Source organism: Jaculus jaculus, chromosome 9, assembly GCF_020740685.1.
Source record: "Jaculus jaculus isolate mJacJac1 chromosome 9, mJacJac1.mat.Y.cur, whole genome shotgun sequence".
Lineage (NCBI taxonomy): Eukaryota > Metazoa > Chordata > Mammalia > Rodentia > Dipodidae > Jaculus > Jaculus jaculus.
In genome coordinates this window covers 3,659,850-3,731,938 of record NC_059110.1, presented here as the reverse complement: position 1 = coordinate 3,731,938, position 72,089 = coordinate 3,659,850, and the positions used below count along the sequence as shown (strand labels likewise).

The window sequence follows — 72,089 nt, the reverse complement described above, 5'->3', positions numbered from 1 at the left end:
GCTAGAGTGAAACCCTACCTTGAAAACCAGTAAAAACAAACAAACAAAAATCCAAGATAATTATAAACATTAAAAATAAATACATAGAAATTATAATAACCAGCCTTGAAAAGGGCAAGCTAAATTCAAGAACCTGTATCATGTGCTTTCAAGGCTTATTATACAATGATAGTTTTAATGACTCAGTGTGCTAGAGGAAGTACTTACCTATAGGATCAAGAGAACAGAATAGGCAGTGTAAGAATTTAGTGCACAAAGAGAATCAATGCAGAAAGGATGGAATTGTCAATGAAAGGTGCAAGAAGAATCGGATATAATTAGGTATCCCACTCCATATCTCATATTCTATAGATAAAAATAATGCAAATAGATCATAAGTCTACACATCAAACTTTCCTGGAAGATAACTCAGAAGAAAATTCAGTGACTTCTGGTTTTGTAGGCAAGAGTTTCTTAGATATAACACCAAAAATGATGACTTGTAAAAAAAATATTGATAATATCATCAAAATGAGTTTTTAAAAATATTTTTATTTGCAAGAAGTGAGAGACACAGCTGGAGAGATGGCATAGTGGTTAAACACTTGCCTGTGAAGCCTAAGGACCCTGGCTTGAGGCTCGATTCCCCAGAACCCACGTTAGCCAGATGCACAAAGGGGCACACACATCTGGAGTTCGTTTGCAGTGGCTGGAAGCCCCGACATACCCATTCTCTGTCTCTTTCTCTGCCTCTTTCTCTGACTGTCACTCTCAAATAAACAAATAAAAATAAACCAAAAAATAATTATTAAAAAAAAGAAGTGAGAGACAAAGAAAGAGAGAGAAAATACACATGCCAGGGCCTCTAGCCACTGCAAATGAATTCCAGATGCATGTACCACCTTGTTCATCTGGATTGATGTGGGTACTGGGAACCAAAGTTGGGTTGGTAGGTTTTGCAGGCAAGTGCCTTAACCACTGAAAAATCTCTACAGTCCCCAAATAAGTTTTGAGATGCGAATAATGTTAAGAGAATAAAAGGGTTCCCCCAAAACATACTGAAAATATTTGTGAGCTTTATATTAGGTAAAACTTATGAATTACAATTTTGTAACTAAAACATCAAGAGTAATCAAAGCATAAGAATAAAATCAGATAAATAAATGCTTAGAACAAATAGATATTTCAATGCATATGACATATGGAAGATAAATAAACATATTACAAAGTGACCAACATATTCAGTTATTATGGAAAGGCAAATTGAAAGCAATGAGACACCAGTTCACATTTATTAGGATACTAAATGAAAATTAGTAAAACAGTGTCCTCACCAATGCACATGAAATTCTCATATGCTAATTAGGTCAGAATGCAGCAAGCTCAGGTTGAATAGGAGAAAATTGGAACATGCGTGGTCAGGGCAGGTGAAGTGACTGAAGGAGAAAGGATGTGTCAGTCACCCTTTCTTCCTGAAAATGTCATATGCTACTAAAAATTCACCTGGCCTAGAGAAAGGGGAGATGGCATCAGATATTTTTTCAAAAAATATATTAAAGCCATTTACAACAGTTTGAGTTCTGGAAATGTAAGGGCACTTATGTAGAGTTGTTTGATGAGAAAATGTAATTAGGAACGTGATGAAAGTGAGTAGAAATAATGCTTCCACCATCTGATAGTCTGGAAGAAAAGAGACAGGGAAAACGAAACCAAAATAATAAAAGATAGTAGAGGCTGGAAGCTGGTTCACTCTGGAAAGTGCTTGCCATGCGTGAGGCCCTGGGGCCAGAACTCTAGCACCCACATAAAAGCCACTGTGGTGACCTGCCTGTAATCCCATAGCTCAGACGGGGGTTCTTGGAACAAGATGGCTGGCTGTACAAGCCAAATTGGTCAGCTTAGCTTCCAACAGAGAAACTCTCCCTCAGGAAATAAAAGGGGCAGTGAGCAAGTGAGACACAGGATGCCAACCTCTGCATCCATGCACACAAGCACACACAGGCATACACCCATGAAAACACACATTCACACTCACACATACCAAAAAGAAAATGGGAAGTCTGAGGTTATATTCACTGATACAGTACAGAGGAAGCAATGGAAGATCCAGGAGTCGGAAGGAGTAAATGTCTAGGACCAACCAATATCACAGAATTTGTGCGATGGCTGTTAAAATTAATCTGACATGTAGTGACATACCAACAGAGTTCACTTAGACTTGATGGACCCGCAAGGTCAAGGGGGACCTTCCATGATCATATCAGCAGAAGAAAGGAAACACCAATTTCATGCTGGTCACCATTTTTCTAGAAATGCAGCCCCCAATACAAACCTTTTGTTTTTTCTTTCTGAAGATGCTGATTGGTTCAAGAGTCACCTAGTCACCCCAAAGCTGAAGGAGCCTTTAGATGTAGGTGACCACGGGAAAGCTCACCTCTTGAGCATGAGCCAAGGAATGGGCAGCCCAGGATGCTGTCAGGGCCATTGTATGGCCACAGAAGCCTTCCGGGGAGGAGGCTTCCCAACCCAGAAGAGTGAGGGAGGAGTGTTTGCACTGGAAATGCTGGAGATTTTCATCAAGTATACATCTCCTGGGTTTCAGTTTAGTTTACCCACGTTCTCCATCTCTGCTTCTCTCTCTTTTTCACACACACACAAAGGGATTTCCCTTTATAGTTTTAGATTGTGCATTCTCAGTTAGATTCATATTTCTGCCAATAAGTTGGAAAGTTTTGTTTGTTGGTTGGTTGGTTTTTCAAAGTAGTGTTTTGCTCTAGCCCAGCTGACCTGGAATTCACTATATAGTCTGAGGGTGGCCTTGAACTCACAGAGATCCTCCTACCTCTGCTTTCCAAATGCTGGGATTAAAGGTGTGTGCCACTTGCCTGGCTTTTTGGAAATGCTTCTCAGGAGAAAAATTTCTTATTCTTTTCAGGCTTAAAACACAGATAAATACAACACACACACAAACACACACACACATGAGACACATAGATTAAAAATAGATATAGATAGATAGATAATATAACTATATAGAGATATATAGAATAAACCTCAGAGCTGTCACCTTTCTATGTGCAAATGTTCATTTTGCTAAGAAATTCACTAAAATCTGTGGTTCACATCCTGGTTTGTTTGACATACTTGAATGCTCATTGACAATAATAAATTCCATTTAGCAACAGGCCCTTCAGTTTACATGGCTGCTGTAAAAAAGTGCAGGTAATAAACACAGTATGATAAAATATAGTTTAAAAATGCTTAATGTGGGCTGGAGAGATTGCTTTGTGGTTAAGGTGTTTTCCTGCAAAACCCAAGGACCCAGATTTGATTCCCCAGTACCCAAGTAATCCAAATGTACAAGGTGGCACATGCATCTGGATTTTGTTTGTAATAGTTGGACACCCTGGCACATACATTCTCTCTCTCTCTCTCTTTCTCTCCCTCTCTCTCTCTCTCTCTCTCTCTCTCTCTCTCTCTCTCTTCCTCTAATTAATGAATAAAATAAAATCAATTTTTAAAAAGAAAATAGAACTTCCATATTAAAATGCTTTATTATTATAGATGTACCTAAGAACATGCTTAGAAAAGTATGCTATTTTGTGATTAGTCATGAGAGTATATGTGGTGGAGAATAATCCTATCACAGAGAAAGCTGCATGTATTAGAAAGAGAATATCACTTATAAATATGTGCCACTAAAAATAGTAGGGCTCAATATTTATACTAAGACATAAACTCTAAGTTATCTTGAAGCTAGGTACAGAATTTAATATTGGGACAAATATGCCACGGGGATCAGAGGAGCAATATATGTCCCCAAAGAACCTATTAGTGGCAAGAATCCAATACTGGCTAGGAACTTCAGCTTAATTTTCACCACTTCCTTTCCCCAGTTCCTTTCCGGTGTACACTTCACAAATACCAACTGTCTCCCGAATACCGAGGAGACAATCAGCATGGGTCACCTTTCCCTGACTAGTGTTACATCTGTGAAAACTCACGGTGGTGGGATTTGACAGAACATTCACCTTGTGTGACTTGAAAGTTATTGAATGTGATTTGGATCCCGAGACATGCTCTTAAACATGCTTTTATCACTGCAGCACTCGCGAAAAACAAAGAAGTGGGATGTTAGGATCAGGTGTCCAGGAGCGCCTGTGCTGGGCAGGGTGTTTGCTCAAGCTCCCTGGGGGCACAAGAGGAGAAAGGGGGCAGGAGAACAGTGGGGGATGACCCAGTAGGGAAAATTAAAGGACTTTGGGGCCATATTGTTATAAATAGCTGTTTTTTTTCTTAAAATAAATCCATTGTAATTATCTTATTAAATTTAAGAAACAAGAGTATTTAAAAAACATACTGTTTCATTTTAATGATAATTTCATTTTAACACTCTGTAAATATAGTAAGGATTTAAAAATAACCCCTAAAATTTCAATGAAAATGAACATAGTATAGTAACATAGTCCATAAACTAAGCACCAAGTATCTGTATTTTGGCTATATATTAAAATATGTGTGCATGTGCCGGTGTGTGTGTGAGTGTGTGTGTGAGTGTGTGTGTGTGTGTGTGTGTAAGTATGTGTATATGTGTGTATTTGTGCATTATATAAATGCTTGTGTATATATCTGTATAAGTTTGTGTGAGATAGGTAGTATTTGGGTCTTTGCTTGACATTGTTCTAGAAGGGTTTTTTTGTTTTTTGCTTATTGTTTTGTTTAGTGAGACCTTGAATATCCATTTCTACCAGCTTCAGAAGACAAAATAATATGGATTTTATTATTGGTTTAAGAATATCTATCTCAGAGTCTGATTAATTTTCACATATTTTGTACTAACAAAAGAAATTTTGTTAGTATAAAAATGTGGGACCAAGCATACTTAAAGATAATTACCAGAATACATCTGTGATTATGTTCATAGTATGAATAGGTGGAGGTTAATTATAGAGATTGAAATTATCACAGATATTTTCTGTAGCGCAAAGCACTGCAGACCAGAGAGCTGAAGCCCGGAACGGAGGGGACTCTGGACCAAGCTGCCGCCGGGAGTCCTGTTGTCATGGGCAGGTTGCAGTCACCCTACGTTTTAGTGTTTCTTCCTCATGAGTATATTCAAAATAATAAGAGTTATGTCTTAACGTTTATTACTTGAACTGATTAATATTAAATGTATTATTCTTGGCCAAAAATTCAATACATAGTAGAAGCACGCAAAGCTGTAAGATTCTTTCCATTTTGCTTTTTTAACATTTTATTTATTTATTTGAGATAGATAAAGAGGCAGAAAGAGAAAGAAGAGAGGGGGAGGGAATGGGCACAATAGGGCCTCCTGCCACTGCAAATGAACTCCAGATGCACGCATCACCTTGTGCACCTGGGTTACATGGATACTGGGGAACCGAATCTGCATCCTTAATCTTCACAAGCAAGTGCTTTACAACCACTAACCAATCTCTCCAGCACTGTTTCCATTTTAAAATAGCATCATGTCCCACATGTAATATATGGTAATCTCCAAATCTGACCCAGAGCCCATGTTCTTTCGGTTTTACGTGAGGTCCTGTTTCAGTGTTTCCAATGCTTCCCATGTCTGAGGAAGAACTGATGTGGCTGGTTCTCTTCAGCCTGTGTCTGGTTTCCAAGCTGGCTGAATGGCTGACAAGACACATGTGCATGACTGTGGCGGATTTACACCTACCTGGAGGACCTGGGAAGAGGGAAGAAGTGAATGACTGACTGCTGCATTCTGTCTATGCTGAACTCTTGATTTAAAACTTCATGCAAACTATACAAACTCCCAACAAGTGCCACAGTGATGCCGCCCCAGGACACGGTCACCTTAGAGCTCTCTCAAGGCTCACTTTGGTAGCTTGAGCCTGAGTGTTAAACCATGAGAGCTCATAGTGCCTGCTGTGATCATGTCCACATGCTGCCCAGGATGACCTTCAACATGTTCTGTCATGGAGAGAGATCTCCAGATGTCTCTGCAAGACCCTCTACTCAGAACACCAGCTTAATGCATAGATACAAGAAAAGTGACACGTAAGTCTTTATATTGTGGCTTGCACCAACAATATAGGAATAAACACAATTTTCTCTTCTTCATTGCATGGGATTTTTTTTTCCTTGAGGAAGTGTTTCATGTAGCTCAACCAACTTCAAATGTTGTGTAGACATATCTGGCCTTGAACTCCTGATCCCCTGACTCTGTCTCCCATGCACTAGAATTGCCTGTTTGCATTACCATATCTGGCTTATTTTCAATAGTAATATTATCAAAGGTTTCTACCTATTAAGCACTAGCCATGTGGTAAAAAAATTTGAATGTACTATTTTATTCATAGAGACTTCCATTTATGTAATGATAGTTAGTTACCATATTCAGTGCTGACAAACCAGGCTGAATAATTTGCCTTTGAGGTCGAGACTAAGTAAAAACAAGGGAAGACAGAAATACAGGTGTAACACCTTTTAATTCTACTTGTCACTCAGGGAAAATCATATTAAAAATTTCTAGCTCAAGCTACCAGCCACTTTGGATGAGGCTCAGAGGATCTTTGGGCATGTCCCCTACAGCGTGCATGTTCCCAACAGTGGGCATATTCCCACCGACCGACAAGCACCCAGTGGTGAGCATCTACCCTACTGTTGCCAGGATTTCCAGTGGCTGTGGCGAAGGATGACTTCTCTGACTGCTCAGCTGTGTCCTCCACGGACTGGAAACGTCCTTCCTTCCTGTGTCGCTCTCTTCCTCTGTGCCGAACAGACCCATGCCTGACAGGTGCGCCTCCCTCAGCCCTACACTGCTGCTTCTCTGCTGTGCTCACTCAAGTGGAATCTTGTTTTGGTAACCCTTCTCACCCCAGTTTTCTTTAGCTTTCTCTAGATATTGAAATATAAGCTTCATCCTGGGCATCATCTCTTAAGCCAGAGGCCATGGACCCCGGTGGTTCTACATGTACCTCAGACTCCCAAACCCGCCAATCTCCCTAACTGCTCCCATGTTCATCATCCTCACAGCTCTACTCAGAAGCAACTAAATCTCGACAACTCACTTATCAGCTGTGGACCTGCTAATGGTACAGTGTTCTCAGCATAAAGCCCTTTGTATCTCTGTTTCCCTCACTCCTCCTTCAAGTCCTTCATGACTGCCTCGAGTGGATAACTGAAATTTCTCAATGAAGTAGCAACAGGTCCACAAATTAACGCAATAGTCATTTACCTGGTTCCCAGCAAATAAATGAAATAGTCACTTAAATGGCTCTTGGTCCAGTGTTGCCCCTGAGTAATTCATCCTCTGTAACCAGGCAGAATGTTTTCTATGGTACACACACACACATAATAAACACAATATAAACTTTCCATTTGGATTACTCATGGCATATAATCTGAATTTTGGCTAGCAAGTACAGAGGCAAGACTCAAATCAATCCGACTGGCCTCATTTCATATTCCTAATTTCCTAAATATATCTCTCCATCTCAAAGTCCTCTAATTCATATTTCTCAAGTTCCATTATTTCAAAACTTCATATCTGGTGGGACTGTTTCAAAGACTTTCCTATTTTGGTTTTAAATTCCCAAAATATGGTGCCAATTTCTCTATTTGTCTAAGATGTCCATCCTTGCATTTTCTTCCACCTAGGAAGCAAGTCTACTGACTCTTCAGTAAAAAAAAAACAACTCTGCTCTCCATGCAGGTATGCTGGTGTGTGGGTGTGTGTGTGCATGCATACATAGTAATTATCATGAGAACCTAGAAATTTAAAATAAACTTCCCTGCAAAATACCTTCCAAAGCATCCCCACTTAGTCAGAGCTCCAGTGGCACAGTCAGTTAACACACGGTAATTACACAAAAAGTACCCAAACTTCTGAGTAGACCTAATTGTCTTGCTTCATGTAGCACCCCACACCACATACCTGACCTCATCACTAGCTCCCTGGAGGAAGTAGACTGATCTTAGACAGAACAAGCCTGAGTTGTCCACCAGAAAGTCGTCCTTGCCCAGGTCCTTCACACCACAGCCTCCCTCATCCTTCACTTGGGGTCTGAGGTCCCATTTCCTCAATAGGACGCTGTTATTATTCATCAGTGCATGCTCTGCTCCTGCGGCTGCGGTCTGTGCTGTGGTTGTGATATACAGATGCTGTGCCTCGGGCGGCACACTCATCACTGCACATGAGCTCAGTGGCAGCACAAATGCAGGGAATTATTGGTATCTGAGTGAGAAATCCAATACACACACCAACTATAACATTCTTCAGAACCCAAAGGGTGCCTACTAGGAAGCTATGTCCTTGAAGAATTAGTGACTGGGATGCTCCTAGGTGACAGCACAGTCTTTCCTCGGTGTCCACCTCTCTAACACTTCCTTCTCAGCTTAGCCTAAGGCAGCGGTACTCATATTTTTGGAAACACACTTAGACCCCAGGGGTGACATCTTGAGGGATTCCTCCCCATTGACCACCAAGGAAGTTGGTCATGGATTCTAGCACTGGCTGGCTACTCGTTTCCAAGTTCTCATCAAGTTACCCTGCCTCTAGCTGTGCTCTGTTTTGGTAGTACCACAGCCCAGGCTAAGTGGGGGTGAAAATCAGGCTGGATCTCCACATCATATGTGTGTGGGGGACAATGTCCACTTTTTAACCTGATCCCTAAAACAAAGGTGGGTGTGTTCAGAGGCCTTGCAATAAAGCCACAATGGGCAAGAACAAAAACAGAGATAGTCTCAGGATTTGAATGTGTTTCCAAGGCAACATTTCCATTATCTTCACTTTCCATGCAGCCTCAATGGTGCTCTGGTCACCACACCAAGGGAAATTCAAACTTGATCTGCTTAATGAGTATTTTCAAACTCTGAACCAAGCTCCTTCAATCTCTAGCCTCTACCTCTAGACATCACTAACTCTTTCGGGCAGATGAGTGAAAAATTATTTTTGTAATGACTTAATGCCTGTCTTGCAGGTACACACAGTGATTTCTGCTGTGACATCCTCCTCACAGTGCCACTCAGTGCCTACTATGCCACCAACACCTTGCAAGTGTTGAGTGAACTTCTGGGATGGCACTGACAGATGTCTACTTACCCTGGATAGGACACCAACACCAGCAGCAAAGTGGCTGAACCCAAGTAGAGCTGGGTAAGCCTTTGAGTTTAAATTGAACATACTTAACAGGAACTTACAATTAACTTAACAATTACATCACTGACAGAAATAGCTCTTTCCTCTAGCTACTATTAACTAATCTTTGGGGAGGGATTTCGTGTGTTCCTTCCTGCTAGCAACCACTATAAATCCTAAGGGACAGGTGGAGCCTAATGCGTCCATACCCACAATAGTGGAAATTAGTGGGCTCAGTCTTGTGCAGGCCTTGTGCAGACAACCAAAGCTGCTCGGAGATCAAGAAGGAAATGCCAATGTTATGCTGAGAGGACAGAAGCCCACAGTAGTAAGCTAATGGGGATGTCTGCAAACCTCTGATCTGCACTGACATTGGCTCAGGAATGAGTTCTGCTGCCTGCCAATGATCAGCAATGATCCTGAGGGGCATGGTGCAGACTCATGCTATGCCTGTGTAAACAATGAAAATCCACAAGGGCATGATGGAAATCAGTTTTTCTTGTCAGCCATCCATTCCTAAGATGAATCAGCAAGTAGAAGCTTTTGACTTTACGTTCTAAGAAATGCTATTAGAACAAATTTCTACATAAATTGTGAATAACAGTTATCCAAAAAGAAATAGGTGCAGTTGGATTATGCTTGTATTCCAGGATACACAAGATATTGATCACAAGTAATGACAGAGTGTTTTGTATTCACCAGATTCAGGAGTTTTTGACAAATTAGGGAAAGACTCTCTCTCTCAGAACATTGAAGGAGTCCCTTAGTTTGGTGTTACAGGGTGCTTCTTACACAAAGTCAAACTGTTCACAAAGAAAAGATAGGTGTGAGATGTGGTGACATAGTCCTGTAACCCCAGCAGTGGAGATGCTGATGCAAGAGCTCCAGGAGTTCGAGACCAGCCTGAGATACATAGTGAGACCCAATCTCAAAAATTAAGCAAAAGGTTGGAAATGAGATGATATAACTGTGTGAGGAAATAAATCAATAGGCCATTTGGCTAAATAGAAACTAGAATCCAAATATATGACCCTACTGGACAGGACTAACAATATGGCAGACTGCTTAAAACTTTTGCTTCTAATTATGATAATTTCATACTGCTGCTGAGAGAAGCCTGAGTGGAAGGTGAGATGATTATAATTAATGCACACACATGTGTTTCAAGGGTGGAACGCTGAGGAGTGGAGCCAGTAGCAGGGATATTGCTAAACCATTGTTCAAATGAACACCATGGGCAGTACTGGCAGGGTGAGGACCCCCGTTCTTGTGCACCAGAGCCCCTTTTTATCATGTTGTAGAACGCTCTAAATTCCATACTGGTAGCCACTTAATGAGGCTGAACAAAGAGAGGAGAGAGGTCAAGGGTATGGTTTTGCTCTTGCAGCATCATCCAGGAGTGCCCCAGAGGGTCAATTAGTTATAGGCTCTCTCCAATTTACAGCCTTCAGCATACTTTCCTGAAATGTTTCAGTGGTGAAGATATGAATTTTTTTTTTTAAATTTTTATCTATTTATTTTATTTGACAGCGACAGACACAGAGAGAAAGACAGATAGAGGGAGAGAGAGAATGGGCGCGCCAGGGCTTCCAGCCTCTGCAAACGAACTCCAGACGCGTGCGCCCCCTTGTGCATCTGGCTAACGTGGGACCTGGGGAACCGAGCCTCGAACCGGGGTCCTTAGGCTTCACAGGCAAGCGCTTAACCGCTAAGCCATCTCTCCAGCCCGAAGATATGAATTTTAAACAGGAGCCCCCGACCACCATCCCACTCAAAAGTCCAAAGCAAGCTCTGCATTGACTGTAGGCTTCACAGCACTAGATGGGATCTGCACACATAGGTCTTTGGTAGCTTTTGTCACCAGCAGTTATGTGAAGCCTTTGGGGAGTAAAGGCTGTTCTGTGTCACACTGGGTTAGCAGCTGCAGAACAGACAGGCAGTGTCACTGTGTAGAATGTGACAGCAGGAAAAGTCACCAATAACCAAACCCTAGGGACTGGGGAGTCCTCTGGCTCTGAAGTAGCCCCACGAGTGTCTTCACTGGACTTGCCAAGTACACTGACAGAGTTCCAGTCCCAACCGAGTCGGGATTTGTTGAAGCAGTCATCTGATCCCTAAAAGTAAAAATGAAAGGAGTCACGAAATTCTGCTCGCAGAAAAGATAACCAAAAATAGAGCCCGCTTCTCAACTCGTAGCATGCAGGCATGCCACAGGATCTGGCTGCGAGGCAGTCATGTGTGAGCATCTGGCATGAGGGTGAAAGACTATGTGTCTGAATTTGGAGCATTCTTCTGGGTGATGTCCAGTAATGGACCATGGATGGGAATAGCAATGACCAAAGGGCTTGAAGCCATCCTCAAATTTACTCACTGTGTTAGCATCTTTCAAGGGAGAATATCTTTTAAAGAAAAGTTTTGCCCGAAGAGATGGCTTATTAATGTGCTTGCCTACAAAGCCAAAAGAACCAGATTTGATTCCCCAGGACCCACATAAGACAGACGTCCAAGGTGGCATAAGAGTCTGAAGATCATTTTCACCAGCTGCAGGCCCCAGCATGCCAATTCTCTTTCTATCTGCCTCTCTCTCTCTCCCTCTCTCTTTCTCTCTCTCTCCCCCTCTCAAAATAAATAAATAAAACTTTTTTTTAAAACCTAATTAAAAAAAAAAGAAAAGCTTGAAGATTGATCCTTAAATATAAAGGCTGAGCTTATGTGGCTCCTCTCTGCAACAAAGTATGTAACCACAACCCATGGGTAGCATTCAAGAATTTCTACCAGGCATCTAATAATCCTGGTTTACATGGCCAGGCCATTCATTTGATATAGTCAGATTCACAGCGCTGGCAGAAAGCATTTGACAAAAAGCAGCTGGTGGGAGGAAAGATGTATATCATGGCTTACAGGCTTGAAGGGAAGATCTACAATATCAGGAGAAATCATGGCATGAGCAGAGGATGGACATCATCTCCTGGCAACAATCAGAACAATCAGGTGGACAACAGCAACAGGAGAGTGTGCCAAATACTGCTACAGGGAACCTGGCTATAATACCCATAAGCAAGCCCCCAGTAACACACCTCCTCCATAAACTCCAATTCCCAAATTGCCAACAGCTGGGAACATAGCATTCAGAACACATGAGTTCAAACTACCACATTCCACCCTTGGCCCCCATAAACTTACAACCATCTATTATGTACATGCAATACATTCAGTCCAATTTTAAAAGTCCCTATAATTTTTATCAATCCCAATGCTGTTCCAATATTCCCATAGGCTAAGGGTTCTTAACTGAGCAATAATACCAAAAAAAAAAATGCACAGAATAAACATTTACACTGCAAAAGATGTTATCCAGCCTAGCAGAAAAAAAAAAATTGTTCCAATACAAGATTTAAAACAAAGAGGGGTGGCCTTGTTGTCTGTCTTTTTCTCCCGTGCTCAGACACCTCACCATTCCCATCGGCCTCCGGCCCGTGGTGCTGACCCCCAACACCATGCCTCCAGTTAAGTTGCAAAGTTCTGATGGAAAGATATTTGAAGTTGATGTAGAAATTGCCAAGCAGTCTGTGACCATCAAAACCATGTTGGAAGATTTGGGAATGGATGATGAAGGAGATGATGACCCAGTTCCCCTACCAAATGTTAATGCAGCAGTACTAAAAAAAAAGGTCGTTCAGTGGTGCACCCACCCTAAGGACGAGCCTCCTCCTCCTGAGGATGACGAGAACAAAGAGAAGCGGACGGATGACATCCCTGTGTGGGACCAAGAATTCCTGAAAGTTGACCAAGGGACAGTTTTTGAACTTATTCTGGCTGAAAACTACTTGGACATCAAAGGTTTTCTGGACTTTACATGCAAGACTGTTGTCAATATGAATAAGGGGAAGACTCCTGAGGAGATCCGCAAGACCTTCAATATCAAAAATGACTTTACCGAAGAGGAAGAGGCCCAGGTGCGCAAAGAGAACCAGTGGTGCGAAGAGAAATAAAAGGTTGTGCCTGACCCTGTAACACTACAAGGATTGTTCCCAATACTAGCTGCACTGCTCTGCTTATGATGTTAATATTAGACAAACAGTAGGGAAATGCAGCAGCAAATCAATTGTATTAGCATAATAGTGTCCTCCTTGCATGTGGAGTCTGAGTACAGATTCCAAGTTAAAGGCGGCGTTCCTCCAAGTGTGAGCGAAAGTTGTCTTTCTTTACTCTCAATAAAACTGAGCTATGGGTTCTCTGGAGAGAGTGGCATCTTGGTCTTTTTCTGTCTTCTATAAAGCAATTTCTGCCTGGTTTATTGTCCAGTTAACTTCAGAGAACTTTTCAAAGTTGCCACTGTAAATAAAACAACTTATGAGAGGGGTTTTGTAATAGAAAAACTAGGATCTTTATTCAAGACTTGGAAACTGGGAGCAGGCAACTTGAAGTTAATGCTCTGACTGGAGTTGTTAGGATGTCTCCAGCCTCCTGGGCCAAGCAGAACACTGCTCTTGCTTAGCTCGTGTGTAGCTGGGTTCTCTTCATTGAACGTGAGGAGCGGGGTTTGGTTTTTCTTTCCTTATTATTTTTTGGGGGGTGGAATTTTTAAAATTTTTAATCACAGCTTTGAATATGTTGCCTACAGACTTAGTTATTACCCATTCTCTGGTTTTGTGGGGAAATGTAACTGGACAATTTGTTAGGTTTCAATTAAAAATAAACACTTAAAATAAAAAATAAAATAAAACAAAGAGGGAAAGCATCAAATTCTGTAACTCAAAGTTCTGAAACTCTAACCATTGACAAGTCTTGAAGTCCAATAATTCTAACCAGAGATAAGTCTCTGGAGTTCCAACTCTACCCCTTCAGCTAGGATCCTCACAGCCTGAGAAAACATGCATTCCAAGCCAGCACTTCTCCTTGGCAGCCATCCCATAATCCTGGCATCTCCTCTGGGTCTCCACTGCAATACACACTTCATCCTCTTGGCTCCACTGGGCCTCCAATCAGTGATTTCCAACAAACCTGCTTCATATTTCCCATAGGCATTTCATAAAACAAACCCATGTTGAAATCCAATGACCCTTTCATGTATTTGTTATGCCTCCTAGTTAGTACCTGGTGGGTTTCCAGCTTGTCAGTCTAGGGATAAATAGAGCTGACTTTGAAGAGCAGCATACTCAGCACTCCGGCACTTACTTTCAAAGAGCTGACCTCTTCCTTTTGTCCCAGTGCAGATCAGCTGGCCTACTCTCAATAGTTGTAATCTCTCAAACAATTTCAACTGAAAGGGAAGGAGTTTCATCCCAAAGATTTCATATTTTTTCTTTGCCATATCCTATGCTCACACCAGTACATTTCTTTGCAACACAGCCCTGCACAAGTTCTCAGGACACAGGCATGCAGAACACAGCAAGCCGCTTGTACAAAATGCTTCTATACCAGTCCCAACAAAGTACTTTTCTCTCCTCCTAAGTCAAATTTCACAGTCCATATTTCATACTGCACTCAGATATTTTGCCTCTGACCAGAATAGTCCATGAAACCGCCTTCAGCATTGCAAACATCTCTTAGGACAACATTTCAAATCCTTCCACATTCTTCCCACAAATCAACCCCAAAAGGCTAAAATCCACACAGTCAGATTTTTAGCAACAACCCCACTTCTGGTGCCAATTTACTATTGCAGTCATCATCATGTTGCTGGCAGAAAGCACCAAACTAAAATCAGCTGATGATAGGGAAGCTGTTTAATTTTGCTTATAGACTCCAGAGAAAACTCCACAATGACAGGGGTAGATGTGGCATTAGCAGAAGCTGGCCATCGCCTCCTTGCTATCATCAGGGGGACAACAGTGGCAGTAGTAGTAGACTGTGCCAAACACTGGCAAGGGGAACCTGGCTTAACACTTCTAAGCCCATCCTCAGTAACACACCTCCAAAAAGTTTCCAATTCTCAAATTGCCATCACTTGGAGATCAAGCATTCAGAATACATAAGTTTATGGGGGACACCAGAATCAAATGACCACATATATCTTATATATAAGAAGATGGATATAGAAGATATTCCATGTTTATAATATCAAATTCATTTTAACTTTGAAAGAACAAGCAACAAGTGAAAGGATCATGAATTCAGCAAAGAATTCTGAGACATTCCTCCAGAGTAGTAGCACTGTGTTATGTGGATAGACAGGTCAGACATGCAGCCATTTAGAAAAGCTATGTGAAGCTCTTCCTGCTATTCTGAAGAGTGAGCAGGTATCACCATGGATGGATGCTGGGATGTGGAAAGAAATGTATATGTGATGAATATCCATAGTAAAAGGTCACCACTAATAAAAACACGGAGGCTGAGTTCACTCTGTAATGGTGCTATGCTTGATGTGAAGTGAATTAAACCAACACAGCCCGTGCTCTTGAGCAGTTTATAATCTGAGATCAAAAAGGGTATTACCTTGCTGTCCAAAAAAAGAATAAAATAAAATAAAGTGCTTGAATTCTTTGTCACAGAGAACATCTGTGACACAGCTTAGAGAAATTTACAAGAAAGCAGAGCACTATTGAACAGCTCTGTGAAGAGATCAGTAAACATAATTGTAGTATTGTTCTCTCACTCACAGAGTGATGTTTCTCTGTAATCTCACTCACAGATTCTGACGAGCTCAACTGGAATGTCTTGAAGACAAAGACTTTATATCTATAGACAACTTGTATGGTTCTGAACTCTTGGGTGGGAGGGCTACAAAATACCTAGGGGTCTTACCATATTTTATGACTTTAAAAGTGATTTGGGTGAGAATATCAGTCATTGTGCTCAGGCCATGACTTGAAAGACATGTCTACCACCTGACCTTCATTTTTGCTCTGGACATCAAGGTGTAAAGGGTGAGGGAGGTGGACAACACTGACCCTGATCCAATGAGGATTCATTGGATTGCTTAAATATGTAAGTGGGGTCTGGGCACATGACTCGGCATCGAAATACACATTCTTTCAAAGCCTGTTGTTTTGTGTTTAATTTTCCAGAACCCATATAATGTCAGATACACAAAGTGGCACATGCATCTGTAGTTCATTAATAGTGGCAAGAAGCATTGGCATATCCATAGTCTTTCTCTTTTCCTCACAAATAAATAAAATATTATTAAAAAAAAATACAAGTTAGGTGAGTAGGCTAAGACAGGAAAGGCATCAAACGAGTAATGATTTCATCCCCTGCTAATCAGATCACACATGGGGCCTAAATTATTTCCAACCTCCAGTCCATTTATGCAAAACTGAGTAAGAAACACATTTATAGTGCAAGAAAAAAAAAACATATTTTATTTAGCTTAATACATGTGCTTCCATGTATCTTCAGAATAATTCTGAGGCAAGCATACTCTGGTCGTGTCTGTTCATAAAACAACATTTATGCCCCAGGAAACTGACAGCTCTAACAAGTGGGAAGTTATTCATTAGAAATGTAAAAGAACATGTCTTCAGGAAAATGAATTAAATGGATTGCATCTGGGCAAGGAAGTTTCTCTTATCTTCTCATGCTCAGCCAGCACCAGCATTATTACCTAGTTATAGCTCTGAGATTTCTCCCCTGACTCCCATGAAAGACTTGCCATTAAATGCACACATTTTAATTTGATATGTCTGTATATTTATTTTACATATTAAAAGGCTTGAGCCTCATAGTACAAAACTACTTATATATTAAGTTATATCCAACTGCCTAATATTGTTTATATGTCAAATAAATATGACATGGGGTACTATTAGTCTAAGAAATTATACCTCCCTTTGCCATAGACTCATAATGATTATGATAATGATGTTTACTGAACCAGAGTGGAAATGACACAATGCAAAATTCCTACTTCCAGTTGAGTTCTTTATCTTCCTTTGATAAAAATGGCATTAGAGACTTTGGAGATGTCTCAGTGGATTAAGCACTTACTGAGCAAGCGTGAGTACCTGAGTTCAGATCCCTGGCATCCACATAAATCCAGGCACTGCAGTAGGACTGTTACCCCAGTGCCCCTCTGGTGAGAAGAAAGATGCGGACAGGAGAATCTCTAGAAACGGATAGACCAGGAAGCCTGGTGAATATCACAGTCAACAATGAGATGCCCTGACTCACACAAGGTGGATGCCTAACACAGGCACAGCAAGATGTCCTCTGTCTTCCACACGTGTGCCGAGGCATGAGTGTGCCTGCACTTGCACATGAACCTGCACACAATTCATACACACACACACACACACACACACACACACATGCATGTACACACACAGACACACACCTGGCATTGTACTATGATGAGATCAGACACCATGATGAATCTTTTTTTCTTTTTTTTTTTTGTCTAGTAACCAGTCAGTCCAGGGCACTGTACTGACCACAGAACTGCTTGAGTACGTGTCAAATTAAGAGTCCATGTTGTCCCAGGTCCTTCCGCATGCTTTGTCCAAAGAAAATAACTTATTTTCCATCTTACCATATTCTTGGGAGTTTATTTCTTCTCTCTTTATGTATCAGTTTCTGAACCTTGTACTTTGAGAATCTGACCCCAGCGGTGTGTTTCATTGCATTGCTTTTTCACACCTTTAATCCAATCACATAGTGTGGTGTGACCTCCACAGCCAGGTGGCTTCACACCTTTAATCCAATCACATAGTGTGGTGTGACCTCCGCAGCCAGCTGACTTCACACCTTTAATCCAATCACAGAGTGTGGTGTGACCTCCGCAGCCAGCTGACTTCACACCTTTAATCCAATCACATAGTGTGGTGTGGCCTCCGCAGCCAGCTGACTTCACACCTTTAATCCAATCGCATAATGTGGTCTGGCCTCCATAGCCAGGCGACTTCAACTTCACTATGTCTTGACTGTGTTTTTTTTTTTTTATAAAATTTTTTATTTATTTATTTGAGAGCGACAGACACAGAGAGAAAGACAGATAGAGGGAGAGAGAGAGAATGGGTGCGCCAGGGCTTCCAGCCTCTGCAAACGAACTCCAGACGCGTGCGCCCCCTTGTGCATCTGGCTAACATGGGACCTGGGGAACCGAGCCTCGAACCGGGATCCTTAGGCTTCACAGGCAAGCGCTTAACCGCTAAGCCATCTCTCCAGCCCTTGACTGTGTTTTTTACTTCATTTAGGTCTCGCCAATCTGTCTGCAATGCTGACATATTCTTTGTCTCAAACATCTTGTGTGTGAAACTGAAATTTACCCCTGCTACTGACAACTTTGGAACACATTTCTCAGCCTGAGGGAAATTTATAATAAAAATAATCAGATGAGGGCTGGGGAGTTGGCTCAGAGGCTGAGCAAGCATGAGGTCTGGGTGGAGATATTCAGAACCCCATTTGAGGTACATGTGGTGGTGCATACCTGAAACTTCAGCACTGCAGAGGCAGAGACAAGAAGATCTTGGAGACTTGCTAGCTATCTGGTCTACCAGAATCAGTGAGTCCTGGGTAAATGAGTGACTCTGCCTCAAAACAAGGTAGAGAGCAAAAAAAAGAAGACATCAAATACTGACATCTGACTTACACACACACACTTGCATGCGCCTTCTCTCTCTCTCACACACACACACAAATCTAATGGCATTGTGCAAAAAAGGCCAACTTCAGTTCATTCTATTAAGCCTGCTTTATGTGGTCATATCTGAGCCATCTTTCTCCTAACTCGGGATGGTGAATAAAGTTTTCCAAAGACAAAATATGCAAGGGAGATCTGCCCCAAAGGATTCAGCAGCTGTAGTGAGGCAAACTCCAAACAAAGGATGCCTTGAATGTTCAGTTAGCCTCATGCATTCATTGGCATGATTTACTGTACTGTTCAATCCAAGCCCAGTAGATCCCGGATGGTTTCCGGATGGAGCAGGATACGATTGTTCTCTCTACCAGGAGAATATGTTACTGTCATGTCAAATCACTCAGTGTTGGCAAGGGTGAAGCTCTCCAGGAAGCCTGAACAGCATTTCCAGTTCTGTATGGCACTGATAAAAGATAGGGAAGAATATTTTATCTCCTTTCAGAAAAGTCTATTAGGGTCCTTGATGCTATGATTAGAGAGGCTGTGACTTAAATCTCCTGAATATCAAAGACAGGAAGAGAGCCCAGGGCCATAACCACAGCTCCGCAGCACTGTCTAAACAGGAAGAGCAGAGGGGCTCTCTCGTTTTAGCTCTTGGAACAGGAAGGGAATTCTTTGATCTTATATAGCTGCATCAGAATCTTGATATATTGTGGACATTCCCACAGCACTCTGTAACAACACAGGGGAATTTTCAAAGAAACAGTCAGATAACCTGGAATATTACAGAGTCTTTATGTTTCGCAGCCCAGAAGGAGTTCTGCTGATGTTTAATTCCTGTGTTTGCACTCCCCGTCTCGAGCATCCTCCTCTCTCAGTAAATGTCTCAGACAGTGGGCTCTCTCTGCTGAGACAGGCCTGCACACAATGTGACCACTTTTACTTCAAATGCTGGTTTTGATTCATGCCTTCAATATCCATTACTTTTATCCTATAGTGTTTGAAAAGTATTCTGGCTACTTCATTTATGAGCAAACACAGAAAATTCACTGATCATTCAAAGTGGTGTATGCGGATAAAGCACTCAGGTTAATGTGGGAGTCCTGAAAACACATCTTCTCTTTATTACGTAGAAAGATCTGGGATAATCTAATGATAAAAATTGTTTTCCTGTTTGTGAAGACTTTTAGAAGAGCTATCCAAAAAAAAAAATTATCCATCATAAGACAAAGTACTTCAAACACAACAATGCAACTAGTAATGAAGTGACTTTGAGATTAAACTAATGTAATCTTATTCCCAGTATGCTCTAATGAGTAATCAACATGCAAAAACAGCAAGCATGCAGTATGGAAACCCCATCAGGATCATGGTGCATGCCACGCAGACCTCACCAAGCCACAAGCTCCAAAATTGTTAGTTAGATATTGAATGGATGAGCCAAGTAATTAGTAATCGTTTTCATTCTGAATGAAACATGCAAACTAACCCATAACTGGGGAGAAATTGCTTAGTTACCTAACCGCGAGTGCAGTAAGTTATCCAAGTGGAACCAAGAGAGCTTCGGGAACTGACAAGATGGAAGCACATATGTTCCCCACACCACGCTCCAGATGGCTGCCCCACACTTTGCTGCGGAAGAAGGTGCAGCTTCCAGGCTGTGGTGAGCTTCACTCCTTATTTTCTTTTACTTGGTATCGTTTCTACTTTTTCTTTCAATACAAAATTAATTGACACCTTGTAAATGAGAACGTACATCTACACAACAGAGAAAACAAATAGATGAACAAAAACCATTCACAGCTCCACCACAACTCTCCCTCAGTAACAGAATACAATATTCCTCATGCTTTTCCTATTTGCTAGATTTTCATTTTCTCAGAGATAATGTAATGTTTTTAAATGTGCTTTTGATATGGCACATACAGCTGTTATAAAATTTTAGTCTACAACCAATTTCAATTGATTGCATAATATTTCATGGATAGATGTGTTTTGAGCCTTGAAAACATTTTAAATTTAATTTTTATTTTAGTTTTGAAGATTATATATATAATGTATATATTATATCTGTCATATGTAATATGCTTGATCACATTTACCCATTTCCCTTTATTATCCCTCTCTCACTCCCAAAGAGTTCTCTCCCAATGCCTCCTTACTTTCTTTGTGTGTGACTTTTACAGACACAAAATCATGTTAATTTTTGATATAATTAAAATAAAATTTAGAAAATATCCCAATTTCTTAGGGTGTCCTTATTGTAGAGTTGCCTCATTAAGTGGCTACCAGTATGGAATTTAGAGCAGGCCAAGACAGATGAGAGAGTCTGCCGCCTATCCAACACTGGTTTAACCTTCATATCACTATCACGTAAGGGAATGGTCCTTAGGCCACGTCCTCCCTTCAGGAGGGAATGCTTCCGTTGAGCGAAAATGGCTGCCCCACCCTGAACAGAGTCTGCCCTTCCACAGGGGTTTATAACACATATCACCCAGGGCAGTGGTCATGTGACCATTTAAGAGTCAGCTCGCCCCGGCTTGGTATCTTGACTCCCTCCTCCCTAACCCCAGGAGACAATATTTCAATTTGAGGAATTAGCTATAAAACAGCATGTCTTTACTGTGTATTCTTAAATTGTAGAGAAATCAAAACTCGAGTGAACACAGGCCAGAGCAGCTAGGAATGGCGTAGAGTTTCACCAGTGTTCCCCGGGTTGGTGTTGGTGACGTGCACACCCCCAACACGCAGGTGTGGCACGCCGCTTCCCTGCGCGGCCTCTGCCAGCTTCCCGTCTGCGTCTCTGCCAGTTATGCATCAGCACTGGGAAGTTTTACAAAACCTCACAATGTGGTCTAAGCAGAAGATTTTACTGGAGAGAACAAAAATGCAATATGCCAAAGAATGCAGAGAGAAGGAAAGGTAGCCACCTGTTCCTCTCCTATCTCACAGGGAGGCAAACTGGGACCAAAAAACTGCTGTGGCACAATATAGTCCCTGTGCTAATCAGACTAGGGCACTGGGTGGGAAACCCGTCTCTGGAGGTATAACCTAGGGAACTGTGGAGTACATGGGAGATACAGAGCCTGTGGGAAGGCAAAATGCCCATACCTTAGACAGTGGACATCACTCCAGTTTACACCAGGGGAATGAGGAAACCCCAGCCCCCACTGGTTCACAGACAAGGACGCCCAGAATAAATAATGGATGTATCCTGAAAATCCCTATTCATGTACATGCATTGCGCAGGATCTATTCTTACACTCACAAACATGTTACTATATTCAGGAATTCACTGTGACACACTCCATGATTCCGTTTTCCATGGAGGTCTCAAGGGGCTTTTGATCTTCTATTGTTTACTAAGCTGAGGCTTGGATACTTGCCATCCGTGTTCCCTGGGATGGTCTGTGGTTATTGTGGAAGTGACACTATGGGACATTCATGGATAGACAATAGACTGTTCTGCCTAGCTTGTATTCATTTCTGTGAGCTATTCACCATGTGAAGATGCAGAGAAGCTTCAAGAAACACTTGTCTTGTCTGTATGATTCACATGGATGGTCATCCTGAAGTGCCAGGAAACAGCCAGGCCAACCTGAAGAACTGGGTGTGAACTTCGGAGTGACCTCAGCCCAGCTACAGGAAGAGGGACACCAAGACACCTCAGAGTCCTGCCAAGACCCAACAACCAGGAGAGCTAATAAAAACAACTCTCTTCTTTCAAAAACACTATGGTAAGAAAGAATGTATAATGTAGTAGTTAACCAAAATGAGCATGTACTCTTCTGGATACCCACAAAATTAAGTGAAAGTATCTTTTAACTATTCTCTACTCCTTCCCAGTTCCAGTAGATATATTATAAAGTCTCAGGAGAATTTCAGAGAAGTAATAAATACTTCTTTCTTTTTAAAAATTTTATTTATTTATTTGCAAGCAGAGAGATAGAAGAGAGGCAGCCAGACAGAGAATGGGCATGCCAAGGCCTCTAGCCACTAATGAACTCCAAATACATGTGCCCCTTGTGTATCTGGCTTACATGGGCCCTGAACCTGAATTGAACCTGAGTTCTTTGGCTTCACGGGCAAATGCCTTCACCACTAAACAACTTCTCCAGCTCTAATATTTCTTCATCAGTATATAGTGTATTGATTGAAGCTGAAGGATTCCAAGGAAAATACATATGCAACAGTTGTATTAATGGTCAGAATCAATGTATATTTTTATTACTGTATGTTAATTGTACAAAACCATGCATTTCATTATGACAGGTACATATATATATACTTTACAGGAAACATAGATCATATTGCCACCTGATGCAGCCAGGTTTGCATTGCTGGCAGAAAACATTTGACCAAGAGCAGCTTTGGGGGGGAAAAAGGTTTATTTTGGCTTATAGACTCATGGGGACACTCCAGAATGGCAGGGAAAACAATGGCATGAGCAGAGAGTGGACATCACCCACTGGCCAACATCAGGTGGACAACAGGAACAGGAGAGTGAGCCAAACATTTGCATGGAGAAACTGACTATAACACCCATAAGCCTGTCGCCAACAATACACTGCCTCCAGGAAGTGTTAATTCCCAAATCTTCATCAACTGGGAACCTAGCATTCAGAATGCTTAAGTTTATGGGAAACACCTGAATACAACCACCACACCACCCATATTACCCATACTTATCAATGCATTCTGATCAGAAGAAAACCAATTTAATAAATGTAAAATGTTCTATAATTACCAAATCAATCAAAATCTTGCCCAGGTTAAAATGAATTTTAAAAACAAACTAAATTGGCACCCTTATTCATGCCCACAATGGATATGCAGATAGCATATTTTACTGCCTCCATGAAACAACATAAACAAAAAGCAGATAGACCGAAATCCCAAAATATGACTTTCAGGACTCTGGGCTTCAGTCCATGAAGTGCAATGGTTTGTGGTTAACTAAATGCAGAGATAATGATGGTGATTGCAACAAAGATAAGAAAGAAAGAGAGAGAGAGGAGAGAGAGAGAGAAATTGCAAAGAATGCATCCAGAGCCCTTGCCAGCATGTTTATCAGTGCCTTTGCACAAAAGGAATTATGGAAAAAATACTAAAAGCCACCAACAGGGAAACCAGACTGTGCATAGACGGTCTAAGATGAAGGGAGGCCTCTCACTGGAAACAACGCAAGTGCAGGGGGCAAAACGGCACCTATAAGGGCGGCAGGAAAGCTCTACCCTTTTGTAAATCTATGTCAAGAAAAAACACTTACCTAAAGCAAAGTTAAAATCAAAATGTGTCTTATTCAAACATGCTATAAACATCACTGTGACTAAAAAATAAGAAAATGAACAAAAAGTGAGTTATATAAAACATTCAATCACTCCAAAACAAAGAAATAAAGGCAAAAGTGGAAAAAAGAGAAATGTAGCACAAATTAGAGACTAATAAAATGATTATTTAACCTCACCTCTCTCTACCTATAGTCAGGTAAAAATACCACTAGTTTAGGGCTGGGGTGAAGGCTCAGTCAGCGCAGTATTTGCCATGTAAGCCCCGGGATCTGTCTGGACACCCGTCATCCACATACATGCCAGGTGGGAAAGGTAGCCAGCACACAACAGGCAGAAACAGCACCACCAGGGTAAGTTAGGTAACTGAATCAGCCAACGCTGGTTTGAGTGAGAGACTATCTCAATAAACAAGGTAGAGAGCAATCAAGAAGACACCAAGCCAAGTTTCAAAATCTGGCCTCCACACACGTGTGGATCCATACACATGAGAATATGCATGTGCACATGCATGCATGTCATATCCACACACATGCAAATCATATATATGCTTCAAATAATCCAGTTACAAATAATGAATTATCAGATTAGATGGAAAAGCAAGTTCCAACTATATGTTGCCTACAAGAAACAAACTATGATATAAAATAATTTTGGTTAAAGGGAAAGTATGGGAAAATAATTGTCCTGGTAACCCTGCCAGAAATGGATTTGACAGATTATAATACCAGACAAGGACTTCAAACTAAATTTTACCAGGATAAAGGAAGGTAATTTCATGAAAACCAGGGTATGAATTACTCAAACAGGCACAATTCCCAGTCTCTGTACTTACTAGAATAGACCCCATTGGAAGTACTCACAAGCACTACTGAGGAGAAAATTTTTCTAACCCTGGGAGTCCAGAAACCAGTCACTTGATATCAAAACCTAAAGAGGCAGGAAAAAAAGAGGGAAACTACAGGTTTACCTGTTTTACTCTTGAACCTAAGTGCAAATGTTCTTTGCAAAATTTAGAAAATGAGTCCAATAATGCTTAAGAGAATAACACAGAATAAATCAACACAGGGTTGTTTTGTTATTCAGAAGTCTATCAATGCAATTGAACACTGTAAAATCAACACACAGAGATGTTCACTACCATATAACAGTCCATCCTTCAGTTGACCAACTTCACAATGTTCATCTCACTACTGTGTTTGCACTTTTAGGTAAGAAAACAACCACAGTAGAAGTCAAGAAGGGAAGCATCTATATGTGACAAACACCCAAATTCCATTGTCCCATTGTTTTTTGTTGTTGTTTTTTCGAGGTAGGTTCTCACTCTAACTCAGGCTGACTTGTAAGTCACTGTGTAGTCTCAGGGTGGCCTCAAACTCTTAGAAATCTTCCTACCTCTCTCTGCCTCCCAAGTACTAAGATTAAAGATGTGTGCCACCACACCCGACTCCATTCCTGATAATTTCTATTAGCAAAGAAGTACTGAAAGTAGAAGGAATTTCTCCATCTGGTAAAGACATCAGCACCCCATGGAAGCTAGCAGAGCACTGACAAGTGCGAGTCAGAGTGAGGTCAGAGCATTTTCTCCCACACGAGCACTAACAGGTCCCACCCTGCTTAGCTCCTGAGATCGGAAGAGATCAGGCACTTTCAGGGTCATTATGGCTGTAGACTGACAGGGTGTTTTCTGTCACAACTTATGTTACACTATCCTAAAGCACTACCCAGTGCAATCAGACATGAAAAAGAAATGAAGGACATTTTTGGGAATAGTAAATTAAAAACTACCTTTACCTACAGATTATACATAAGAAATATGATAGAATATACAAAGAAGTTATTAGAACTAGTGGCAAGTTTATGAATTTACCAAGTTGCAGAATAGAAAATTAATATAAAATCTATTGTATTTCTGTATGCTACCAGTGAGCAATAGAAATTAAAATAGGGAACATGATAAAATAAAATATAATAAAATCAATAACAATGAGTTTGACAAAAATATGAAAATTTTAACCAGATAAAACTGAAAATAGTGCTCATAACAAATGTAAGATTACCCAAATGAGAGACTGTACATGTGTGCTTTGGAATACTCTACAGTTAAGGTAGCAATTTTCTCAAATTAGTCAATAGGGTCAGTGCAGTTGGCTAGGATTCCAGTAGACTTTTTGTCAGAATTGAGCAACTACAGAACTAAGAAAGTTCAAAGACAAACATGAGAGTGCTTGCCATGATAAGGCCAGCATGTTAATGCTTCACGTCATTTTCTTTGTGGAGGAGAGCTGTAAACTGGAGAGTGAACATAGCCAAGTTGTGTGTTATGTGAGTCATAGTAACAAATGTATCCATAATACTGAGAAAAACAATGTTCAGAAATAAAACTGGCATTTGAGGGAAGGTGAGAAAAAGAAAACTTGAAAGTATTTATGGTCAAAACAAGGAGCAAGTGATGTATACATGAGCCAATATGGACTCCAGTTTTAGTTTTAGGGCAATCTTTCCCTCTCCATTCTCTGTTTAATTCAAACAAAAGATCAGATGACTAAATGCAGGAATTCTACAGACAGAAATGGGCATTTGCTCATATGATGTTTCCATGGTATCTACTGCAGTATCATGCTATCAATCAACCATGTCAGAGTGACATTGTACTTCAAAATCCAGCAAGTTAAAAGAGGACAGAAGTGTGTGTGTGTGTGTGTGTGTGTGTGTGTGTGTGTGTGTAGGGAAATATGAAATCTAGGGTCTTTCATGCTAGGCAAATGCTCTAGCACTGAGCTATATCCCAAGCCCCAGATAAGCTGATGAAGGAGATGAAGCCGGTCATCATCTGAGTATGTCCTTGTTTCCCAAAACAGTGATTTCCTATTTTCTTCCTTCATATACTCACCCCCCAATGATTATGCCCCATACCTCCTGTGTTATCTCCTTTATTCTGTTATCAGCTCTTTACTTTAACCAACAGGAGCTAAGATGGTGTAAGTGCCTAAATATTTTCAAACATCTTGTTGAATTCCCCAGTTGAACAACAAAACTTTCACTGAAATTGCATAAGAATGTTTTGTGGTTGGCCTGATCAAAATGGCTCCATAAAATTTGTCATTCTTTAAATGATAGCAGGAATGTGCCTGTTATGTATGTCCTAGAAATTTTAAAAAAGGGAGATTCCTGAAGTGAGAGAAGTCATAAAAGTTATATTAACTATGTGAAGTTACCCAGTACTTAATATCTGAGAAATAAACATAGGGACACTAGAAAGCTCCAGAGGCAAAAAGTAACAATAAAGGAAGTTTAGATACAAGTGGGAGGAGGTGGGACACTCCCTTCAGGGCTGTCCATAATGCAAGCCCCAAGGCGCATGAGGGTGGCTGGGCCCTCTCTGAACGAATGGTGTTCTCTGCAGGCCTCTGCATCAAGCCCTGAAGAAGTGTGTCTGGAGCATCTCACACAGGTGAGATGCAGTCTGATGGTCTCTCAAGTAAGAACCCCAAGATGTGTGCAAGAAAGATAATTGCTGTCAAATAGAGAATACTGGGGGCTGGAGAGATGGTTCAGGAATTAAGGCTCTGGCCCTCAAATCCTAAAAACCTGTGTTCAATCCCCCAGTATCCACGTAAGCCAGGTGCACAAAGTGGGCATGTGTCTGGAGTTCATTTTCAGTGACCGGAGGTCCTGGCTTGCTCCCTCACTCAGTCTCCCTCTTTCTCTCCTTGAAAATAAATAATTATTCTAAAAATAGAGGATTCTGGGTAAAGAAATGGCTATTTCCCTTTCCTCACTCAGGCAAGTGTTTGTTTTTCCAGTTTTGATCATTAAGTTAATCTACTGGAAAATTAATATGTGTTCTATGTTTCAAGTATAGACAAATGACCTTTATCAGAATTCACAGCTGCAACTGCAAAAAGCCGAGATTAATATCACTGCTAAATGTGGCTCAATTGCCAGAAAAGTGCCAGTACTCTACACCAGGGTGGAAATATCCTGTCGTGGGGAAGAGCGTGGCTAAGCACCCAGGGCGCCCGAGGAGACCCACACCACGGGGCCTAGGAACGGACGGTGGAGATGCTGGGCCACCTGCACGTCACTGCATCCTGGAAGCCCTGCACACCTGGGCCACCTGCATATCACGATGCACCTGGGAGCTTGTGTAACATGGAACACCGGGGACCCTTCCATCGAATATCTAGGAACCTGAATATCATGATGCCTCCCCCAGGGCTGAGACCATCTTAGCACACCTGGAAACCCAGCACCACAGTACAAATAGTGACAATGACTCACGTGCCTTCACCCCATGTTCTTGTTGCGTGGCCAGCAAGTGCTGCACAATGGAATGCTTGCACAGGAGAGTGGGAGCCCCGTCTCCACGGAGAAAGAACGTGACTGTTTAGCCAGGGAAAAAAAAAGGACCACTGCCCACAAGTTTGGAGCCATAGATTCCCCTACACTGGGAGAGATGGACTAGAAAAAGGGAGGCGTTAACTGTCTTCTCTATTCTCAGAGAGGACAAGCAGAATAACTCTTCAGACTAGTGTCAAAGAATTATTCTGGGGCTCATTTCTTTTCCATGCCTTCCTGGCAGGTCATACGTAATTCCTAGCACATAGGTAACTAATTCTTCAAAGAGTTCTAGCTTCCCATAGGTACTCAATTCACATAAGTCATCATGTCTGTGTCATTTTTAACTGTCCTCCCTTCACTGCCTTCCCTTTGCTACAGTTCCCTCAGCCCTCCTGCCCTGGCCCTACAGAACTTCTTCTTTCTCACTGTATAGTGTGCAAACAGCCAAAGACCACAGTGGGACAGCCTGGCCCACCACCAAGACATTTCTGTATCTGTACAACCCAGGCTAGTTGTCAGTGATGTCTCTGCGCGTTCTCCATGTGAGTTCAAGCGCCCCGTCTTCCCCACTGTAGACTCAAGCTACACCTCTTCCCCTGACACCTGCCCATCTGTGCACAGATTAGGGCAGACACGAGGGACAATCCATGTGTCTTGTCTGTCACTACTGTCCCTGAGATGGCAAAACAAAGACAATGCCAGCTGCATCAGAGCCACTCTGCTCACGCTGGAAGTAAAGTTTCATAGATCTCAGGTTTTACGTCCACTCTTGGTAATGTCCAGTTGAAGAGTAACTTAGCTGGTTCTCCCACTAGCCTCTGAATGGACAGCGAGGGGACGGGAAGGTCAGCCTCTTTCTGCAGCACCAGCATGGGGTCAGCACATACGTTCTATATTGGTGCATCTGAGAACCTAGAACCAAGGAGTAGAAAAAAGAGCTGTTTGATCTCATTGCATTGTTCAGTTTCTGGTGAGGTATTGTGTATATGTGTGTGTGCACGTGTGTGCACGCATGCATGCAGGCAGGCACACTCATGAGTGGGGATGAATGAATGAAAGTGGTAATTAAATGTCTGATGCAATTTACCACCATCCTTTTCCTTTTATTTATTTTTTCTTCTGCTTTTGCTATCTGAACTGATAGCTTCTATTTGGCCTGCACCCTATGCTGAGCAGTGCTGATGGTTTTGGCGGGTTTCCTGATGGAGTGCCAGCTGTATAGGTACACAGCGGGGCAGCCAGCTCCTATCCTTGGAGAAATTAGTGAGCCTGGGGAACTCATGCCTTCAACTGACAAAACAGATGCTTTGTTTCTTACGGGGGGGGGGGGGTCCACGTGCACATGTATATGTGCCATGGAGACAAGAGAACTCCTTCTAAGTATGATATATAACAGAGGTGAATTTGGCAAGTCAGTATTTCTTCCAATATCCTTGTCACCTCTGTCGTTTTCTCCCAGCATATATACATGTCTACCTCCTTTACATCACACAGAGACACAGTTCTCCACCCAGCAGTGAACAGAATTCCTTGGCACCATGGCTCTGAGCTGGTAAGGGTTTGAACGTGGAGCCCCTCCGTACTGGATCCCAGCACCATCACTTTTGCTGCCTCCTCTCCTACTCTGGGCTCATGTCCCCCCTGGGTGAATCACCCATCAACTCTAATCATGGGAAAAAAGATACCAAGCAGAAGGAAGGAGATATTTTAATTTTATACTTGCCAGCGGTATATTGGTACTCACATCGCTCTGGGGAAAAAATGTGTTTACCATTGTGCCGTTGCGTGGAAGGTTTTACATTGCGCACTTGTAGCTCTTTGTGCTGGTGGCTGAGGGAGCCGGGCTGCACCTCTGAAGGTCAGGTCTCTCCACTTGCGTCTGTCATGTGATGATTAACAGATCATGAAGACCCAGTTTATTGGTCTGTGGAGATATCTTTCTCATATCTACAGACTAATAACAAGTATGACAACTTCCTTAGTGTTATCAGATGAATTCCTTTGTAACTATTTTATGTGTTAATCCCAGCAAGGCTGTCTGGTTGGCAAAACAACTGGTCATTGCATGGCTTATCGCTACCTCCCCAGGCACTTGCATGCCTTCAGCCAAGAGCTGAAAAGCATATTGGTTCTCATGGGAAGAGCAGGTGATCACTAGACTCAGCAGGTGTCAGATAAGAGCTTCTTCCATTTCCACTGCCATCAGGAGTACTGGATGGCCCGGATGTGATCCCAAGTGTGTGTTTCTTACGCTTAGCAGTGCTCTGGATAAATAAAGATGTTAACCAGCAGCCAGCAAAGAAACCATGATGTCGATGCCTGGACACTTGTGCTGCGCCCAAGGCGGCTGACAGCACTTGAGAACACCTGCAGCAAATGGCCACCTCCAGGCAGGAGGCGCAAGCAGGTCAGACCCCTAGCCTCTTGGAAGGACACCGGGTTACTGAGTTCTCTCCATCTCACAGACAGGCTGTGAAGCTGGATGTGGGTAATCAGGCAGGGAGGAACTAAGAAGTCATGAAGGCACAGGCTTCGTGACCAAACAAAACCCAACCCTCATGGCTTTAACAGAAGCGATCTTTGGAAAAAAATATAGAAAAAAAAAACCAAAATTATATTTCAGGGTTACAAGAATTAAAGATAGAATGCTCCCTGCCAAGTACTAGTTCTACAATTTTCTTTATGGTGATGTCATTGGAAGTGCTGGCCACAAGCAAAACGGAATTGTCTGGTCACAACAAACCCAGCATCTGTGTGAACTCTCCTCTCTGCAGCCCAGCAAGATGCACAGGAAGGAAGAGAGTGAAGGTGCAGACATGTGCCATGGACTCAACACCACTTGCCTATTTTCAAAGCTGCTTCATACTCAGGGTTGGAGAACCACATTCACATTCAGCAGAAGAGGAAACCCAGTGGTGGCAAAGTAGCACACAACGCCCACATCATGGGGTGACCAGAAAGCGATGGGCCCCGCAGTGGGCGTCTGGGAAACACTCACTCACTGCTCAGCACTTCACAAACTCAACCTCCACAGGCGGGAAAAGACCACAGGGAAGCATGGCAGGGTAAACAGGAAATCGACTCGTGAAGAAATTCACTTGAATCAGTCCAACAACAAAAGGCAATGATGTGCTCCAGGTGAAACAAGGGTGGCTGATTAAATGATGATTCTATGATTGTATGCTAGTCCTAAACACACATCACAACATAAAGAAGCAGAAAAAATGGATAAGTAAGAGGATCAAGCACTGTCCATAAGGGGAGGACTTTATGTAAATCCCTTTGCTGCAGAGACAATAAGGAACAAGGTCCAACCCTATTAAAAGGAGGCTTTTAGGACAGAAATATTCAGTTTTCCAGAGAACGTAAGCCACTGTGGACATGAACACATTCAGTAAAATATTTCCCAAGCCAAATATGGTAGCTACACCTGTCGTCTCAGCTATTGTGAACTTGCCTTAGGAGGATTGCTGTGAGATTTAGGCCAGTCTGGGCTTCATAGTGATACTCTTTCTCAAACAAACAAACAAATAAAATCTCATAACTGCCCTTCGAAAACTATAAGAACAAAACAATAAATCCTGTGTTAAATGAGAGTTTCACATCTCTCCAAAACAGACAGGCAAATAATAGATTGAAACGATGAACAGTTTGAATGAAGGAATTTGAATCCTTAATAGTAGGAACAATTCTTTGTCTTTTATTTAAGTTGACATAAAGCTGTATGTGATAGTTAGATAGATAGATAGATAGATAGATAGATAGATAGATAGATAGATAGATAGATAGATAGACAGACAGACAGACAGACAATGCAATGCACTGACTTAAAGCTGCAATGTGAAGTGCTTAAGTAAGCAAAAGAATTTAAGCACTACTCCTTTACAGATGATTTTCAGGGGAACTATTAAAATCCAGTGTTTGTGCAATTCCCACGAGTGTGGTCCTCCATTACTAGTTTACCACAGGTCATGCATGAGGACCTCTGGGACACCTCCTTCAGCCTGAAATGCTGTGTCTTGGACTGGCGTCTCGTCGTACTTCTCCTCACTCACCGCCCAGCTTGGGAGAGGGCACTCTGCTCTCTAAGGCTACATTTTTTTCCTCCTAGGTTTGGCTTCTTTCACTTTTCATAAAGTCCTCCTGTTTCATCCATGTTGTGGTAAATGGAAGAGTCTCTTCCTTTTTTAAGGCTGAATAACATTCTATCACACACATGCACATAGACACACTACAGTTTTCACGCATTTGTGTACTGACAGACGTCTGGGTTGTTTCTACCACGGCTCCTCTATTGATAATGATGGCGCCCAGAGCAAGGGCGTGCAGAGACCATGGGGGGTGGAACTCCTTCCCAGAACTCTCTAGTGGTTCATTTCTGAAGGACAGATTTTTGTGTACAGAAATCCTAGGTTTGGTTTGTGATGCATCACATATTACTTTCTTTATGGTCTCTGAGTATATTCACCCTTCCTGGCTTATAAAGTTTCTGCTGAAATAAAATCCACTTCTAACCTCATCGGCACTCCCTTATACAGTATTTGCTGACATTCCCTTATGCAGGATTTGCTGAGACTCCATTATACAGGATTTGTTCACACTCGTTATACAGGATTTGCTGACACTCCCTTTTACAGGATTTGTTGACCCTCCCTTTTACAGGATTTGCTTCTTGGTGTTTGTTGCTTTTCTCAACTATGATTATTGAGCAGTATTATTGGAATTTAATCTGTTTGATAATCATTGGCCTTCATGTACCTAAGTATGTTTCCAAATGTGAAGTGTTTTCTGCTCTCGTTCTATTTAAGTAAGTGCTCTACCCACTGGCCATTTGCTTTTCTTCACTGACTCCTATAATGCCAGGGCACGTGCTTGCTGCTTTTCCACTATCCCTTTCCTTTGACTGTCAAGTTCACATTGTTTCTTCTGTTTGAGTGTCTCTGTGTGGCTGCTTCTGCTGCATTTCTTGTCTGTTGTGTTCCTCATCTCATTCATTGTATTTTTTAGCCCCAAATTTTCTAAAAAAATAAAATAAAATATTTGAGGGGGCTGGAGAGATGGCTTAGTGGTTATGGCACTTGATTACAAAGCCAAAGAACCAAAGTTCAATTCCCCAGGATCCATGTAAGCCATGCACAAGGTGGCACATGCATCTGTGGTTTATTTGTAGTAGCTGGAGGACACTCTCTGCCTCTCAAATAAATAAACAAAAGTAAAAAAAAAAAAATAGAAACTATTTGAATCTTTCTGTCAAAATTCTCAATTTCATCACTTGTTTATTTCATGACTTTGTTGATTTGTTTCTTAGTATTTTTCTTAAACTGCACTGAGCTTCTTGAAACACTTTTTAAAAAATATAGCTTTATTTGAAACTGCAATGGTATCTATCTATTTAAAGAAGTATGGGCTAGAGAGATGGATTAGCAGTTAAAATACTTGCCTACAAAGCCTAAGGACCCAGGTTTGATTCCCCAGTATTCTTGTAAGCCAGATTAACACTGTGGCATATGCATCTGGAGTTTGATTGCAGTGACTCTTAGAGTCTCTAGCATGACCATTTTCTCTCTATATCTGCCTCTTTCACTATCTCTCTCTTTTTAATTTTTTCTCAATTTTTATTAACATTTTCCATGATTATAAAAAATATCCCATAGTAATACCCTCCCTTCCCCCCCACTTGCCCCTTTGAAATTCCATTCGCCATCTTATCCCCTCCCCATTTCAATCAGTCTCTCTTTTATTTTGATGTCATGATCTTTTCATCCTCATATTATGGTCTTATGTAGGTAGTGTCAAGGCACTGTGAGGTCATGGATATCCAGGCCATTTTGGGTCTGGAGGAGCATGTTGTAAGGAGTCCTACCCTTCCTTTGGCTCTTACATTCTTTCCGCCACCTCTTCCACATTAGACCCTGAGCCATGGAAGGTGTGATCGAGATGTTACTCAGTACTCCAGTCACTTCTTTCCATCACCATGATACCTTCTGAGTCATCCCAAGGTCACTGCCATCTGAAAAGAGAAGATTCTCTACCCAAAGTGAGAGTATCATTAATATAAGAGTATGAATATTAAGAGAAGTGCTTACTGGGCAGTTTGATAAGCATAGTACATACATTTTTCCAGACATCAGCCGATGTTACTCCCCTAGGGCTCATGACTATCCCTGTTTCAAGTTTACAGTATCAGGGATGTATTCCCTCCCATGGAGTGGGCCTCCAGTCCAATTGGAGGGCAGTTGGTTTCCACCATGACAGACATGCCACTATTGCTCCCGTTGCCTCATTTGGCCTGGCTGGCCAATTATAAGGTTTGCAGTGTCCACTGCTGAGTATCTTCACTGGTAGTGTCTCTTGCTCCCATTGAACTACATGCAGAATGGCTTCCTCCAGCTTTCTGTCAGCTGGTCTATATGGAGGAAGTCATTACCTGAGTTCCATCAGGATTTCTCAGTGGCCTTGCAGCCCAAGTATGTGGAGTCTTCGGCAATAGGGTCTTACCATCTGTTCCTGGTGGGAAACCAAGGGCCTTGGCAATGGCCTATAATGTTTTGGGGGCATCTGGGACCTCCCTGGCCAACAACTCACTAGAGGTATCCCATCCCTGGCACTAAAAATTTTCTAACAACCATCTATGGCTCCTGAGTGTGCCATTCTCCTGAGTGTGCCATTCTCCTGAGTGTGCCATTATCTGAATCCAGAGGATTCCAAATGATGCATTTGCATCCTCTCAAATAAATATTCTTTTTCAAAAAGAAGTAGAAAAAAATTGCTTTTAATTTATTTTTATTAGCTATAGACATACTTAGTATGCAAACACCACAAAGTGGCACCATCCTTTCCCATACCCCTGCTCCTTTGCAAAGGAGCCTCCTCATTCAGGATGTAGGTAATTCCCATGGGGATTGTGGGTCATGCATTGTGTGGGGGGGGCGGTAACCATCAGTGATGGAGGATAGGTGATGTTTCTATTCATAACGTCCCAACTTGTGGCTCTAACAATCTCTCTGGCTCCTCTTCCACAAAATGCCCTGAGCCATTCTGTGAGTATGTGGATCTCTGTTTTGGTAGGAATTGAGTGTCCTCAGTGTCTATTTCTTCACCCTTGTGTTGATATCAGATTTATGGAGAAGGCAACACTCTTGTTCATTTCCTCAGTTCCTCTGTGGTTTCAGCTGAGGTGAAGTGTGATGGGTCATTTATCTCTTCAGGTCCCACTATTGTCTGAAAAAGAGAAGCAGATTCTCCAACAGAGAGTGAGATCAACACAGGTTAAACGGGATAAACATTATTCATTTAGAGTGAATTTAATAGGTGTAGACCCTACTGGAAACTTTTTTAAGAAAAAAGGGACTTGTTTTAGACTTTGAATAATGGTTTTGTTTATGAATGTCCTTTAGTAGTCAGCCCATCCATGAATTCCACTCAGACCGTCTGGCACGTTTTGAGAATGTACTTGATGCTGAAGTCCTTGAGCCAGACTGGCCTGGGGAATGGGTCAGCATCTGGTAGATCAGCATGCTGGGTTATTGCAATTGAATCAGAAGGCCAGATCCATTGGGGCAGAAATGCTGAGTGGCTCTCTGAGGGTAAGCCTGGAGCCTGGGTTCATGAGGGCAAGTTTGAAACCTATATCCTGTATCTTATGCAACCTACAACCTATATAAACTTGTCTGGCTGCATAGATTCATGAGACTGACCTATGGTACTGGTTTGGGCCTTAAGTCTGACTTTGCAGGTCAAGGTCACTGATCGATGTGGTATCTGAGTCAACTGAAAAGGACATGGCATCTGGTTTCAAGGTGGCTATGCCGATACTGATGTAAAATTGGCACTGACAGTCATGAGAAAAGGCTTACAGCTTGGTCCTGGGTCACAAGCTCTGACCTGCCACCAAGGTTCTCTTGGTTTCCTGAGACCCTGGATGTTGAAACATGAGGTAGGTCTGCTAGACCTCGAATGTGGTGACACCATGCAGGATCTGAGACTAGCCTGTGCCTGGGGCCACAGTGGGATTGGGCTAGTCTGACACTGGAGTCACAGAGACTGGTCTGTTGCCTGGGGCTCTCTGGCACTTGCCTGGAACCTGTTCCCATTGGTGTGGTCTAGAGGCTAGATATGCAGATTACTGGACAAGAGGCCAGATTAGGGAGGGCTATTCTGGGTGTTGGGATAGCAGGGGACTTGTTTATACAAAGGTGATTTTGAAGCCTGGGACCATGCCCACATGACCTGTTACCTCCACACTCTGGACCCTGTGTGTGCAGGAGCGTACGTCTTTAAGGACCAGACTGGAATATGGAACTGCAGGGAATGTCCCAGCATGGGGAAGACCTAGATCTTGAGTCTGTACATGCCGGACGGTGTTTGAGAAGAGAATTGCTAACTAGATGCTGTGGCCCACCTCAGGCCCAGAGAGCAGGGTCTGGCTTATCTCTGGGGGAGCCTGGATCCTACTTCTACAGAGTCTTGTCTTGAGGTTGACTGATGGGTGCCAGCCTTATCACTGTGGCTTCAGGGGTTGGCCTGGTACTGAGCTGGGCCTTAGCCCTGGTAGTGTTGCCTTTGCCCTGGGGCCAGGAAGGCCTAAAGGCTCAGTCATCAAGACTGAGTCAGCAGTCTAGAGCCTGGGCATACCTGGAGCTCATTCCATGGGTCCCATCCTGGGGCCACGTGTCACAGGCGCTGACCTGTCTCCGGTCAGATCTGGAGCCTACATACCTGCAGAGTGCATCCTGGAGGCTACGCCTACAAGCCAGGCTGGTGACTGGGCTTAAGGGTCTGTCTGATGCTAATACAAGCCTGGAGCAGGGGCAGCTGGCAACTGGCTGGCAGTGGGGCAGCCTGGAACTGAGTCTGTTGAACATTTTTTAAAGCCAAGCAAAGAATTGAGAAAGCTAGCCATATGCCACATTATGAATACCACCCATGGAACTTCCGGAAAACAATGCGACATAATACTCTGGCAATGTGTCTGGGGGCTTCACACACACACGTACGCACACACAGAGACACACACACGCACCTACTGACACTCTAAACTATACTAAAAGGTTCACTTCCCAAGGCTAAGAACAGCAACTGGCTTAAAGCAAGCCCAGGAGAGATTTTTCTCTGATGAATTTGATGTTGGTAATGAGGTAGTAAGTGAATGAAAGGGGAGAAAAGGACACAGGGAAGAAATCTTAGCTTTCTAGAATTGTGTTACCATTATTTTCGGCACCTTGGATTTTTGGACAATGTGATAAGGCCTTATGGCAGTTGTTAACAGCACAAGTTTTAGAATCAGATGGAGCTAGGCTTTAATTTCCCGCTAGTTAAATGTCTTAGTACCCTTGGACAAGCTGTTTATATCTTAGAATCTTGCTGGTTTTATTACTAATGTGGAAATCATATCCTGTGAGGAAGAATGGTGTATGGATTCAAGCTACATTGTGTAATACAGGGTTTAAACAGTAGTATCTCTGCTGTGTGTTTGGGTGGAGAGCTCTAAAATAGCAGTATTATTTTATGAATGAAGGATTAATATATTAATTGGAAGGGTGACATGCTGCTGGAGGGTGACTGGAAGAAAGATTAACAGGAAACTATGAAGATTTGGGACCTAGAGAAGACGTTTACACCGTCAGTACCAGAGACCACCCCTGCTCAAAATGCCTTGTCTGGGTCCACGGGAATGGACTGATTGGGGTGGAAAGAAGTCCTTTCCCGAGGGTCACTGACATGTAAGGTAACAACCACTTTCTGGCTGAATACTTCTTTAACTAGTCACATGGAATTTTCTGTGAACAGTCATCCTTATTGTAGTTTCAGTTTCAAGCCCGTTTTCCCTTCCTCACCTTGCTGTTCCAGTGGGAAGGAAGATGTCTGTCTTAACTACTTTTTTTCCCCCCATAAAGCATCTCATGCTTTGAACTGGTATAGTGGACAAGGGAGCCAGTGGGGAAACTGCACAAGGTGTGACCACTCCTGTGCACCTGGTTGGAGCCCATTCACATGCGAAAAACTACCTCCATGCAGGCGCCCTCACACACCCCACACCCCACACACCACACACAGCATGTGAGGTAGAGAGAAAACGGGCAGTGTCTACTTAGGACCGGCCATGCCTCCTTTCACTTGACGGCACAGTTCTGTAAAATCTCATTTCAATCGCATGCATTTCATTAATGTAACAGCAAAAGGCCATTAAGTATTTCCAGAACATTTTAGACGGTTATACTTAGTTGAAAATTAATCTAAATATGGAATCTGAATTTAACTGCACGCAAGCAGAGCTATCTCGTCTTTCACAGACGTTGTCAATTTCCCGTGATTTCATTTACAACATTGCCTTTTTAAAAAATATCTGCTCTTCTCAGTATATTTTCTGATGCAAGCGCACCACAAATCCTTTTCATAAAACACTGTGGTCCTGACAGATGTGGAAAGGACAGGGCGACTCTGCAGCGCCACCTAACGTGTGGCGAAGTTACTACAGTCTTTGGAAAACCTTTTTGCTCCCAGGCTTGACTGTGAAGGGGGGGCGGGAAGTATATATTCTTTTTCTGCTTACAGCTCATCAGTTTAACACTAATTTAATTAAACCTGTGCAAGATGCCAGCAGCCATCAATTTACAGCATCCTTTCGTTTCTCAGAACTCATCTACTCTGAAAATAAGTCATTAAATCATTGAGATACAGCTGAAAAGAACTGGGGAATTACAGAGCGTAGTGGAATGTGGTTCTGGACATCACTTCCGATCACAGCCCAGCTTGAGGGTGTTTAAAAATAGCACATTAGGTGGATTTATTAACTGTGAGGGAACGCAAAAATGGCCAGCTTCGGGGACAACTTGAAACCAAAAGTTTCTGATTTGATTATTGGGGGGGGGGGGCGGGAATAGGCTAACGAGAGCAAAGGAAGGAAAGAAAACAGCAAGTCCCCTCCTATCTTTTGCGTGTGATTTTTTCCCACAGAAAATCCATTTCTTTCTCGTAAGCAGGTTGGCTGCCATCCCGCTGAGCCCGGCTTTATGGGTATTCTCTTTGCGGACGGGGCTTCGTAGAGCGCAGCGCCCGTGCTCCGAATGAAGGGCAAGCGGCGGAGGGAGAGGGTGGGCGGCGCGGGGAGCCCGGGCACCGGTCCGCGGCGCGGGCGAGCTCCGCGGGCGAGGGCGGCTCCGCGCGCCGGGGCCGAGGCTCCGGCGCCACCTGCTGCCCGCGCCGCGCCGCGCACCGGCGGCTCCGCGGCCGCTGCCGAAGCCACCGCCGACCTCTCAATTAGCCTTCTCTTTGTTTTCTGGTTCGTCTCCAGCTGCAGGCGAGCCGCGACTTGCAGATTCGCGGGGGCGCGTATCCCGGACCCCAGCGACGGGCGGAGCCGACCCAGGCGCGTGCTGAACACCGTGGTGAACGTCAACGAGACGCACGTGCGGTGGGGACGCAGCACGAGAGCAGACCGGGGTAACTTGGAGGTAATTATTTGCTGCTTTGTCGTCTGTTTTCTGTACCTCCGTGCCTTTTCACACGAATGGGATTCGGTGAAGGTCCAAGCCCGTGTCAGTCGCTCGCCCGGGGCACACCTTTGCACGGCTGTCTGCCGCAGGGCCACAGCTGCCCCATGCTCCCCTCGCCATCTCCAGGGTGCTGGAAATAAATCTGATGCATTTTCCCTTTTATTATATATATTTTCCCCCCAGATTGACTAGGGATTTAATTTCTCCCCAAGACCGCTGCTCTCGGTGGAGATGGGAGGTCCGAGACACAGAGGCTAATTCGGGTTGTGAACCAGGAACAGGTTGCAGGAGTCAAAACTGAAAACAGGTGGAGCTGTGTGTGGTGCTTCGGAGAAGAAACACCAATTAGCGGCCCTGGACCACTGTGGTGGAACCTCCTGGAGCTGAGGTTCCCCACAGTTTGGGGCATATGGGGGCTCTTCCTGATGACACTGGCCCAAGCCGGTCACTGGGAGCCTGGGAGGCCCTGGTCACCAAGGCAGGAGGTTGCAGCTCCTTGGCCTCCCTGGCACCCCTACTGCCCAGCAAGAGCGCAAATGGGAAAGAGGGGGAGGATAGATATGCAAATATGATGATGCCATCCAATAGGGTGAGGTGAGATGACCCACGGGTCACCAAGGACACCACCTCTCCAGAACACAGAGGCCAGCAGGGGATCCTTTTGGGAGTCAGCCTAAAAATCCCTAAATTAGCTAAGGGCAAGGCACACTCCACCCTGGGTTCCAGGCTGTCTCTCTGTGTGTGTGTGTGTGTGTGTGTCTCCAGTAATGTATGTATTTAGTGTTCCATTTCTTTAGTCTGTGTCCTTCTGCCTGCTGGTAATTCTGTGGATTACAGACCATGAATATTTACATTTGAACAGAATGAATATATTCTTGTCTTAACAAAACAGACTTTATTTCTTTCTAAAAATATATATTTTTTATTTATGAGAGAGAGAGAGAGACTATGAGCACATCTGCTCTGCAAACAAACTATACACATGTGCCACTTTATGTGTCTGGCTCTAAGTAGGTGCTGGGGAATTGAATCCAGGCCTACTGGATTTGCAAGCAAGCACCGCTGACTGCTGAGCCATTTCCCCAGCTCTCAGCTTTATTTCTTTCCATAGAACGTACTAGATTATTTTATATCACACAGTACAAAAAAATTACAGATTTCAAAAAAGTAATACCATAAAGATGTCACATCACCATGTCCACTGCATGAGATAAAGGATATGGTAGGTCAGCATTGTCCCCTGGGGCCCAGCCAACTAGACCTGTGGACCATACCTCTGCTTCGTTACAAGGAGAGAGAACAGGAGTGTGTTCTCAGTTTCCAGGCCAGGCAGGACTGCCTAGGGTGCGCTCTGGGTGTGAGGCGTGTATTCAGCTGGCTTTTCTCTCAGGAGAACAGTTAATGAACTTGGTGGCAGTGCGGCCCTCTCCTGAGAGAGAAATAGGGAAATTGACTGGAACCACTGAAAACATTTAAATCAAATAGTTTGAGAATGCAAGAGATGGAAACAATGTTTCCCAACTGCAGAGAAAGGTTGCAGTCCCCAGTTCTTGAAAGCCAAGAGGCTATGATTGATCTGTTCCAGGAAGATGGGAGAATTTGAGGCTGTCCTAGAGGTGGGGGGGGGGGTGAGGGCGGGTGAATTGTGGGAAGAGCAGGGTCATGTCAATGTCACAGACTGTCTGGCTAGAGGACTCTTGCAGAGGAATGTGAGCAAGAGAATTGCCATAGATATTTGAAAGCAAAGCAAGGTTAGAGTTTTAGTCTAAACCAGTGCTTTGTGTGTGTGTGTGTGTGTGTGTGTGTGTGTGTGTGTGCTAAGTAAGGTCATGTTAAGCAGTACATTCATAAAATGTGTTTCAGGGAATGGAGTTGGCCAGTCAGCATAATACCACAGTTGCAAGAAAGTCCTGACTTGTGGTTTTGAAGAAAGCTCTGTGGAGTCTCTCTCTTACAGATCTTTGGGGCTCCAGTCCCCATCCTTATTTCTTTGATGCCTACAGAGAGTCACACCTGTGAGAATCTTTGACTTAGAAAACAAATATCACACAAATTGTCCCAACAGTGCTATTGAGACGATGACAAGAGCCTGAGTTTGAAGCAAGTATTTGACATACCCATCCCCGCCTTGCCATAGGTAGTCAAGGTCACGTGACATTGAGATGATTATACAGCTTCTCTGAGCCTCCTGTCTTCACGGGAAAGGAAAACAGTGCCCATGATTTGCGAAGGAGTACAGTGATCTAGTGAGAATGATGCTAACCAATTCCCACCCAGGTCCCTGGTTCTCATTCTCTCCCTTCACGGGTGTCCTGTGACACAATTACTTCTGTCCCCCACCCTGCTCTCACATACCCCCAGGGCACATCCTGGGCTTCTCACTGTCACCAGAGGAGCCATGGGAAGAGCTGCAGAGGATGAGGGAAGGACCACCCTGTCCAGAATAGCAGCTGCAGAAAGCCCAGGAGCAGGTGGAGAGGGCAGAACATCCCGGGGCGCCCCATGCACTGTGTCCTCCTTCCAGTTCCTCAGGCCCTGCTGGCTTCCCTCTCTGCAAGGGGGAAGGTGCGATAAGCCCAGTTCTGCCTGTTTATGAAGACAAACAAAATCAAGCACCACAGTCAGCGCCCAGAAATAGCCCTAGAAAGGATCCCCCTGTTGTATTTGAACAGAGTATTAAGAAAATAGCCTAAACGCTTCCAAAATGAGAGGCTACTAATTGTTTTCTAGTATTTTAGCTTTATTCAGAATTGTAGTGTGAAATTAGAGGAAAGCATAAAGGTGAAAATACTATATCATAATTCCAGCAGATCACATGGTTGTATTCATTTCATATTTCCATGAGTCTATTGACTATGCATGTGCGCGTGCACACACACACACATTTACTTTGAGAAATTTATAAAAATGGATTATGTCAACTATTTTTCATTTAACTGGTAGTTGGTATTTCTGAAAAAAAATATAGCCATTATCTAACAATTGGGCCAACAGTCCCTTTCCAATTTTCTCCTACTATAAATAGAGTTGTAATAAATAACTTCACACCAATATTGATCCACATTCCTATTTTCCTAGACTAGGCCCCACCAGTAAAAATATTGGCATAAATATTAGTATGTAAGTGGTTCTGATACATATATCCCAAATGCTTTCATGAAAGAATTTGAGCTAGGTACACCCTGTACTAGATACACTCAGGAAGTAGGATTGATCACCACAAGTTCAAGACCAGTGTGAGTTAATAGTGAGTTCTAGTTTAATGCAGGCACTGTGTGAAACCCTATCTCCAAATAAAAATATAACAAGAAAGTGAATTATAACCCCAGTTGTTTACAAAAATACCACTCTGTACCAAGATCAATGTTCATTACTTTTCAAAATGTTTTTGTTTACTTATTTACAAGCAGAGAGAAGAAAGACAAAGAATGGGTGCACTAGGGCCTCCAGCTGGTGTCAATATATCCCCGATGCATGCATCACATTGTGCATCTTGCTGTACATAAGCACTGGGGAATTAAACCATGGTCATTAGGTTTTGTAGGCAAGTGTCTTAACAGCTGAGCCATTTCTCTAGCCCCAACATTCATTATATTTTAAAATCTTTGCAAAATTAATTTACTGAAAAATAATTTGTGGAGAAGATAGACTATAGAATTTTCTTTCTCTGCTTTTCCAGGTGAAGCAAAACAGTGAGGCACTGAAACGGTGACTGCAGAACTCAGAAGAATGATCTTGGCTTTAGATACTAGTGTTAAAATTATCAGAAAATAGCCTAATAGGTGACGCATGCTACTGTGTTCTTTACTTTTGTGAAAGCTGAAAAAAAAAAAGAAAAATATTAATGACTATGTGTCACGAATAACATCATCACCAGTACTTTAGAATACAAACTTTCCCTATGTCCCCTCTCTCAATAGTATATCATGCACATTCAGTGTTATGCATAACACAGTGGTCACAGACATATGCTCCACTTTTATTAGATGCAAGCCTTACTTCCACATGTGTCTGACTCCAAAAAGTGTGTTTAGCCATAAAATTAGGCAACATCTGAGAACCAACCATTGATTAATAGAGATGTTGGGTTGAAATTGTGTTCACCATGGCATATGTGAAAGTCTTACTGATTTATAATGTCATAACTCACTTTCCTCTTACAGAAGGTAGTAAACTGTTTGTATGTGTATATATGTGTTATATAAAATAAATGAGGTGAATATAGGGTAGTACACAAATAAAAATACATAATGGTCTACATAAATACATATATGAACTATATGTAAATCTTAATACGTAGATACGGTCTTATGTGTATAATGTGCACATCGGATATGTGGTAGTTTATATATGGATTATCAAATTGACAGAATCTAGAATCACTCAGAAAATGAGCCTGTGGGCATGCCTGTCAGGAATTATCTTGGTTGGGTAATATGACATGGGAAGACCCACCTTGAATATGGGTGCCACTGTTCCATGGGCTGGGGTACTAGATCAATAAAACTGCTTTCTCACTCTGCACTGGCTGCGTCAAACTGCCTCAAGCCTCAGCCACTATGTCTTTCCCACTATGATTGACTGCAACCTGGAGCCAGCTACAAGCCAGTATAAATCTTTCCTTCCTGCAGTTGCTTTCATTGGGTATTTGACAACAGCAACAAGTAAAGTCACTCATGCAGTATATGATTTAAATGAGAAAATGTAGGCACCTCACTGAAAACAAGACAGTGGTATTTTCAGATGTGTATTTCATGATATTTCAGTCCAGGATGCATAGGAGGGTGTGGGTCATGAAGTTAGGGAACCTTTCAGGTTACGATGCTGATTCACAGGAAAGGGATTTAAAAAAAAAAAAAAAAAGACAGCTCTGGTGCTCAGCAATTCCATCAAATCTCCACACACAGCGCTCAGACACCTTCCAGGCCTGGAAGTCTTCCTCCCGGAAAATCCTCATGATCTGAAAACAGTTTTCAACAAATGGAAAACAACTATTCTGTATTTCATCACAGACCACAAGGTCAACAGCTGCCTGGAGAACTGAAGGCCATCAGCTGCATTCAAGAAATCTCAGCTGCTTGAGCGGAAGCAAGGGAACAGATGCCAACAGCTGAAGCCTGTTGGAGGTCAGATGTGGAAACACCTGACTCTGCTTGATGAATTACTGGAGATTTATTGTGAAGAGCTCTGAGAGCTACATCTTTAGTGTAAGAGCCCCACATTACACCTGTTTTATCATGAAGATCATCAGGTCCACCGAGGAGAAGTAAGAGGGAAAAATCCCTAACAAGTCTCAAGGAAAAAGGAAAAGTAGCTATTTAAAAATTTTTAGGATATACTTAAAATACATAACATAAACAAAAATACTGGGACATAATCTTACAGCATAGAATTTTCTTCTCTCTCCACATTAACAGAGTCCTATGTAGCACTGGGCAATAAAAGCTAGGGACTATGAACACAGCCTCACTCATGGCCAGAGGAACGGCAGCTGCACATTAAAACACGATCACCTCAGACCCCTCTCGCCAATGCATCATATTGGCTCCCAAGGTTAGATCACAAGACTCCAAAAAAATAGCCTGAAAAGACAAACCAAAAATCTGGAACAGCCTCATATATAAAAGATACCTCTGAATGATGAGATAAGATATTCAAAATAGTGGATATGATATTGATTAATATTCTACAGACAATAATAGAAAAAATAGCATCAGGTATGAAAATATTGGAGACGTGAAAAAGAGAAGTTCTAGCCGGGTGTGGTGGCACACGCTTTTAATCCCAGCACTTGGGAGGCAGAGGTAGAGGTAGAAGGATTGTCATGAGTCAAGGCCACCCTGAGACTCCATAATGAATTCCACATAAGCCTGAACTAGAATAAGACCCTACCTTAAAAAACCAAAAAAAAAAAAAAAAAAAAAGTTTTAAGAAACAAAGAAAATGGTACATACCAAAAACATTGTCACAAAAATAAAGACTGCCTTTGATGTTCTCATCAGAGACTGGCTGTAACCAGTGAACCAGTAACCTCAAGAACATGTCAGCACAGAGCTCCAAAACTGTTAGGTAAAGAGAAACAAAGAGTGAAAATATGAAACAATGTATCTAACAACTATATGTCCATTGCATGGTCACACATAAAAATATAGAAGGAGGAGAAGGGAAAGAAAAATACTTGAAATGAGCCAGATCCAGGAAGTTCATAGAGGTCAGATAGCATGAGCCCGGCCAGACGGAAAAGTAGGACAGGCACCTTGAGACCACCCATGGCCGCCACACTTACAGGGAGGCCAGGTAGAGACGGACTTGGCTTCTCTTCAGAAGCCACACCAGAGATAGTGAAATATTAAAGCTGTGGAAACTTAAATCAAATGAGCAAATATTGCCTATCCTGTAAAATGGTCATAGAAAGGGAGAAACAAAGACCCTGGAATAAACAAAAAATGAAGCAATGTGATACCCATAGCCCCTCATGGAAAGCTTTTATAAAAAGGAACAAAAAAACCGAATAGCATATTTTATTGGGGATAATTATTCAAAGTGATTATTTAATATCAGTATTCAAAATGTAGTAGTGTCTGAGTTTTTCCCCCTGTCAGACCTGAGGTTGCAAGAGAGATGTCCCATAATCAAGTACATGTAAAACAAGTGAGTGCAGTTAATATTGTTTTTAGAGTTAAGCCAATGTGAAAAGAAAATTTGAAAAATAGAAAATTCTATGTAGAAGTATGCTTGGAGAAATCTGCATAGGCAGCCACTGAGTGAGTACAAATTAGGAAAGTATCTTTCTCTTAGGTGAGCCAGAGATGCCTCCATGTCCCTACCTCTGTGCTTAGCAGTGCAGGCTTGTCCTCAAAGCTCTCAGGAAATCACTTCTCAGAAATGATATCACCTGTACAAAGGGACCTGGGTGGCACAAGGTAATCATGAGTCTCATACCTGTCTGTTGTCCTGGGACAACATTTTAGCAGAGAAGGAAGATAACCATTTTCATTTCCTGGGGTTTCCGGAAGCTTGCTCATCACTTGGGATGAAATACAGGGTGTGAAATTTACAAACTCTTTTCAGCAGCTTCAATGCTAGGATTCTCGTGGAAATAAATGAAAAATAAAGTTGTCAAGCTGTCTCATGCCATCAAAGCAAGTGAAGCCATTCTGTATTCCTGCGCTCTGTTAAGCATCTGATAATCCAAGGACAAATTGCCTTGATTATCTGAGACTACCTCTCACTTTGAACATACTCTGCAAGGATATACCATGATGGCAGAGATTATCCTTAGAGGATGAAAATAAGGAGATCATTTGGATGTAAAACATAACATCCTATCAGCTCCACCTCCTCGTGGAAGAATTGATTTCCAGCTACAGAATCCTATGACCAGCCAGTGTCAGCCGCTGTCCCTGGAGATGCAGAGCAGCTGTTCTCTGTGCTTGGCCACAGGTTGCTGTGCACTCCGGTGGGAGGTTTCTCAAACGTGAGAGAAAGCTGTGTTCTGATCACCCACTTCGAAAGTCTTCCCTATGACTTGCTCTCTGATTTGGGAAAATAAGAAACCCATGAATCAGACCCTTAGAACAGGATATTGAGTTCAAAACAGAGTCTGACACATATTTTTGTCTTATTAAAAACCACATTTGTTGGTTAACAATTTAAGTATCCATGTATTTATTATATGCTCTTCCACAAAATCGTGAGAACTACCAGCAAAGGCACAGTGGGATGGAGCTCCAGGAAAGAATGGCCACCTCCAATGGCAGTGTGACAAAGGCGCCTTTGCTTGTATAGTGTGCTGGTATGCTCTTTGCTCAGCACTGTCCCCACTACTGTGCATGTCTGGCACACACAGGGCAGGAGTGGTAATGAAGACAAAGTAAAGGTGAATAGTTACGGGTTTTCCCGGAAGTCCTAGTGATAGTCTAGGTGGTGTAATAAAAACATGAAGGCAGACCACCCAAGGGACAATGGTTCCAGCACTCCCTTGCCCAGTAGCCCTGGAAAGCAGCTTTCCCACATAGTCACTTCCATGCCACATGCACCATGTTATGCCTGGAGCTCTCTTGACACTGGATCTGTGACTTCAGTTAGAAAGGTATGCGCCACAGTCCCGTGGCTCAACTGCAGACCTAGCACGTACTAACTGTTTATGGTTTTAATTACACGGCCCCTGCATAGAGTTCGATGCAGGCTTGCACCCACTCTCTGCTGCTCCCAGAGAGCAGGACCAGGTATTTCTGATATCACATTCCACACGCATATAGTACAATTAAGTCAAAAGCGTGTAGAGCTACTTGCAGAAATGCCCTCTCCAGAGTGAGCACTCACCCCCTCCTGCGCAGCATCCTGTGGCTCGTCTCCTCACGCCAGAAGGTGTTCATGTTAAACAAATGACACCGCCACTGTGTGCACTTCTGAACTGAATTCTAAGCACTTGGTATTCTTCAAGCACCCTTTCTCAGCCCGACCTTATTATGCTCACTTGATTTTGCAAGCAGGTCAGGTGAGCAGTCTGCCTTCTGAGCGCGGGCCGCTACCTCTGAAAGGGAACTGGAACCACTGTAGATTGGGTTTCTGGGTCCTGGTGGGTGTGCGGCACCACCGCTCTACCCACCGTGTGCCAGAAAGCCAACAGGTGAGAATCAGCATCCTGAATTCCCAAGCAGCAAAAGTGTGCACGCCCGCTCCCAAAGGAGACTTCTCCAGCCTCATATCAAATGTGCTCCAGGCCAGGGCAGACTGAGAATGCTTATAGGTGGGAATCTAGACACACCTCAAGTAGCCGTCTGCGGACAGCAGGGGCAGCTCTGAGGTGAGCAGTCCTATACTCACTCTTCAGCCTTCCTTGTCCTCTGCTGAGATTTAAATTGCTGGCATAGTGCCCGCTTATCTAATGCTGCCTAGGATAAAAGCACATTCCTCTAATGGGTTATTGCCCCACTTATAAACCAAACGGCAAGTGCTAAACGTATATTGGAAAAAAGACACGCCAGTACATAATTCAATAAATGGGTCAAACCAATAAAGTCTAATAAACATTTCTAAATTTTGGAGGTGCGATTCTAATTTCACTTTTTTTTTTTTTTTTTAATTTGGAGCCAGAGAGAGATAGAAGACAGAGAGAGAGAATGGGCAAAGCAGGGCATCCAACCATAGCAAACAAACTCCAGACATACTTGCCACTTTCTCCATCTCTCCCTCCCTCTCCCTCTCTCTCTCATCTTTCTAACTCTTGTATATTAGTTTTCTTTTCCATCATTTTCTTAGTGGACACTGACCTGTAATTTCCAGTACCAGCATGGGGCTATCATCCACAATGAGCTTTTGATCAGAGAAACCTACAAGGTTTCCTAAAAGAATGACAGATTTCTGTCAGACTACTGGATGACCCACCAAAGGTTAGTGCTAAGACCCTATCGCTGAAGACACTATATGCAGCTGACACGTAAAATGGAACGGCATGGCTGGAAGCCAGGAGAGAGTCCCCAGAAAGTCAGCGTGTCTAGTGTCAGAAGGTGCTACATGGGGGACTGGGGAAAATGACCAATATCTGTCCAAGCAACTCATGGTCTAACCTACTTAGCAGCAAATAACCTATTGTGATGCCCACACAATTGCAATAGTGGCATACAGCCATGGTGGGGAACCACTGCTCTTGATTTGGCTAACTGATCCACTCAATGGTACAGGATCCATAGCTGGAGCTGGGAAACAAGTCAGAACCATATCCAAACATAAGCCCACTCTCTGATATCAAGCTACCATCAATCATGGGCTACAAGAGGGCCTACGCCTATTAAATTCTCTATATAAAAAAAGTAAGGGTTATCTCATTTGTCCTGGTGCTAACTTACTCTCCATTGGAGAATCTGCTTCTCTTTTTCAGATAAATGCAGATCCTAAGGAGAGAGCCACCCCATCATACCTCAAAAGGGCCCCGGCTGAAACTAAGAAAATTGGTGAAACAAGCTAGGGGGCTGTTTTCCTGATGAACCGGATACCAGCACAAGGGGGAAGGAGACCAACACAGAGAAAAATCAACTCCTACCAAATCAGAGAGCCAGAGCCTCAGAGGCCCCCAACACCTCATCACTGAAGCAGACCAAAAATGAAATCAACATGGCTCAGGGAAATTTTGAGGAAGAGGGGGTGGAAAGAATGTCAGAGCCACATGTTGGGTCATGATATGCAGAGACATTTATCTTACCCATAACTGTGGGCTAACTCCACAATGCACGACCCATATACATCAACAAGGAGGGGCCAATGGGGAGGGGGTAGGTCAAGGATGAGCCTAATAATGGTACCACACTGCCTGTATTTACTGAATACAAAACTAATTAAAAAAAAAAAAGATGTATAACCATCTTAAATACATGAAGTTTTTCTGATCCATGAACATGGGATGTATTTTCATTTACTAAGTGCTATGATCTCCATTAACAATGCCTCAGCTTTCTGTGTACAAGTTTTACATAGTTGATGTATCTTTAACTTTTTTTTTATTTTTTCTTTTTTAAAATATATTTGAGAGAGAGACATAGAGAGAAAGTGGGAATATCAGCTCTTCCAGCTGCTGTAAGCAAACACATATATCACCTTGTGCATCTGGTTTACGTAGGTCCTGGGGAATCAAATTTGAGTCCTTTGCCTTTGCAAGGAAGCACCTTAAACACTAAGGAAGCGCTCCAGCCCTTCTTAGGTATTTTCATGCTGTTATACTTGTGTACTAAGTTTATTCTTCACTGGTTTGTAGAAATGCAATTTATTTTTCCTCTTCCTACTTACCTTGTGGTATTGTAGTCTAAGTTCGAATAGTTTATGCCTTCCTTGTGAAATTCTATAACAAGATCATGTCATTTGAAAATACATATTATTTTACTTCTTTGAATATGCATGTCTTGTCTTTTCCTTGCCTGCCTGTACTGGCTGGATGGTGAGGTAATGACTCACTGGGCCTTCCACAGTGAAATAGAGTAGATACTCTTCACCAGACTAGGCCCTCCCCTGAAGGCCAAGGTGTTGGATTTTCTCAAATGTTTTGCTACATTTACTGAGAAGATTACATTGTCTTTGCTTGATATTCTATTCTATTATTACACTATATTATAGTAATTGATTTTCTTATTTTAAAGCAACTTTTCATTCCTGGGGTGAACTTAGTAGGTCAGTGTTCATAATCCTTTTCTATCCATTGTCACAGTGAGTTTGCTGGTGTACTATTGAATTGTGTGTGTGTGTGTGTGTGTGTGTGTGTGTGTGTGTGTGTGTCCCATGCTGGCTTTGCGCTCCCTGCAAGCATCCTGACTGAGCATCCTGAGGCCTGGAATTACAGGCGTGAGACACCATTTTCAGCTTTGTTTCTAATTTCATAAGAGATGAATTCTCAGTGGTTTTATATTCCTGTGATGATCTTTTCTCAATTCCTACCAACCACATTGCATAAATTGGGATGTGACCCTCCTCTTAGAAGAAGAACCAGTGAAGAACAGGAAGATAAACCACCCAAACCACCTTTACTTGAAGAGCTTGGTTTGTGTTCAAGAGTCTATCTCCGTCCCCTTACTTGCTATGATTCTATTCACACTTGCTACTTTCTAGAGTCAGTTTGGGGAGTTTGGATACTACTGGAGCTCCTCCATTTTACATAGTGAAACTGTTTTATCATACTACTTTGCTTTGTATCAAGTTAGTAGTAATAACTCCCAACTTGATTTGTAATATTTTTTAGAAATTTGAGTTATCTGAACTTTTGTCATTCCAGATCAATGTATGTCAATTTTTGTGATATTTTCAAAGAAAAGAAACTTTCCTTTTATGTCTTTATTTTCCCTAATCCCACTTATTTAGCTTTAATCTAATGGACACATTAAAGACTCCTGTATGTGAAGAGTGGCTTTTATCTTCTGTCTTTCTACTTCATGACCAATCCTCTCCCCTTTCCTTTGTTTTAACAGCTTGACAATATACAGCATTAGGTTTCCTTTGTGTGTTCTTTTGTAATCCAACTTAGAGACAGTAAAGAGACTCGAGTCCATACAATCATGGTTTTCATCAAATTTGGTACTCTCTGTCCACCTTCTATGTTTATTTTGAGACTTCATTATGTACATACATTATTGGGTAACCAAGGTCTTCATAGCTCTGAACATTTTTTTTCTCATTTTTTAGACTGAAAATTAATTACCTATCTTTCACATTTTCTAGCTACTCATTCTACTAGTCCAGATCTGGTATTAGGCAGTTCTAGTCAGTTATTCTTTGTTCCTTTGGTTCTCATCAACTGTGAAACTATTTTTTTCTTAGAATTTAATCTTTTTTATTGGTCCTTTATTGAGTGAGGCATGATTCTATATTCTCACAAGGTCTTTATGTGTGTAATGTTTATGTTATTCTTGTTCCCAAGACATACTTACAGTAGGTTACTTTTTTATTTCATCAACTCTAGCATTTGCTATTTTTTTTTCTTTTTTTGGTTTAAAGGTAGGGTCTCACTCTAGCCATTGGCTCATTTTTTGAAAGAGTTCTATTGGCTTCTTTTTTCCCATGTGCAGTGAGACAAAGTTTAACATTTCTCATCTTTGTGAAAAATTAGATAATGTAGCTTCTCTGCAAATCACATTCTACTTTCCTCGCATCATTTGCTTTCGTCTCGCATCCTTCGCTCTGTCTTAGTGAAGCTGTGTCATAGAGCTCTGATGGCGATGAGGGAAGTCAGGTCTGCTTCATCTCTGATGGCAGCTGGCCTTCTGCTTGCTTAGCCAGCAGTCAGTACTTAGTCCGTGTCTGGGAAGAGATTTCTGTAAATGCCTTACACCTGCATGCCTTCTGTTCTTCTTGAAGAGTTTACATGTGTTTGCTCAAGGCCTGTCTCCTAGCACCTCCAGCTCTGTGTTATCTTTACTTCCTCCTTGTACCTCCCTAGAAGTCGATCAGCAATAAGAAAAGAGGATCTCTCTCTCTCCCTCTCCCTCTCCCTTTCTCTCATATGTGTACACAACAGTGCACTTGAATTTAGCCCAGGAAAACATTATAGATTCTCAGGCAAACCTGGAAGTACAAAAAGCCTGTATGGATTCTCAGCCCTCAGGATTTCCTTTCAGTGTTTTGGTCAGCATCTTGCTTTCCTTGGCTATTATCATTATCTCAACTAGCTCTCATTGAAAATAAAAATAAAAATAAATTTTAAAAAACCCTGCCATTGGTTATTTGTTTTGATGAACAGCTCATGTAATATACTACCAGAATCAATAGGTTCTGTGCCAATCAAATAAAGGCCAATTGCCAATAAGAATTTGATGAGGGATTCCAGATAGGTCAAACTAAAAGTCTCTGGGGTTGAGTGAATTCTAAGTCCATTCCTTTCCTCCAAGAGGCCACTAGAATGCTGGGCTTCAAGGCTTTCCTGAAAGCAAAACTGTTTGTGTTGAAAGATACCAAAGGGATTGAAAAGATGAGCATGGAAAAGTTAAAGTCTACAAATCTCAGTGTTCTTAGATTTAGTCATTTGTTTTATTTTTTTTTTAATTATTTTTGTATTCAGCAACTACAGTCAGTTTGGTACCATTATTAGGCTCATCCATGACCTACCCCTCCCCATTAGCCCCTCCTTGTTGAGGTATATGGGTTGTGCATTGTGGAGTTAGCCCATAGTTATTGGTACGATAAACGTCTCTGCATATCATGACCCAACGTGTGGCTCTGGCATTCCTTCCACCCCCTCTTCCACAAAATTTCCCTGAGCCATGTTGGTTTCATTTTTGGTCTGCTTCAGTGATGGGGTGTTGGGGGCCTCTGAGGCTCTGGCTCTCTGATTTGGTAGGAGTTGATTTTTCTCTGTGTTGCTCTCCTTCCCCCTTGTGCTGGTATCCAGTTCATCAAGAAAACAGCACCCTTGCTTGTTTCGCCAATTTTTCTTGTTTCAGCCAGGGCCCTTTTGAGGTATGATGGGGTGGCTCTCTCCTTAGGATCTGCATCTATCTGAAAAAGAGAAGCAGATTGTCCAATGGAGAGTAAGTTAGCACCAGGACAAATGAGATAACCCTTACTTTTTTTATATAGAGAATTTAATATGCGTAGGCCCTCTTGAAGCCCATGATTGATGGTAGCTTGATATCAGAGAGTGGGCTTATGTTTGGATATGGTTCTGACTTGTTTCCCAGCTCCAGCTATGGGTCCCTTACCACTGGGTGGATCTGTTAGCCAAATCAAGAGCAGTGGTTCCCCACCATGGCTGTGTGCCACTATTGCACTTGTGTGTGCATCACAGCAGATTATTTGCTGCTAAGTAGGTTAGACCATGAGTTGCTTGGACATATATTAGTCATTTCCCCCAGTCACCCACGTAGCACCTTCTGGCATTAGACACGCTGACTTTTTGGGGACTGACTCTCTTCTAGCTTCTAGCCATGCCGTTCCATTTCACGTGTCAACTGCATATGGTATCTTTAGCAGTAGGGTCTTAGCACTAACCTTTGGTGGGTCATTCAGTACTCTGACAAAAATCTGTCATTCTTTTAGGGAACCCTGTAGGTCTGTCTGATCCAAAGCTCATTTGTTTGAAACATAATTTCTCTTTTTTCTGCAATCATTTGATTAATCCCCCTAGTTCTGAAAACTTGGTTATGACAATTGCATATACTCTTGTTTATCTGTAGAGTTCCAGGTTTGAAATCTATAAATTTCCTGTTCTGGAATGGCTTATAACTTCATTTTAGCATAGCTTTCATCCTTTGAATTTATATTGTATGTATTCTATTAATATGTTCTATGTAGTTTAACTTCCTGAATATATTTTTATCTGTATTTCCTTAATTTCATTTTTAGGCTCTTTTTAGAGAGATAAGGAGATAGAGACAGACAGAGAAAGTGAGAGAGAGAGAGAGAGTTGGTGCACTAAGGCCTTGGCCACTGAAATCGAAGTTTAGACACTTATGCCTCCTAGTGGGCTTGTGCAACCTTGCACTTGCCTCTCTCTTGTGTATTTGGCTAACATGGGATCTGAAGAGTGGGAAATGGGTCCTTAGGTGTCTCAGGCAAGTGCTTTAACCACTAAGCCATCTCACCAGCCCTCACTTTATTTTTGCTAGTTTGGAAATATTTGTGAAATCTCTGAAGGCCTTTGTGTTAAGTTTCAAATGATTCTCACTATGTTCAGAAGCAGGCAAGAATGCTTTCAACTGTGGCATTGAAGCATATTCCTCAACATGCCAAGCACCAAGCATAGTACAGGCTTGAGGTGAGATTCATGTTGTGTCCATATATAAGTATAGAACTCGAGTGTTCATGTAGTAATTACTACCTGCTTTGTAGAAGAGTAAAATCTCTTCCCCATATGATCCAAACATGCAACTCTTAAATAATTTCAAAATAATTTCAAAGAGGAGAGAGAAATAACAGACAAAGAGAGAGAAGCCAGAATGTTTACATAATGACTTAGTGGATGAGGGCTACATGATTCAGGTATCTTCATCTTTTGCCAATATTCTTTCTTTTTTTAATTAAGAAAATTCTATTTTAAGATTCACATAATTCTCTCCCAATATCTTATTTATCCTCCCTTCTCCATTCCATTCCTATTGAAGTCTCTCACCAGTATTCTTTCTTAACCTTGGTGATATATTCTTTATTATTCTTACAATATTCATATATACATATATATGTATTTCATGATTAAAAATTATATCAGTAAGATATGCTAGCTTGCTTTCAAGATGAGTAAATCACAGAGCGAATACAAGTACAGAATTTAAGATATCATTCATGAACCCAAGACCAAGTTTTGGTTATTAATTAGTGCAAATAAATCCATATCAGATGTCCCTCAAACACTTTTCATAATGACAAAGGTTTGCAAATTAAGACTTGACATGGATTCTTAAGAAACAGTCACATGCACTGAGTCTCTAGGAAAACATGCAGTTATGTTTTGCAAACCTAAAGAACAATAGTACTAGCTCTAGCAGCAAAAAGTGGTTGTCTCATTACCTATATTTTCTGTTTTATTTATCATGACTACAAAACGCAGGTGGCACACGCCTTTAATCCCAGCACAAGGGAGGCAGAGGTAGGAGGATTGCCATGAGATCAAGGCCACCCTGAGACTATATAGTTAATTCCAGGTAAGCCTGGACCAGAGTGAGAGCCTACCTTGGAAAAAAAAAGTAGACAGTGAAAGGTAATACAAGAGACAAATCAGTATTAATAAAATGCTATACTGTACACTGAGCTAGGAGTTTCATTGTAAAAGTATAAAATTTTCCCATTTAAATGTTAGAATTCAGTTAATTGATATGATTTTCAGAGGTAAATATTAAAGTAGTAAAAAATTTTATAAGACAAAATACTTCCTTTCCTCAATTTTATTCATCCTAAAACATTAAAATATTATTTAGCATAAAGTAAGTAAATAAAATGATAAACTAAGTGATAAAATCAATGAAATAAAACCAAGATAAAAATGAGCCAAATATTTTATATTCACCCACCTACAAATTAAAAATATATAATAGGAATGATATAATTCATAGGAGTTCCTGATGGTGCCCAATAGAGCAAACTCTTCTCAGCTGTGTGCTGCAGAAGGGGCAGAGACCATGGCCAGAGTTGTCGAAGCTGGGATGAGAGGTGGACACAAGTGCAGGTAATATTTGTATCCCTGGGTCACACCATGTCAAGAGCCAGCCCCTTTGGCCATTTAATCTAATAAATACAACATAGTAGTCTGAACCCAGAATGTACCTACATATACCTATGAATGCACATACATGCAGGCAAGCCACACGCACACACACACATACATACACACACACACTACAAATAACCTTGTAATTTGGTTAATCTCAGCTATTCAATTCTTGTTGTTTACAGTGCCATGTTTATGTAAGCTTTGAAGCCACTCACATGATATGCCATTCAAATGATGAGCATACCTTAGTACCTTAAAATTTCATACTTGTTAGATGTCTAATGCATGATATGGGATGGAGCTTTCTCAGTGAATGCAGGACACAGACATGCGTATTAGCAATGTGTGGGATGTCTCCTTGTCTGCTTATAGATAATGACACAGATTGGAAAAGGGAAGCAAGCAACATGAATTCACCACGTCCACTGATGGAAGCGACAAACCACACCAACAGCCTCCCTGCCCCTGAAGGCCTCATTAGTTGACATAGGTGTTGCCATGTCCATACGGAACTAGATGAGTATTCACAGCATACAAACAGACACCTGTGCATGTCTACAGATCCAATGCAAAGCTAAGGTGCATAAAATCAAAAGCAAATCCCAACAAGTCAGGAATAAAAGACTAGGTCCACATGCCTCAATTAGTCAGGGGTATCCATGCATATAATTTGTTATTCACAAATTAAACCAGGCATCACCACTGCAATTAATAGCATTCATTTATTTATAAAATACATATGCCTCATCCATCACAAAAACTTACTAGGATAATACAGTTACTTCAAGAACCAAAGGCTATTTTAATCACTGATCCATCTCTCCAGCCCAGCCAAAGACTATTTAAGGGACCTTAAAACAACACATTGCTCACATGGTCATATGTCCTGAACAGAAAGTGATAGTGTCATGAACAGCAGGGGATGGGAGCCTATGGCTTGGTTTTCAGAAAAAGTACATCTTCATCCACAAAAATTTCTTCCTCACATTCAGGGGAGGAGTTTTAGTCTCTCTCAAATGTGGCTGTGATGCTTTCTCCTTTGTGCTTTGACATAACAATATTACCTATGCAATCCATTTTTTATTCTCTCAAACATAATTACAAACTTCAAATAACAGAACACAATATTAATTAAAAGCATATTTTAAGAGAAATCAGCATGATAGCAAATGTCATTTGCTGACATCTACAGAGCCCAAGTGTCCTTGCTTAGGCCATATGAGGTTTGGGACTGTAGGAAGTGACAGTTTCCGGGTGGGTCCTGAGGAGGTAGTACTGAGACAACCTCACCCAGCTCACACACCGGGCATTGGCTTTCTAAGCTTCTGGATGCCCCACCGTCTCAGGCAGCCCTGGAGCCATGGAGGTGAGCAGCTGGACGGCTGTGGGCTGAAGGAGACTCACAGCTGCATCCACTGGAGTTCACAGATAAACCACACACAGCAGAAACACAGGCAATTTGGGAAACGTTAATTACTTAACTGAAGTAATAAAATATGCATGAGGAAAGAGAGCATCCAGCAGGTCTATAAACTAGCCAACAAATTAATTAGCACTTAGTAGCAAGAAATTTCTGTCAATTGGGCAAAACAATATAAGTTATGTATAGAACAGACAGATGTTTTTCTTTTACTAAGCCCAGTAACTCATTTTTATCCATTACTCACAGTTGTAGAATACAGCCTGGTTAGTAGCATGTGGCATTAACAATCTCGGAAGCTGATTTCTGAGTGGGATTTTATGCAAGTAGCCAAGAGCTCACGCTACACTTTGATGCAGATGAAATAGCCAAGCAGTTGAATAAGGACATGATAACCAAGGAATCATAGGCCAGGCTTGCTGCCACAGGCAGGGTCCAACAACCTCTAATGTGGGAAGCTAGAGTCCACATGTGGATCATGTGAAAACCACAGACTTTAAAGCATTGACAATGCACCTTCATGGTAGTTTTCAGGGCACGTGTGGGTAGGCAGCCTAGGAATGCACAAACAGTCACTCTTGCATACCTTTCCCCACATAAGCAAGTAGGAGCTGCCCTTATGGACTGTGAAATGCAACTCAGATTCAGATAATTGAAACTTAAGGTGTTCAAATTAAGTCTACATATTGAGTTCATATCAATAAATATTGACCAAACTCTCCCTTATTAAAATGAAGTTGACAGGGGGACAGAATATAAACATCATTATATATTATCACATATTCAACACAAAAGGTTAACCCACAAAATGCAAGGGTAAAAATGGCCAGAGTATTATTTTTCATTGAGAACTTTAGTATATGACGGTATTGATTTTCTCACATTGCCAACATAGTATCCTATCCATGGGTTGGCTGGTGTGCCCTGGAGAGAATAAATAAATCAGAAGACATATGATTACTAACTTGAATTTTTAAACAATAATAAGACAGGTCTCATTGTGCCTAAAGTTACATGCATACAAAATTGAAATGTATTTTACAGCTTATAAATAGGTTCTCAACCATAAAATCACATATAATTTAATTAAATTATTAGTAGATCCATCCAATTTCCTTGAAATTATAAACTAATAAAGCCAAAAGTGACTTAAAGCTAAATTTAACCTGTTTAACTTTTCTATTAAAGATGCACAAACTAAAACATAAGAGGGACCTAGTAGAGAGCAAGGTTCCCAGAGCCTGTGTGAGGAGGAGTAGATGGCTTCTCTCATTTCACTTTATGATACATCATTGCTCCATTTAATTTGAGTTTATGTTAAAAAGATATCACCTGGGAAGTAATTTTAAAGAACAATATCTATTAAGAGCAATGAAAGTGACAATGAGGCAGTAGGTAGCTTGGGGCCTTTCCTCTCCTGTATTTAATCTGCTTTTCACCTTGGTACCAGAGGCTCTGTGTCATCTTTAGGGATATTCCCAGAGGTCAGCACAACCTCACAAAGGCTCTGAAAAGAAGCTGAGAAGAAATAGTGCAGAGTCCACGGAAGTGCTTCTGTGACTGCTAATTCAGGGAGAATAAAAGTTTGCCACTGAAGCTATCTCCATGGACTCAATTGTCCACTTACAAATAGATTTTAAATCTACCATGATTATTGTCCAAAGTACCAACTTAAGATCTTTTTGTAACATTCCCAGAATCTGTAATTATGTCGTCTCTGCTTTCTTTCAGCCTTTCTGCTGAGGTCTCAGCCTTTCTCACCCTTTCTCATTATAAACTATTAGAAAGGTTTGCATTCTTGGGTAAATGGTATATATATATATATATATACATATATATATATATATATATATATATACATACATGATAGTTCATTAATCTGTTGGTATAACTTCTCTTTGTCCTTTGTTATTCTTCACCTATGCTGTTATATCCATTCAACTATCTATCCCCTTATTCCTTTTGATGATCTGCTTATCTTGGGCAATAAATAGTTCATTGAAAAATATGAGAGTCACCCACAATTATTCTGACAAGCTGGCCTATACACTCACAGAAGACGCCACCCTGACCTTTCTCCTGCCCTGGGTACCTTCATCCCAGACACAGTGGGAAACATGTTATTACTCCTTCTCAGCTGTCTTGAACCAAACCATGAGTGTTCAAGAAAAGTTTTATGAATAAGCCATTATGAAGCACATGATTTGAAATAATTTTATGTAATTATTTATTTTATAAGCTTAAAACTGTGATTGTTATAGATAATTTTATCATTGTATTTATTCTTGGTTGACATTTTATTTTTACCATAGAGGTGCTTCATTATCATTAGTATCATTTTCCCTAAATAATATTTAATAATAGTAATAATTTCATAGTAACTTTACTTTTCATAATATTTTCCTTCTTATTGTTTTTACCCCTTAATTTCCAATATAAAATTATTTTCCTGTGAGTGAATTTCTTTTAGATAGTGTACCTTTGCTTTTTTAGAAAAACTCTTTGAAACACATTACATTTTATCAAATAAATAAAGAAAATGAAGTTTCCTTTTCACAGATTTTATTAAAACAGAACTTTGTCATAAGATATCTTATTGCAAAGATGAGATCTCTCAATATAGCAGTGAATTTTGCTACAACACACTTTAAATAAGATTAAATTTTTTTTCTGAAGTTTTTATTGTAGAGGTAAGAAACAACAATTTGTCATTATAACTTTTAAAGATTACATTTCATGAATGCATCATAATTTTTACATTATCTATAGAATTCTCTTCGTATATATTAATATTAATATATACTAACATATATATTAATCATAACCCTAGTAGTTAGGTCTATATTTGGTTTCAGTTTGTCTTAGCACCATGCTCCAGATACTATACATTTTTATGATCTTAAATTTCCTCTTATATCTTGGGATTCTAATTTTCTCAACTACTTAAAAATAGAGCTAGAATAACCGTCATCCTTCATTCAGTCATCTGTTCTATGTGAAGCACAAAGAAGATGCCTAAAATAGCTCCGTGCTGACTAACGTTGTGACAAATTCCAGCATGCTTGGGTACCTTTGTTTATACTGGCCACACACTGGATCATCATTAAAAAGTATATAAAGTCATTAGGAGATTGTGATATATACTGTGACTGGAGAAACACCAGGTAACCTTTACAAGTTTTATTTCTCTTTCTTTCTTTCTTTTTTACTTTTTTGTTTTCTTGAGGTAGGGTCTCACTGTAGCCCAGGCTGACTTGAAATTCACTCTGTAGTCTCAGGAATATATTCTATGAGGTCATAATATATATTTATCTTTGTTCATTGTTGTGCTGAATTGATATTTTACTAAGGATTTTGATGTTCATAAAAATACTGTTTGTGAACTGGAAAGATGGCTTAATGGTTAAGGCATTTGCCTGCAAAGTGTAAGGACCCAGGATCCATGCAAGCCAGATGCACAAGGTGCCGCATGCATCTGGAGTTTGTTTGTAGGGCTAGAGTCCCTGGCACACCTCTTCTCCCTTGCTCTATCTGCTGCTCTCTCTTTCTTTCTCTCTCCCTCTCTCTCTCTGTAGTAAATGAATAAATAAAATATTTTCTTAAATACTGTTTGTAGTATTTTTACTTTTCAAGCCATTACTTGATTTTGATAATTCTAACAGTGGTGAAATTCTGACCTTGTTGAGAGAGTTTAGAAATAATCACTCTTTGTACATTTTCTGGGAAAATTGTCCAGAATTTGTACCATTTATACTACGTGGTTAAAGAATATAGGGATATATTGAGTTAGAAGTGAGCTAGATGGTTCCTTCCTTTTGGATAGTTTTCATAGCGTTAAAATGTGCTGTAGAGGTTACTGTCAGGAAAATGTCGTAATGATATCACCCAGCAGCGAACTCCAAATTCTACAATTCTGTCCCAGTAGGCTAGGTGTGTCCTTTGGTGCCATAGTGGCATTATGGTCATGGGTAACCAGCCGCTTCTGATTGGTTTGCTGCCTGGTCCACAAGACGGAATTCATGCCTGGGACTGACCATAGACTGTAGAAAAGAATCTAATATTGCTGCTTGCTGAATGGATGCATGGCTAAGCTATCTTTGAAGTATTTATTATTTTACTCACAGACTGACTTTGCTGGAAGTCCTAGTTAGAAAATGTTAGGTTTTGTTGGTGGTGGTGGTCAGTGAGAGACAGTTAATGCAAAGACTCGTAAGTAAACGGTCCAAGTGTTACAAATAAATGAATGAATGATGTGTTCTCAGCCTCCATGATCCTCATGGCTCAGGGAGCACTGTGGAAGAGGGGATATAAGGAATATTATGGCGCTCAGGAACTTACACTAGCTGTTGCTACTTGCACAATGATGGGGCAAGTCAACGTTCTACCATGGATAGAGAAGGGGCTCAAGAGCCCAATCCACTCCCTGTAGAGCTAATGACAGCTCATGGAGGCTGGAGTAAGGAAAGTCATTCTGCTCAGTGGTATAGCTACTGGTTAAGTAGTATTTTCTTGCTGGAAATGCATAGGTCATTCTTTCAAACCTTTTAGTAGATGTAGACCAACTCGAATAATCACTGTCTTCTCATGTGGTTTGCGGAGGCTTGTCTGTCAAGGTCTTTCACATCTAAGTGATCCAGTGTGCATGCGTAGAGCTTTTATGACTATCTCCTTTTAAAGCCGGTTTCCTGCACAATGGCAATCTCTCTTTAATTTCTGACATTTCGTTTCTACAGCCTCAATTATATTGATCTTTTTAAAGAACCAGCTTTAGGCTTCATTTATTTGTGCTATTGTTATCTTGACTCAATTTAACTCATAAATGATGCAATTTTATTAATTGTACCCTTAGACTTCTTTTTGTTTTTTTGTTTTATTTTGTTTTGTTTTGTTTTTCGAGGTAAGGTCTCACTGCAGCTCAGACTGACTTGGAATTTACTATGTAGTCTCAGGGTGGCCTCAAACTCTCAGCAATCCTCCTACCTCTGCCTCTGAGTGCTGGGATTAAAGGCATGTGCCACCACACCCGGCTCCCTTAGACTTCTTTAAGGCTTAAGTTGCCTCACATTATTTGCAATAATTTTGGATTATTGATTTTAAATCTTTTCCATAATGTTTTCAATTAATGTCATAAATTTTCCTATCATCACTGCTGACCTGGGCTTTTTGTTTAATCTTTTTGCCTTTTTAGCACTGGATGTTATAGTAAGAAGCTCTCTTCCAGTTCTAGAACCTTCAGCTTGAGCTCCTAGCATTCAGAACTGTCATAAGCAAATTTCTTAAATTTAAAAATCATTCATTTTGTTGTATAACAAAACAAAACTAAGGCAACATTATTATTCATATATTTGCATTATTATATCTCTGCTGCTGTATTTTCTCTTCATTATTTTTCTTTGTTTCTTGTTTATCTTCCATCTTTTCTACCTTCGTTGGTTTTAGCTGAGTTTTCATTATTGGTTATATATTTTTAAGTGATTTATTTGTTTGAGAGGGAAAAAAAGACAAATATAAAGAAAAACACAGAGAGAGAGAGAGAGAGAAAAAATGTGTGCACCAGGGCTGGCAGTCACTGCAAATGAACTAGAGACAAATGTACCACCTTGCCTTATGTGGATACCAAACCTAGGTCATTATGTTTTTCAGGCAAGCTCCTTAACTGCTAAGCCATCTCTCCAGCACTTTATCACACATTTTTAAAAATAAAATAATGGTGCTTACTTAGACTTTGCAATATACATTTATAAACTAGTCTATCCTCATTTTTTCAAATGACATTATTTTGATTCTTGGATGACACAAGGCTGTATAAAATATTAACTATTTTCTCCAATTTTTATAATCCCCTAGCCATTATAATAAAATATTTAATACAGCTTGTTTAACTGCATAACATTTTAGAATATTCCAATAGGATATTATAAGTAAATATTCCCTAGCAATTCAAAATAGATTCAAACCAGCAAGGCAGCAAAACTGGCTGCATTATGATTTTTCACAGGATAACACTTCCCGAAAAAGACCCCCTTACACCTCCCAAAACAAACAGTCTTAGGCAACAAGTCTAACAGAGCTGATAACTGAATAACTTAAAACCTATAATAATCCTCCAAAAGTAAACATGAATAAGGTGACAAGAAAATGAAAATCTGGGAAAACAATCTATTTTAATCACAAAAAATTGTTATAATGCTTGCTATACATATATATCCAGTGGCATTTTCAGCAGGGAAACAAGCTGGTGCACAACAAAGTCACAGCACCACGGGAGAGCCAGGGTGCTCAGAAGTGTATGACACTGGAAGAAAGCGCAATGTCACTGCCAACCAAATGGGAATGAACATGATTAATGACAAGAAATATTTTATAAAATATTATTTTACAAACATCTAATATAAGTGCACATTGACTCATCAGGGCACTGCTATGATGAGAGTTGGCACACACTTTCTGGAGCCTGTCAAACAGCAGGCAGCGTGCTCGGTAATGGGCATCTGATAGTTCTTAAATGAAAAGCAACACCTCTGCTCAGAGGTATGTATCCCACATAATGTCAACAAAAGACCTCATTGCATATTGAATTTCTCTCTCTCTTGGCTTCTATTTACCATGAGTTTACTAAATCCCAAAACAGTAGTGGATAATGTGCAAACTTGGTTAGTTCCTCAGAGCAGACCCTGGAATATTATCCCCATTTTCAAAGGAAGGACCTAAAAGTCCCCAATAGTTAGGAATCCTGCCCAAGTTCTCACACTATCTACAAAATGAAGTTGAGATTTCAATCTACAGTCTACACAAGCTATGGTTTCTCATGTTCTTTAAATATTTTACTTATTTATTGGCAAGGAGAGAGGGGGTGGAGAGAGAGAGAGAGAGGGGAGGATGGGCATGTCCAGGGCCTCTTGCTGCTGCAAATGAGCTCCGTACACCGGAGCCGCTTTGTGCATCCAGCATCACACGGGAACTGGGTAACTGAATCCAGACCGTCAGGCTTTGCAAGCAAGTACCTTAAACCACTGAGCAAATCTCCCCAGGCCCAGCCTGTGTTTTAAACACTGTACCAAGGACTGGTGATGTAGCTCAGTTCTTAGAATGCCTGCCTAGCATGCACAAAACCTTGAGCTTTATCCTCAGTATTGCGGAAAAAAGAAAAAAAAGGGGGGGGAAAGGTGTTGTTTCCATTTTTAAATAGAAAAAAAAATACTGTAATACTGTACAGTATGTCCTTCTGTTGTGGGTGATATCTACATTGGCACCTAAGTAATAAAAAATAATAAAGAGGAGGAGTGGGCCAGAAAAGGAGAAACAGCTCTGACGAGAGCAGAAGACCTCTTAAAGATGCTACTATGATATACGCATTTTAGACCGTATACACACTAAAAACAAGGATGCAAATTACTGTTTGATTAGTCTATTACTGCTCATAACAAGTATAGAACAATGAGCAGATTCTTCTAAAAGTGAACTTTTGCTAAGAAACATGTTAAGATTTCTATATAATAAGCAGTAGAAAATCTTATAGGTTCTTTTAATTCTATGAATGATGTTTCCCCAAAGATAGACACTAGTTACATGATCTAAAAAAATTAAAGCTTAGAGGGAAAAGAATGTCTAACAGAGGGGCAAAAGGGAAGGGAAGAGAGCCTAAGGGAGGAATGCATTCTAGCATTTTGTGAGCTCACAGATCTATATGATTTCCCTACCACTCGTGAAATTTACACTTTCTCCAAAAGTTAGAGGCAAGATAAAGAACAAAAATGGCTTCACTGCAATGCCTCTGAATTTACATTTCACTTCAGTTATGTTCTACATAGGAAAATCTAAGTTATGATATAGGAAACATGTTTGCACCTAAGTTGGAATATATGGGCCAAAATCACTGAGCAACAAGTCACCTAGTTGTTCAAGTTATGTCTCAATGTCACCTAGCACGAAGCCCGGAGCTATGACGCTGGACCCTGCTAGCCTTCTGCATGCTCTCTAGACCTCCCTGCTCGTGCTTCTGTGAGCTTTGAACACCCACACTGAGAAGAGGACGAGTGTGCCGTTCATGTCCTTCTGCTTGTCCCTGGGGAAGGATTCCAGAGCAATGTAGTGAGATGTGACGTTCTGTCCATTAAAAGGTGCTAATAAGCGGGAGGGAAATAATGCTGCCACAGCTGCCCTGGCCTCTGGTAGGGATACCTGGCCATATAGATTCTGGAAGCTAATGGACCTTTCTACACTGCCCATCATAAAGGAACCCGCAGCCCTTCACACAGTGGAGACTCTACAGGAGAACTTGCCTAACAGGCTTCATAAGGCACTATGAAAAAATCAATTGCCTCACTGAGGTCAGGCTTACACAGCTTGGTGGTAAAACCATCAAATCGAGGTCAGTCCACTTCTATTTCATGAAAATTAAACAGTAGCTTTGCAACAGGGTGTCCCCTCAGCTTTAGAGGAGGAAAAATGATGCATGTTCCACTTAGGACAGCTATCTTATTACAAGTCCAAACAAGAAAGAGAAAGTGATCAGAAATAATAAAGAACATTATGTGCTTCTTTGAATCTGTATAGCTACAATGGGAACTGGTCGCCATGACAGTTCATTTGCCCTGGTCACAGGAATGACCTGCAAGGCAAACATCTTTATTCTGATTTCACACTCAAGGCCCAGGTTGGTTGCCAAGGACATAACACAGATGTGAATTCATGCGTGCCATTTCCCAGGGCAGAGAGATGCAGGCATTTCTTTCTTCTAGATTTTTCCTTACTCTCGCTATACACAGGTGTTTTTTGAATCAAGGAATTTTTTAGCAGAAAGTAAATGTGAAGTGTTTCCTAGAACAAAGATTTTCCTTCCCTCCATCCTTTCTGTCTCTACTTGCTTGTCTCCCTTCCTCTCTCCCTTCATTCCTTCTTCTCTTCACTTCCTCCACTCTTTCTTTCCTTCCTCTCTGTATTCTGTCCCTCCTCTTTTTTATTCTTGTTCTCTCTTTCCCTAACTCAAGATCCTTTAAGGAGACATTTTTGTGGGTCTCTGGATCCCAGAGAAGAGGAGTCATAAAAACTTTCTAACAAGGAATAAAGAGAAAATAAGAGATCTTCCTAAGGCTAAGAAATATCATGCTAAGAGACCTCAGACATTTAAGCTCTGAAATAAAAATTATGAATAAAAGAAGTATTAGCAAAAGTCTCTTAGAAGAAGAAAAGCAAATGGATGGTACTATGGAGCCATTGGTAGGATGGGATGAATTTGGTCCATATCCTAACCCTTAGAACCTGGAGCGAAAACTCACGTAGCCACGGGGTTCTTAATGATCTAACTATGCTAAGAACCATCGTGTCCTTGTAATGAGGATGAAGAGAAAGAAATGTGGTGATGCCTCCAAAACAAAGCACCCTGAACTAAAGGCCCACCAGCCAGTGTGAAGGGCTTGTCTAGACCTAGGGAGGCCCAAGCTCCATTGCAGAGGTGCCCACAGAAGCAGCAGGGAATAAATGTGTGGTCATCTAGGCTCCCAAGTTTGTGGTTAATATAGCAGCAAGTTTATATAAATTTTCCAAATTCTAACTGAAGAATGATGAAGGGCCACAGATGGTAAAATGGCTCAGAGAATGATGTAAGGGCATAGAGATTTTAAAATTCCATCCTAGACATATTAGAATGAAGTTTAAGAATATCAAACACAAAAGGTTCTCAGGCTTTCCACAGAATGTTGATCACCTGGTAAAGGAAGAAACATCTCACTTCCCACATGAAAACTCAGTGGTCCAAGGAAGATAGTAAATTGATTTGAAAGAGGTAAAGGGGCTACGTTTTAAGCAAGAAGCTAAACTTTGTATTCAGCTGGATGGGAGGGTGAAATGAGGGCGGGGTCCCCGAAACATGTGGGCAGGAAGTCGCCCTGGTATGCTATGGGATATGGGAAACTCAGCATCAGTAAGTAAAATAAGTAAGCAAATAAAAACTACTGTTGACTATTTAATAATAGGGAAAATATCTACATTGCTTTGTAATATAAACAGCAGGACACCGGTGGTGATTATAAAAGATACACTGGAACAGGACTTGTGGCACAAGCTAGTAATCCCAGCTATATGGGAGGCTAAAATAGGAACATCACAAGTTCAAGACCTACATGGGCAACTCAACAATATCCTAATTGTTTGCATACTCAAAGAGAGAGAGAGAGAAAGAAAGAAAGAAAGAAAAAAAAGAGAGGGGGGAGAGAGAGAAAGAGAAAGAGAGGAGGGGAGACTAAAGGACAAACAAAGCACAGAGAATTCAAAACTGGCAATTTTACAGCCTATATCCATTTCTTTCAAGCACTATGTACAAATGTTTGTGCATATTTCTGCTGTAAAGTTTTATATTTGCGTGCTTAAATCTTATTGTAGAATGGGTCATTTATCATTTATGCAATATGTATTTTATACCTCAAAAATGCTCACTCTATAGACTATTTTATCTGAAGTTAACATATCTATATTCACTTTCAATTTTGGCTTTGTTTCATTTGTGTTTGGTATTGTTGTTGTGTATGGCAATATTTTACCTGCTACATATGCTTGGATTATGAAGAATAGCACCTTAAATAATTTCAAGAAAAAAAATCTTGTTTGTTCTTTCTCCAGACATTGGCTTATTCTGATTTGAGAACTCCAAATACATATCCTTATAGTATATATACTTGTATATATATGTAATGTATATAATTTCATAGTTTACATTTCTGGAAATGTACCACTACACTAGGATACTTTTCTATTTTCCATTCATCTTCTGTATAGGTTTTGAGCAATTTATATGGAATTATCTTGAAGAAGAATATTTTTTTCTCATATGTGTGTGCAGTGTGTGCCTGCTTGAAGCCTGACAATAATTCTTTTGCTCCAGTGCTGAGTTCTTTATTCCTACCATTTCCTGTCGAGAACTTCTGCATAGTCCAGGCAGGTTTTCTTGCTGACTATGAGCTTCCATCATTCTCCTGAAATGACCACTCTGGTCTTGCTTATTATCTATCTAATCCTTTTATGTTTGAGCATAGTGCCATAGCCCAGGCTGCTATAGCAAAGAACTACTGACTAATTGTGCAATATTAACAATAATTAGTTCTCACCGTTCTAGAGGCCAGGAAGACCAAGACTGGAAGACAGCGATTAGGTTCTGGTAGAGACCCTAGACTTGTACATGCCAATCTCTTCACTTGTCTTCATCTGGAGGCGGGGGATTGCAGAGAAAGAGAGGGAGATAAACTCCAGTTCTGTCTCTTCCTCTCTTTTTCTCTGGCTCAGTGCAAAACAGTGCCTGTCCATGCTAGGCAATCATTCTACCACTAGGCTCCATCCCTGCCTCTTTCTCTTATAAAGACTCTAATACCAATATGACAATTCATACTCTTTCCCCATCTAAACTTAATCACAGCCCAAGGATCCACCTCCAACACCATCTTACCCAAAGGCTTTCAAGAGAGTAATTTCCAGACTGGGAATTGATACAGCTCTATGGTTGTGCTTGCCTAGCATGTATGATCAATGTTCAGCACCACCAAAAAGAGAAGATACGAATTTAGTAGGTAGAAATATTCAGTCCATAAAGCAGTGAGTCTGTGATAATACCTATATTTATATTCCTTCTGTGATATTTCGTGTGTACTTTCCACCAGAACAGTGATGATTGTCCCTTTCCGTTGCATTCATTCTTGCATATTTTCACCCCAGATTACTTTATATTCTTCATTTTCTTTCTTCCTTTTATTCAGCCAGGCGTGGTGGTGCTCCTTGTTTATGAGAGAGATGGGGGAGTGAGAATGGGTGCACCAAGGCCTCCAGCCACTGCAATCAAAATCCATATGCATTGGCCCAAGCTAAACATGCCAAGGAGGCATCTTGTCAATGCTGAGACATGAACAAAACTCCTTACCCGGGTTCTGTGAGGTTTCCAAGAAAAAGTCTGCACTGTGAACAAACTTTCTTCCCTCCCTACATATGGTCCATAGGGCTGCCACACCCTTTCTGTCCAGGCCATAGTTAGCACTTGGCAAAGCATCCAGAATCTTCCACCGAACTTATTTCGCTGTCAGCTGCCCTGGGTAAGCGGGAGGCATCATTCTACTCCCTCCTGTGCATGCCTGCCTCTCTGCAAGATTCAAGTATATGTTTTTACCCAACGTCAGATTAATGATTTTCAATTTGGCCCATGTGTGCCACTGCTGCATGAACAGGAACAATATGATGATTGCTAACAGTACCCAGTAGGACACGGCCTCCAGCCATCACGTGGATGCTTGCTGAGGTACTGACTTTCTGTGCCACCAGCTTCCCACAGCTGTGACAAAATACCTGAGGATAATCTTTTCTACATTTTTTAAACTTTTTAGTTTTTTATTTACAAGGAGAGAGAGAAGAGGACAAAGAGAGAATGAGCACGCCAGGGCCTCTAACCAGTGCAAACTAACTCCAGATTTATGTCCCCCTTGTGCATCTAGCTGACATGGGTCTTGGGGAATCCAACCTGGCTCTTTTGGCTTCACAGGAAAATGCCTTAACCAGCTAAGTCATTTCTTCAGCCCAGTTAGTCAGTGTTTAAGATGGACAGGCTCATGTGGCTAACATCTTCAGAGTTTGCAGCTTATGCTCATTGGCCCTTTTGTTTTGTGCCCGTCACGGGACAGTGTGCGGAGATTAGAGCTAATGGCAGAGGAAGGAGAAGTGGTCAGTCATAAAGTGATAAAGAGACAAGAAGGGGGCTGGGAGCTTTATGTGACCTTCAAGTACAGACAACCACCTTCTAGTAAGTGTCCCCCAGGCTAGGGACAAAGCCTTTAAAACATGGGCCTTCAGGGGGTCACTCAAAATAAACTACAATATTTATCAATATCAAATCTAAAAGCACTGAAATGTCACCAAAATAGTTTTATTATAAATACCACCTTGTTGAAGCATATCATCATCTCATTTTTCAAAAATAATAAATTTGGAAGAAAACCATCAGGGGGTGTTGACGGTTGGTTGCTTTTACTCTGGGTTGCTGTGCATGGCCAAGCTTCCAGCCAGAGTCCACAAAAGCAAACTTCTGTTTTATGATCCTTGATATGATCCTGTTAAATGGCTCATTCATTACTGATTGTCATCAAAACTGTTAGCAAACTGCCATCAAATAATAAAATAAAGCCCTGGCCTTACTCTGACCATTGTTTAAACAAATAAAACTGCAGGTAGAGACATGGCTCAGCACTTAATGTGCTTGCCTGCAAAGCTTAACGACTTGGGTTCAATTCCCCAGGACCCATGTAAAGCCGGGTGCACAAAGAGACATGTGCATCTGAAGCTTGTTTTCAGCAGCAAGTGGTCCTGGCATGCCCATTCTCTCTCTCAACTCTCTCTCTTTCTTCTCTGTCAATCTCTGCTTGCAAATAAATAGATAAGCTATTAAAAATAAAAACTAAAAAATAAAATGAAACTGTCCCATTTTATATTGCACTTATTCATTCAAGAAATTTCACCACACACAGTAATGTCTCACTGCATTGGCAGTGCCCCGAGGCCGAGTTTTATGAGCTTGCTTCCAGAGAGGGGCCAGGAGAGGCTCCCACTTGGGAAGGTCAGGCGCGTAGCTTTCTATTCTGAATAACTACTGTGTGTCAGTGATCAACAAACGTCAGCTTTACACTGAATGTGTGAGTACTGAATTACTTAAGCTTTGAGGAGTTGTTCCCCATTAAAAATCAGATCGAGGGCTGGAGAGATGGCGTAGCGGTTAAGCGCTTGCCTGTGAAGCCTAAGGACCCCGGTTCGAGGCTCGGTTCCCCAGGTCCCACGTTAGCCAGATGCACAAGGGGGCGCACGCGTCTGGAGTTCGTTTGCAGAGGCTGGAAGCCCTGGCGTGCCCATTCTCTCTCTCTCCCTCTATCTGTCTTTCTCTCTGTGTCTGTCGCTCTCAAATAAATAAATAAAATTAAAAAAAAAAAATCAGATCGAGTAAAGACACCACAGACAACGGCACAGGAGCTCAATCACCTCAGCTCTGGAGGCGACAGCAGCTGCTCTGGGCACCGTCCCTTGGGGTCTACCTCCTACTGAAGAAACCGGGCTCTCTTGGTAAAAAACAGCAGCAGCTAGGTTACTGTCCACAGGTAAGCTAACTGATGTCACTGTAAGGTTCAGGAGTGACCAAGACCACGGAGACCACTCTGAGGCAAAGATGGAAGCTTTCATTGGGGGAAGGTGAGGGTAGTGAATACAAAATGC

The 72,089-nt window shown here is 41.5% G+C and overlaps 1 protein-coding gene and 1 long non-coding RNA gene across 2 annotated transcripts; both read left to right on the top strand.

Moving 5' to 3' along the window:
- Positions 1-12,603: 12,603 nt before the first annotated feature.
- Positions 12,604-13,107, top strand: LOC101617464 (S-phase kinase-associated protein 1-like). Its single transcript, XM_045159654.1, has one exon. The coding sequence runs from the start codon at positions 12,604-12,606 to the stop codon at positions 13,096-13,098; it is 495 nt and encodes a 164-aa protein (XP_045015589.1). The 3' UTR covers positions 13,099-13,107.
- A 26,367-nt stretch (positions 13,108-39,474) lies between these two features.
- On the top strand, positions 39,475-43,656 carry LOC123463485. Its single transcript, XR_006638963.1, has 2 exons — positions 39,475-39,711; positions 43,433-43,656. It is a non-coding gene; the product is annotated as an uncharacterized LOC123463485 (long non-coding RNA).
- The last annotated feature ends 28,433 nt before the right edge of the window (positions 43,657-72,089 follow it).

Bases quoted from the DNA above. Each gene is read 5' to 3' on its own strand.
- LOC101617464 (XM_045159654.1), top strand. From the start codon at position 12,604: ATGCCTCCAGTTAAGTTGCAAAGTTCTGATGGAAAGATATTTGAAGTT.